This window comes from Oreochromis aureus, linkage group 7 (assembly GCF_013358895.1).
Source record: "Oreochromis aureus strain Israel breed Guangdong linkage group 7, ZZ_aureus, whole genome shotgun sequence".
NCBI classification, from domain to species: Eukaryota; Metazoa; Chordata; class Actinopteri; order Cichliformes; family Cichlidae; genus Oreochromis; species Oreochromis aureus.
This window is the reverse complement of record NC_052948.1, coordinates 58,211,106-58,271,094: the sequence shown is the minus strand read 5'-3', so window position 1 is coordinate 58,271,094 and position 59,989 is coordinate 58,211,106. Positions and strand designations below refer to the sequence as shown.

Here is a 59,989-nt window from a genome sequence, read left to right as displayed (position 1 = left end):
ACGCCCATGTCAGTCTGATTCTGAGCCACAGTATTGTGCAGACAGATAACAGGCCCTTTCATATACAGTCATAAAGAACCACCTGCAGTGACAAGAAAAACAAGAAGTCCGACAACAGATGGTTTGATCCCCACAGAGCACTGATGTCAACTTCCTGAAGTCAGTCCGGATTTCAAGGAAGATACTGAAGACACGGAAACGGCTTGAATCCACAAAAGACTCGTGCAACAAGATACTTGGAAGAAGCAACCTGCTAAGATTCTTGGAAAACTGTGCACAAAGTCTACCTAGGACAACTGGGACTTTTTTGCTTCTTCTTTTTTTTAAGTCAGAGTGGTAACACAAAACATCTCAAAGCTGTCGGAACTGTCACCAAACTGCATTGTTAGAAATGTAATAGAAGGTGTGTAGTGAAAATGATTTCTCTAGTTTAGTTCTAGATCTTCATTTTGTAATTAATTTTCTTCTTAACCATCACTTGTTAACTTGAAGTACCCTTAAAGGTACATTGAGAGTGTAATTACATCTTCCAACAAACTGATTTTCTCAACAACAACAACAAAAAAAAACACTTGGAATTAATCAATTTAAAATAGATAGGAGTGGGTGGCAGTTTGTGGAAGCTACCATGTTATCCCACTATCTTGAATACAGTGGCTGAGATGGATATTGTCATTCTGCCAAATCATATTTAATGTGTGTGGGTAGCGACCAGCCACTTACTACGTGGTAGGACAAAGATGAATGAGTAGAGAACTTGTATGTTCGTGTGTCATGGAGGCAAATTTTAACTTCATCTGCACTTACTGGCTTGAGATGTGAAGGATTGTACCATTTTATAAGGGGTTACCTTCAACAAAGAAGTGAAAACACAAATGAACCCTCATCCTCCTCACCTCAAGCCTCATCTACCTGAATGAATACGGGGCTTTAACACAAAAAAACATGTAGAATTACTGATTGTTAGGCTCGAGTGATGTATACAGTCAATATAGATTAATGGGAGCCAGAGCTGTTGGATTATGCGCTTGAACTGGGAGGGGTAAGAGCATATAACTCAGATGACAGCAATCTGTAGTCTACCTGTTATTATTGTTTCTTGTACACGCTTACATATTTTCTTGCCCATCTGAGCACCTGAGAGTGGAAGCCTACACTACTTCCTTTTTTTATGACTTTTATCTGACCCTTTAACTGAAACGTCTTGAACAGTGAGACTTGCTGATGAAATGCAAAGGCATTTTCTTTGTCTTGTGTGCACTTGACAAGAGAGTCACAAGAATTCTGCGTGTACTTTTACATTTTACAATCACTGCTAGGCAGATTTTGTTACTTCTGGACAGAACCAGGATTGTTGTTTTCAATTTCCAACCTTTCCAACACACAGAGAGCTAATTATTGTTAAGAAACAGATTAAAAAAATACTAGACATCCTGGACCATTTGTACTTCACAGCAGGCCATATTATTTTTTAAATACCTCCATTATAAATGCACTAAAAGGTAAGAACACCACAAAACGAGTCCCAGAAGACAACTGAGGGCTACAGGGACCATCCCAACAAACTTTAATACAATCCAAATAAGTGAGTTATAAATGGTAAATGGCCTGTATTTGTATAGCGCTTTTACTAGTCCCTAAGGACAAGGACCCCAAAGCGCTTTACACAACCAGTCATCCACCCATTCACACACACATTCACACACTGGTGATGGCAAGCTACATTGTAGCCACAGCCACCCTGGGGCGCACTGACAGAGGCGAGTAATAATATAGTATAATAATCTTATATGTAAGATTCACCCCAAGACGGTTGTTATGAACATTAAGTAAAAATACTTAAACCCTTTTGTGTACAAAGCTCTAAATATGTTCATCAGATGAACTTCAGTTTCTGACTTTTCCACTTTTTCTGCTTTATTTTCAGCCTTTCAGGTTACCAGTATGGAGAAAACTGTATTGCTCCTCCAGTGGGTACAATATGAGAAAAAAGTGTAATTACAGGTTTTCCTTTTGCATGAAGCTCCAGCTTTCAGCAACACTTTCTGAGAATGTTAGCTGCAATGGCAAAAGTCCAAATTTAAGGTGAATAATCCATAATGGAGCCCTGGAGAGGGAGCAAAGAGCAGGGCTCAGGTGCAGGTAGAAAGGCAGAATATTCAACAGGTCCTGTGCTCCCTTTAGGGGCAGCCATCACATCTCTACATTACTGTGCTGGAGAAAGTGACACAATTCTGATGGGCTAAGAAAAGCACTCAGGCAGAGAGGCAGAGCGAGGGAGAGAGGGTGACATAGATAAAGAGACTAAAACAAGAACAGGAGATGGACAGAGCTCAGGAGACGTGAAATAGGGTCGCGATGCAGAGACAGAGGAACATGGAGACAGAGGTGCACAAAGGTTGAGCAGTGGACACACAGTTGGCCATTATGTATATGCGAACTATAGAATCTTCCTGATTTTCCACAGCATTAGTTTAGGTCTGCACCTGTGTTACTGTGTGCACTTTGTGTTCACAGCAGCAAATGACTGTATGCAATTGTCACCGTAGCTACCAGCCTATGATTCAGTTTCCACGACAACCCATCCTCTTCTTCATCTGCAGAGAACCTTTCGGTTAGAAACATGTGTGTCTCCAAAGACAAAGAGAGAGGGTGACAGAGAGGCTGAAATGCTCAGAGACCAGCCACATCGGGAAAGTAAACATTTCTGAAGCTATTTCAGGTGTACGCACACCACCGAGCTCTGGTGGCGTAGGATCTGGCTCTTGAGTTATAAATCTAAACTAACGTCTAACACTTGTACAAAAACAGACAGCCAACAAGGGCATGATGCAGAGATTGGCACTGTTGCTTCTGGTCAGCCGGGGCCTTTCTGTTTGGAGTCTGCATGTTCTCCCAGTGAGTGTGTTTGTATTTTTTTTTTGTAGGTTCCATGAAAGTCAGGCTGATCAGTAACTGATTGGCCCAGGATGTGGATGGGAAACAGTGTGGCTATCTCGTTGTCTCTGCAAATCTAAGGGATCAGAGTCAAGTTTGTATTCTGTTATTTGTTTATGTCAAATAAAAAATGAAATTATTCACAGATGCAGATGGGGGATGAATAAAAGAAAACAACAGAAAGTGTCATAGCTGTTGGTGGCTTCACTGGAATTTGGCATTCTCTGGAACTCTACTGGAGAGATAAGCAACAATCATCCAACACATATTCTTTCACCAGGTGATGGCCGTGGAGAGACTTCAAAATACAGATATTTTGTTGGGTTGGATTCAGGTGACTATCAAGACCACACCGTGTGATTCACATCATTCGGATACTCATCAAACCACTCTCAACAAGATATAAATGTTTCATCTTAGGGTAAAGGTGATCACTCCCTACAGCTGTGTATTGATCTGCAGTGACCCCTCCCAATAAGAACACAAGTGGATCCAAACCACAGCATAACAGGGCCACCACATGCCCTCACTGCAGGGGTCAGATGTTCTCCTTTTTCCTTTAAGTCCTTTTAATGTATTTAGAACTACTGGATTTTTTAAAGCCTACAAATTATTATGCATGCAAGTATTAATATCAATATTGATCTGATGCCAATTCTACTGTCATGCAAACAGAATTTTACTTTTACATCTGTACAAATCTTTCAATAAGTTTTATAAATTAAAAGTGGCAGATAAATAACATAAAGTCTTTCACTCCAGCTGGGAAAATACACACAGGTATTACCACATTGGTGGAATGATAACATATCTGTTGTCTATCAGGCTGACCATTATCTCAAAAGATTCGTTACTCGCCGTGCTCACTGGACACCAAATGAAATGCAATTGCATTGGTGATTTCAGTGAGTCTTTGTGATGTGACGGATACACAGACGCGCGCTGTAGCCCACGGGCTCGCTATTATGGACGCCTGAGTTGATGCTGGATGATTCACGTTAGCATTGCATTGTTTTTCTTCGCATTCATGTATTAATTATGCTGTAATTTGTGCAGTTTGAATATATTGTGTTGCTTTGTGCTGCAGACACACGGCACTCGTTGCATTTGATTTCTTCTTTATTACTTTCTGTAATTTAGATGTTAATCCGTTTTGAGGGGCAAGCTCTTCATCCTCTGCAGTGACTTTCTGTGGTGGCATTTAAATTTCGTTGTATATTTGTGTCCAGACGGCATCTAAGAAACCTGAAGCTGCGTGTTGCAGGGAACAGCGGTGATCGGTACATGTACACACGTGGTGCTTTAGGGAGCGTCTGATTAGCTGTTGTTTTGAGTTTTAACAGTCGGAGCGATGCTCGTTAAATAGTGGGAGGCCAAATTCGTGATTGTGATTAAAATACAAATAATTGGGCAGCACTACTTTTATGTAGCCTGTACAAAAACTTTTTTCCCCTGCTTGGATACGTTTACCAGCTGCTGCCTTATCGTTGCAGTCAAAACATCAAAACTGATACAAATCCCATCACCCATAAGTGGTGAACTGTTCCTTTAAAATATGACTGAGCTTTTAGCATTAACCTCCATGGTGCAATGCATTTTATCACAGGACCTGACAACATGTTGATAATATAAATAAATAATAACTTCGCTGCATTTGTGGAAGCATACATAACAGGCACTGAAAGGCTCACTCCCCAGCTGATTGGTAAAAGCAGCACATCAGACTGACTAATCAACCCACGAGAACATTTGGGTTTCAGTTATGTGCATGCGTTTTGAACAAACAACAGTTATTTTAGAGACACTATGGCTGAGGCCATGTCCAATGAAATGTACTTTCATTGGACTGGGACAAAAACTATTGTCTTGTAATTTCAGTTTTTCAGCTTAGCAATCATCAGTAGTTACTATTTTGGTCGTAGTGCATCATTAAATGAGGAATCATTTATAACTTCGATATAATGTAACCTTCAGCTGAATAAAACCATTGGAATGGTTTCTTTTCTTTCTTTCGGTTTTATTTATATAGCACCAATCAGTGGCGGTCCTAGCCTGTTTGGCGCCCTGGGCGAACACTCCCTCTGGCGCCCCCCCCCCACACATACACACACAAAACATGTTAGGGATTGTACATTAACATAAAACTGTTGTCCACACACACATTTGAAGAGAGAGAGAGAGTATGCATAGTATGCAAACGGCTACCAAACAGCCATCATAATTCGTCATACAATGAGAACAGGACAAATCAACAACTGACAATGACTAATTAATATTAAAATCTGTAACATAATGTATTGTTTGGAGTTTAGTCTGTTACTGTTACTATTTTTACCATTTCTTCTTGGGGCAACTGTAACCCACATTATTTCCTTAGGGATTAATAAAGTATTCTGATTCTGATTGTTTCAGGATGACCTGCCATTATCCAATGACACATCTGCTTACCTGTATCATTTGTTCGTTTCTCCTCCTCTTCTTTTCTATTTTTTCTAAACTGAGGACCTGATGACTTTGAACTTTTCTTGTCCATCTTCCATTGGTTTTCATTTTGCACTCCAGTCTGAACACCCATCCCTCAACCAGAGGATCACCACAACATAACCTAACAGACCTACACCTTAGTTCACAGATTAACTTTGTCTAGGGTGTATTTCTGGGATTTCACACAACCCAGGATTCAAATCATGAATACATAATGGGCTTGGATTTACAACATTATGAATGAAATGTGCTCTATTTGAAGCAGCAGGTCTCCCTCCCTTTCGACGGGTTATGTGTGAGACTTTAAATCATCAAACTGTAAATTATAAATTTTAAATTGTTATTGATCCCTTTACCCCGAGTCCTAAAGTGTATATTTATTTTCTTACTCTACTATATTTATTGTTCGTTTATTTGCACTGCTGTAACTGGAGCCTCGTCGTCTCGTCTCTCTATATACGGACTGTATGTAGCGGAGATGACAAAGTTTACTTTGACTTCAGCAGCGCGCAGGCGCACCGAGGGCTCTCACGCTGAGTTTTCGTGTATAGAATTTCGAAAAAACATCGGTGCAAATTATAAGTCTGTATCATAAAGTCCGATTTCGTGTTTGTTGTTTTGTTTTTATTTTGTTTTATTTTGCGAGTTGGTTATTAGATGCTGCTCCAGCCAGCCAGAGAATCCCCCGCCGCCCCGCCCTCTCCTCCCTGTGCCGCAAGCAGCAGGCGCACCTCGCAAACGGAGGGCGCCCTTACTCCCAGCAAATGGGCGATAAAAAACCGATCGGTGCCAATGACATTACCAATATGCGCTGGCTGCCGTCGGGGCAGCATGAGTACGAGCATTTTTTTTTAATTATTTTTTTTGTGCCGATGCCCGTGATGCCGCCCCCCATCACGATGCCGCCCCGGGCAACCGCCCGTGTCGCCCGTATCTAAAACCGCTACTGGCACCAATTCACAACATCAGTCGCCTTAAGGAGCTTATCCTAAAGTAAATGCCCTACATTATTAGAGATAAAACTCCAACAATCACATGACCCCCCTGGGCAAGCACTTGATAACGGCGGGAAGGAAGAACTTCCTTTTAAAAGCAACTTCTAGGAAAACCAGGCTCAGGGACGGGCAAACACTTACTGCAGCAGGTTAGGCTGTCAGAGGTTGGACTATTAAACCAGAACAGATTTTCAAACTAGAAAACTGATTCTAAAAATAAGTTATGATTGAAAAATTGTGTTTGCATGATGTGAGGCCACTGTCTGGCTTGTAAAAGTTGCACAAAGCCACCGTGATGTCATCCACTGGCTTTTGAAGTCATGTTTAAGAAGCTGCAAACCTCGTGTTACACTTATCATCGTTTTTGTTTTTTGAAGGCAGATGTCACAAGAACGGGTTGGATCTGACTGTGAAACTGAAGGTTACTTCATGGTAATGTACAGTCATGTGATAGCAACTTGCCAATCCCATACACCCTAAAGCATAACATGCTTCTGGACAAAAATGGGAACTACATGTTTCCTACATGTGTCCAGCAACACTTGAAACTATCAGCCATAACTTTAAACTAGCCAAGAAAGTGTTTACAGAGGGAAAGAATTAAGTGAGTGGAGGATCGTTTTTTCTTTAAACTGGACTTTGTTTTAGCAACACAGGAGGCTGTGGCCTGTGGGCGCCGCTTGCTAAGCGTACACATTCCATCATGTGAAATCTGTCACTTAAATTGAAAAGGGATTTCAAGAGGTCATCGTGAACAAGACGAACGATTAAAATAAATTACCATTTACCCTTAAAATGTAGCTGAACAGTCCTCCAGGGATACCTTTGGACTTCATTAATGGATTTTAGGCGCCATCTTGTGATCAATTTGGTAACTGCTTACAATCTTATTTTTATGGGTTTACTTATATTTATTAGGTAATTTGAGAAGGCAAACTTACAGAGAAGGTCGAATATATACAACTGTGTACTATATATTCACGGTTTTATCTGCAAACGTAATTTATTTGAAAAGTTTTAGTCTTTTCTTATTTTCATGTACATTTCCTCTTTTTTGCATATTTTTTGTTTCGACCTCTATTTATTTTAGGTTTGGGTTTGTTTGTTTTTTCTGGAAAATTGAACTACAAATGGTGCGTATAATTAAGGGTGCGTATAATGAAGGAAAAGAAGCACACGATGTAGATATAATTAATAATCGACAACAACTGTGTCTACTAATAAATCTAGGTCATTGGCAATATTCGGTAGGCCTTCGTTTTCTGTTAAAAAAAATTAAATAAAAATCATCAATTAACATATATTGAAAACAGAGCCGCGTGCGTTTAACAACAAAAAAAGCGAGTCGGAACTTAATTCGAACGCCGAATTTCGCGACGAGCCGTCTTCAGCGTGACACAAAGATCATTAAACTGGAGCGCTAATCTAGCGACAAGCCTGGATCTTGGTAAGGTTTATCCACATACAGGTCTTTAATCTTGATACGAGACAGTCCTAAACTAAAGACTGCTTGGTCGTGCATCTGAAAATGTTTCTTTTCAGACTTGACATGATGTTCTGTTGCTCTTAAAGAATATTTTTAACGCTAACGAAGCTAACGTTAGCCGCGGGTTTGCAACGCACAAGGCATCTGCGAGTTCAGAGTTTGCTGCTCTGCTATATAGGCAAGAGGTCAGGTGTGTGAGTGTTTCCCTTAATCTTTGTGTGTCCACAGCTTTAAGGGACTAACTCTGTGTAGCAGCCGCCGTTGTTCTCGCTGTTCTGTGTAACGGTGAGTGGATCATCAGGGCCCATTATAAACTAAAAGCTTCGGTCAGTTAAGCAGATCTCTCATTTAATTCACTCGTCATCTTATTTCACATCAGTTAAAGTTTAAAATGGCTTCAATCTTCATATTCATCAGAGGGCTAAATAAAAGCCAGAAATCACGCAGATCGGCACAGCTTAGTCGAAATATTGTGCAGTGGTGTTGTGGTTGTCCAGCTGTTGCGCTTGTTATCGCTTTGTATGTGATGAACCGATAAAAAATAACAGGCTTAATGCCATCTGCTGCAATGCCAACCAATGAAAGCTGTCACGTGATGGCCATTTTCATCTTTTGTGCCTTATTTTTAAAGTCAACAAAATATTTTGCAAGCCAGTAAATTGATTTGTCAGGAAACGTGGCAAAATAAACTATCGTGAGACCTGTTATGATACGTGGTTTGGAGATGATTACAACAAAAACACAGGAGGAGGCAGTGCTGAATGTGGCAGAGTTGAAGATGTTAAGATTTTTACTGGGAGTGATCAGGACAGGATTAGAAATGAGTATATCTGAGGGATCGATCAGGCTGAACGGTTTGGAGACTAAGTTAGCTGGGCAAACAAGACCTGGATGGTTTTTACATATGCAGAGGAGGGATATTGCATATATTCAACAGATGTTGATGATAGAACTGCCAGGCTGGAGGAAAAGAGGAAGGGCACAGAGAAGATTCATGGATTTCGTGAAGGACAACATTCACAGGGTTAGTGTGACAGAAGAGGTTGCAAAGGATAGGTTGAGTGGGAGGCATATGATCTGATGTGGCGACCCCTAAAGGGCACAGATGGAACAAGTAGTTCTTTTTTTAATGCAGAGATGCACATTTCATCAGAAACCTGTTCTAGTGATGCCATTGTGTTTTACAGTACCATGTCACATTTATTCAGCAGACTGTAGCCTCGGGTGGTTGTAAACAATTAACACTTGTAAGTATTGGGAATAGGCAGTAGTCAGCAGCAAAGTCTTTTAAGGGTTTTGCTTATTTTAATGGAATAGACTTATTTTTTGCTGAGATATGTCAAGAATCAATTAATCTTCTGTGTTCTTTGAGGAAAACCCACAGGTATTGATCGAGCAGTCACTTGTAAATGGTCTGTGTCCGGTGCGGAGATGGGACAACACATTTTAGAATGGTATTCAGAGCTTGTGTGTGGCTGTAGAGGAGGTCGTCTAATCTGAAGGTTGGTGGTTCGATCCCCGACTGCTCCAGTCTGCATGCCAAAATCCTAGGGCAAGACACTAACCGAGAGTTGCTCTCCAATGCGTCCATTGGAGTGTGAATGTTGCACAGAAAGCACTTTGAGTGCTCAGAGTAGAAAAGGGCTATATAAGAATCTACTAATTTCTGTGTTTTATGTTGCGCAGTTGTAATGGCAGAAGCAGAAGGAGCAGGTGTCGACCTCAGCAGGAAGTTTGTGTCTGAAGCAGAGCTTGATGAGAGGAGGAAAAAGAGACAGGAGGAATGGGAGAAAATCAGAAAACCTGATGACCCAGAGGGTAAGAACACATATCCAAAACTTTACCAAACCTCTAAAGGATGTCCCACTGTGCATGTAACCCCTTTATATTTGTCCTTTGTACTTCTCAGAGGTCCCAGAGGAGGAGTATGACCCACGCTCCCTCTTTGAGCGGCTGCAGGAACAGAAAGACAAGAAACAAGAAGAATATGAGGAGCAGTTTAAATTCAGTAGGTCTTTGTGGGTGTTTTGTGCCTTACTCCACTTTTCATCAGGGTTTGAATGAACACTTTTCTTCTGTAATTCTGTGATTGTAAGAGATAATGTATTATCAGCAGTATGTGTCAGTACACTTTAATATTCAGTCTCTAAAGGTTGTTTTTGAACAGCTTCATAGCAAATGTAACTTAAGCTTTTTACAGCACAAGCCACCATTTTTAGACATCATTAAGGTCCACTTATGAATTCAAGTCTTAAAAATGTCTTTGGTTCTTGAGAAAACCTTGTAAAGTCTGTAGATTTAATCTTGAAGAGTTGATCAGAGTTAGAATGGTGTGAAACTTTGCGCCCCTTCCTGATTTTCTTGTATGTTTGTCACTCTTAAATGTTTCAGATCATTAAACAAATTGAAATATTAGACAAAGATAACACAAGTAAACACAAAATGCAGTTTTTAAATGAAGGTGTTTATTATTAAGGGGGCAAAAATCCAAACCTATGTGGACCTGTGTGGGAAAAGTGATTAAAGTAGATCAAAAGATCCTTAAAAACCAGACATCACGCTGTGATCCAAGGAAATTCAGGAACACTCTTTCACACAACTGTATGTCAGGTTGGGAATTGAGATTCGTCTCCCAACACAATAATGGAAATACTTACTCCCATAATTTGGTGCTTTTAATTCTGATGAAATTCAAGATTTCAAAAATGTCTTCAGAACTTGGAAGCAATGATTATATTAAGGGAAACATTGAAATGTAATCTCCTGCTTCGAGTATCAGACAACTGTCCCCCAGTTTTTATGTAGAGCTTATTTGGAAAAGCTCTCTTCAGTTCGTTCATTAATAATTCCATATTCAACATTTTTGCAAGTGATGTTAGATTTTTGTTTTCAGTGCTTCCGCAGATGACGCTACTTTGTGTGTTTGTGCAGTTTTTAAGGAAGATTGTCTCTGGTTTGTTTTCGGGAAAATGCAGTCACTCTCTTGTCATGTGTTTGAGAGTATGTTTCTATGGTAACAGAGAACATGGTGAGGGGATTGGACGAGGATGAGAGCAGTTTCTTGGATGAGGTCTCCCGGCAACAGTGTCTGGTGGAGAAACAACGCAGGGACGAGGAGAAAAAGGAGCTGTTGGAATACAGAATATCCTTCATATTCAAACAGCGCACTTGCATGTTTGAGATTGGAGTCGGCTTCATAACGAAAACCCTAGTTTTTGTTATAATAAAATTAATAGCAATTCAAACTCGCATTCAAATACGAACTGCCTCCACCGCAAGATATCTACTTCTGAGGTTGAGTTTTACATTCATATTCTTCCTTGTTTGAGTAAAGCAGGGGTGGGCAACTCCAGGCCTCAAGGGTTGGTGTCCTGCAGGTTTTAAATGTGTCCTTGATCCAACACAGCTAATTTAAATGGCTAAATTACCTCCATAACATTTCTTGACATTCTCCAGAGGCCGGGTAATGAACTGCTCATTTGATTCAGGTGTGTTGACCCAGGGTGATATCTAAAACCTGCAGGACACCGGCCCCTGAGGCCTGGAGTTGCCCACCCCTGGAGTCAAGTTTTCCAGTCTGCCCTCTGGTGTCTCCCTTCAGTGTTTAATCCCCCACCTGTCCACAGTAGGATCCCATTAGGAATTTATTTTTTTTCTTTTCACCTTAACTATGTAGCGTTACAGCGCTGTTGTGAAGCAAGCATCTGCAGAGAGCCGCAGAGAACCTGAAAAGAAGGCGGCACCTAAAGGGGTGGAGCACAGGACCAGCCACCTGTCACAGGCCCATTTATTAGTTGGAGCTGTAAAGAGACGCAAGTATGCACATGAACATGCACCATCCTTAAAACATGTTGTTGTTTTTGTTTTGTTTTTTAGCTGCCATTAGCCTCTGCCCTCCACCTGACAAAATCCAAATTTGATTCTCCTTTAATGCTACCTTGTAGCAAGAGGCTCTTGGGTTTCAATGTGGAGATTCTTTATAAACATGCTGAGTAAATGCTGTCTTTGCTCGGGACACACTAGTGAAAATGACTTCAGCTTTCTGGTTAAATAAAGAAAAATAGTTTTTTAAATACAACAGTGTTTTCACCATCTAGGCCCTAACTTTGTCTCCTTGTCTTTATTGTCTGGCTCAGAACTTTGTTTTTGTTCAAAGTACAGAGCACAAAGAGACTAACAGTTTCAACAGCACTGACAGAGTTTGTTGATAATTGCCACACTCAGGAATTTCACAAAATTGCTGATATAAAAATATTGATTGGATCAGCTTTAAGTCTTGTTTTTCTAATCTCTTTGTTCTCTCTCCAAGTTCCTCACAATCAGACAGCAGTAAGAAACAGAAAGTGGAAATCACAACAACAGCAACGACAGGAAATGGAGAAAAACACACAGGTGGGCAGCAGCCAGAAAAACACATTAATATGCAGCTCATATAATATACAGTGGAGCTTTGTTCCCTGTGAGCCTGTTTAAAAAGTGGAAATGGATGCAGATTCAGTGGACCACTCTTACTCTCTTTCCTACTGTGACTGTTGTATGTTGGCACAAGGTCTTACACTTAAGTTGTGCTTTCCAGAAGAGGGGGGCGGAGCAGGAGGAGGGGCAGAGGGAGCCAAAGATCAACAGACAGTCCCTGGCGTCACTGCAAAGCCGCCCTCAGCCGCCTTGAGCTCCGGCCAAGGCGTACTACACTTGCCGTCAGCGGCCGTGTGTGTCGGTGTTTTACCAGGACTCTGCGTTTATTCCGGCAGCAGCGACTCTGACAGCAGCTCGGACAGCGAAGGTAGCGTGGACGCAATTATGTCGCCGTACCCACGGCACAACAGGGCCTACAGATAGACACACAGCAGCATCCACACACAAACTGACATATGTTGGCAACAATTAGAAAAGGTGACCTCACATAACACATGCACACACAAACTGATTAAAGTCATTTATAGAGGCGTATCTGCAGGTAACAGGAGTTATTGTCAAGTAAGTCGTACACTTGCAACACACTGCAAGCAAATATTTTACGTATTCCTGTTGTTTTCACAGCTGTGAGTTTAACTGTTGCTCTTCGTCATCAAAGTTCAGCTCAGTGATACAACCCTAATAAACCAACTTTAAACTCTATTATGAGCTAAATCTGTGTATCTATTTGTGTTGTTTTGCAATTGTGGCACCCAAACATGACGCCTCCACCCTTCCTTCCCTCAATTGCATGTCACGCAGTTTAAGCCGAGCAACCAATCCCGCACTGCCTACCCTGATGACATCCTGCCCCCCCACACTCCCTTCCCAACCCAAGCCACAACGGCTGCAAGCTGTGCTATTGGCTGAGGGAACAGTGATTGACAGCTGTGGAGCAAGGAAGAGACTGCTTTAGACTGTCACATGACTCACACCTTTTAGCTATCTGCAGCAGAGGAGTGAGAGCAGGACTGCGTTTGGGTTGAATGCCGAGTCTGTTTGGATTGAAAAATTCTGTTTTTATTTGTGTGACGTAATGTATGTTTGTTTAAAAGTTGCTTTATTCTGGGAAAATGCTGGACTGTTTATTGCCGTCTCAGACTTCGGGGCATCTGAGAAGAATGAAATAAAGAGATTTCCCTGTGTTGTGCCTTGTTTTACTTTGGGGTTTGTGAGAGTACAACAGAAACATATTTACAGGAAGTTTAAAAACAGCTCAAGTTTAGGAACCCATTTGGGAATAGGCATGATTATTCCTTTTAATTTGGTGCCTCCAAAGAGTGTTGTAAATGTCTGTTTTTCTGAGAGGTTATAGGAATGAGACAGGGATGAATCTAGATTCCATGTTTTGGGGACCTCAGCCCCAGTCACAATATCATGCATACAGTGCATGTAATTATTATTATTGTTATTATTATTATTGGAATGTTCTATTTGCAAATGTAATTAATGCTCTTCACATTTAAAACAGTTGGGTACACATTACAATCTTGACTTCAGAACCAGCTTAAATAGTGGGATGACCTTTTGCAGTAACTAAGAATAATTCAGAATAAATAATATGACACACCAGTTTAAGGGTGGACACTTTAGTTATCAAATCTGAAGCAAAGGGTCAATAATGTTGACCAGAATTTTCCGAAGTAAGTTAAAGAAAGGAGAAACATGCATTACATTGTTTCAGTCGGTTATGAATGGGATGTCACCAAAGTTCATATGCATGTGAAGGCAGACAAGCTAATACTTTTAGCAATACAGTCCATAAAAGAGGTGGTCTAAAATAACATGCATATTTAACAATTGATTCCACTTTGACAGGCAGGGAATAATCTAATGTAAGTCTCTGAGGCTCCAGCTTTTTCAATAAAGTGTTTTGTTTTAATTCTGCATTGTAGATGATTACCATATCGGTCTCATCTAACCTAATTTTGTTTCTTACATTTTAAGCCAGCACCATGTGACAACCTCTGCATGTAGAAGGCAGAGATATGCTTCTGTTAATGCCCTGCAATAATTAAGCTCTTTTTGGCAAATGCTCTCTTGGCACCAATAAATAACATTATCTCAGTTTGGTACTCGTGATTGTGGCCCTGGGTATGACCTGTGGACATGATTTATGAATCATCAGTGAAACCCCCCCCCCCCAAAAAAAGAGGGTCCCTTAAATCCTCTTAAGACATTATGCTGGACAAGGTGAAACTACCCAATATTTCACAAGATTGAGTTGTCTTGACATGTTCATCCCAGACATGTTACAGTCTGCTGGAACCTCCAAATAACATTTTGCTTGTGTGATGAATAAAGGTAAGTACAAAGCTTGAGTGCTGCAGCATGTTTGTGGTAAAGATAGTCATTAACCACAGCCAGATTTCACTAAAACATTAGGGTGCCCCCTAATGGTATGAGGATGACTTGTAGAACACAAAATTATGTTGACACAGATGTAGCCATACCTTACCTGCTCTGCCAGGACACAAGACAAGGACAAGTTTAATGGTTGTGTAATTCTGTTTGTGACAGAGGGTGTTGACAAACTTTTTGTGACCAAATCCATCTGTAATTATATTGCATATATTGCTTATATGAGGCTATTTGCATTGCCAAAGTTCACCTACTAAAAATATACCAGTTGAACAATTTCTCTCCAGTGTTGTGGGAAGCATTTAGTGTCAAATCCCAGGAAGAATATACATTAAATTATTTAACTGTCTATATTTAATGAGGAAATGCAAAGAGGCGAATCTCAGAGTGAATATTTTTCTTTTAATATATAAACTAATACCACACATGGAAAAATAGATCATGTTCTTTACTAACGATTGGAAATGATCTACAGGAAAAACTAAACGGAGTTCGTGGTTCACTCAGCTCTCTGATTGTGATGGAGCAGCTTTGCACACAGCCTTTGTCAGGGCACGCTGGATAACTGGGTACAGTTTATAGCATCCCTCAATACAGGTCCTCACCCCAGCGGTCAGAGTCTCTTCAGTCATGTCTCCATCAGACTGCAGTCCAGAAATCTGGTTCAGGCTTGGGAGGAATGCGACAGTCAGACCGCCCTGGTTCTCACAGCTGCCTGAGCTGCAGCCATTTTCCTCCATGTAGGAAGGGTCAACCACATAGGAGGTGCCATCCTGGCGCATGGAGCAACCGAGCACCAGATCATACATTTCGATCCCCGCATCTGCAAGCGCAAGAGAGGCGCATGTGACGGCATGGGCCAGAACTGAACCGCTGTTCTCAAGAACCATCACGCTAACCTCGATCTGAGAGCGAGGGTATTTGTGGAGACATATGGCGGGCTGCAGGCTCTCATGTAACATCAGGGAAAAGTCCTTGTCCTGACTCCCCTGAATCCAGGAGCCCCTCTCCGGGCAGGAAAATGGAGCAAAGCGCATGTCAGTAGTCAATCTGGACACAGAGAAAAACAGTTGTGGTTGAGTCTTTTTTTTTTTTTGTTTTTTTTGTTTAACTCTCACAGATATCAGTGTCCACTTCAAACTGAATGCTTTATGGTATACCCACATAAGCTCAGTTTTCTACCCAACTATGGTACTAAATAACAGTTCGCAGTGAAAGTAATGCAAAAACTCTTATCAAACACAAGGAGTTGCCTCTTTGTGAACATTTATGATTTATGGATATGTCAAAAAGCATTTTATTCCCCTAAAAAAAGTGCTGCATTTGGATTAAGTCAATAATGTCTCCAGCAACTGTTTTGGGCAAAAGTTAACATTCTGTTGCATTTCGATTGTTTATGGGGTTTATTAATGTTTAGACTAGTTTTCACGCATGTGTAGTTTAGAACAGTGGTGGAAATAAAGAAAACCCCAAAATGCTGCTGTCCATGTAAGACACAGCAGGCTGTATTTTTATTATGACTTCACAGTTTAATCATCAGAAACCTATGTCTTTGTTTGTTGTGTTGTTAGAGCAGTCAATATGCTTAAAGATTTAAAACAAACAAACTCCATACCTTCCACATTTCATATCCGTCTCATCCTTCCGGTCTGTTTCTCTGGGGCCGTAAACGCAGCACATCAGCTTGGTGTTTCCAGCCTCTAAGTACGCGGAGCCTTTAGCTTGGCTCACCAGGCCACAGCGGACGAAAACGGGCCGGACGTCGACCTGATCCCGCCGCCGACCGTCCGCTCTGGGCCCCTTCGAGGGCAGAACCGCCGCCGGATCGCACGAAAACAGAGACGGGCTCTGAGACACTTCTGGACCACGAACACGTTTGGTGTCAGTCGGCATGTTGAAGTAAATGACCCAAGCAACCGGTCCCGCACGAAATCTCTTCCCCTAGAAACATAGCATGCGGGAGAAATGCTTCCGCTAATATACGCACACTGAAGGATATTACATCAGAAAAGCGAAATATCGAGTACGTACGGATGCAGCAATATTTCATCATTATTACTAGTCAGTTCCTCTGCCATAAAATAACAGTCACAAAAAAGTGATACATGTTATTGATCAAGGACAGAATACAATCATTTCTTTTAAAAATGTATATAAATAAATAACAACATTAGTTAAAAAAAAGTTAGAATACATGTTCGGCTCGACTTGAAACAAAAGCTGGAATTCATTGGGCTTGGGGACTTTTCTCACATATTTCTCTACATCAACTAATATATTTAAAAACGACAACAAAAATCTGAGCTGACACCGTTTTAGTTGCATCAGCCAAAGCACGGAGGTTTGTATCGCTGCCGTGGCGGGCTCTGTTAAGAAGGACAGTAGATTTGTTCAATAGGAAAGCAGATTTCCTGACGTTTCTGTGTAGCCGGACCTGTCGTAGGTGACGTAGGCTGTCGTAGGTGTGACCGCTGGTTGTGCTTTCCTTCTGTTTGAGCAGCGTGGAGTGAAGGAGAAGTACCTGATTCATTCTGCGGGAATAGCGGCTTCTGTGAGTATTTTCATGTGTTTAAAGTAGTTGAAATAAGCTATCTTCATTGTACTGTCCAGCAGAATAGCCTTTCAGTTAGAGCAGTGTGCCGAACTGTCTATCTCAGCCTGAGTGCAGGGAGGTAGCTTGATTAACTGGCTAACACATTAGCCTGCTAACGTCAGATCAAGCTAGTGCCTCTACCTAGAATAGCAATTATAGTCAGCTGACTAGCTTACATTGCAGACTGTCGGTTTTTGGTAGCACTTTAAGAGGAAATATGTTGTATCACATGACTGTCACAAATTTGTGTGGTCTGGAAGTTTATGTTAGACTTACGAGATTAAGTTCACTGGTTTTGTGCCATGGAGACAGAGAACAGGGCTGTTCCTGTCACTAACCTGAAAGATGGGTCCAGTATTTATCATCAACCTGGTCTCCGTCTACCTGTTCTATGATTATAAATGTCCCTATTTTGTCTTGAAAATGCACCATTATTTATTTCTCAAAACCACTGGGCTAATACTTACACCCCACGTCTTTTCTTTCTCTGGTTGCCCGCTAAATGGTTTGTTGTCAGGATGGGGACATGGGCTGTTTGTCATCCACTCCTTATTCCCAGAAAGCTGGAAACACCAGCTGAGGTTTCCTTTGGCAGTTAGTTTACACCAATGGGAATTGAGCTCTGCTGCCTTTTAATTATATATGGTATCACATTTTTAATGAAATATGTGTACTGCAAAAGTCCAAATAAAGTGCTTTTGTTTCCATTCTTACCTAAAATTGGATTTGACTTCATGGTTTAAGATTAGAGCATTGTGCGCCTCACCTGTCTTACTGGATTCCTGAGCTGCTGTTGTTTATGAGGAGAGCGTCAGGCCAATTAGCTGCAGCTAGGTTAACAGCCACACCCTACAAACAGACTTAATTTTAAGCTTTTGGTGTGGAGTGGTAAAATCAAAACATGCATGACACTTGAATGACCGATAAACAATTTCATAATGTTTTGATACTTTATGGACAAAGTCATGTATTTTCTGGCCAATACTGGACGGTTCTTTAACCAGCCTTTAAAAGCACTGACAAGTGTATAATTCTTTTTTTTATTATATGGGATTGCCTTGAATGACATTTTGCTACCTAAAAAGGAGCTACTTCAACAGCTTCCAACAAAGCACATTACTTGCATTTAAAATATGGAAGAAAATTGTTGCCTGTAAAGGTGAAAACAACAAGGTGGCTTGTACAACCCCAAACTTATGCACCAGCCTTGCCAGAGCTCTCGCTAGTTGCAAAGTCATATGACAGGAAGAGAAACCCATGGGAAATTGCTGATGCTGTTAATTGATGGTAAGGCAGTGTTTTAAACAGCTGGTTAAAAAGCTTTACCCAAGATGTGACACACACACACACCCCTACCTCTTCTGTACTTGCCAAATTAGTATTTGGATACAAGAGCACTAAGAGTGTACCCTTAAGGTGACTACTGCCTGAAAGGGAAGAACAGGCCTTAATTGTGTTTTAATAACTTAGTAGAAAAGTTGCTGTTACTCAGACCAAATAATCATCCACCTCTCTAAATGGGACCAGTTTCTGTGAGTTAAATTATCCTTCTGTCTTTGACCTGGAACAATTTAATTGGACCAAGAATTAACTAAAAAAAAAATCACTGGCTGCATTTGGACAAGACCTCCTTAAATGTGCTTGATAGCTAAAGTGTTTCTTTTCTCTGTGTGTAATTTTGTTCACAGAGCTTCTTCAGAATGGACTCCTCCTTGAATGCAGCTCAAATTCGCCAGAAGTTCATTGACTTCTTCTGTCGCTATGAGCACCAGTATGTTCACTCTTCATCCACCATCCCCCTGGATGACCCCACGCTGCTTTTTGCCAATGCTGGCATGAACCAGGTACACACCATGTCTTTCCCAGCACTGCTTCCTACACCATGGCTTTTTTTTTTATGTACCCACTGATTCACAACTTTTAGAATAGGCTCGGAAATCAGATCTAGCAAACTTTCTTGAAAAAAATTATTTTTTTCTCAAGATTTTTTGTTTTTGCACCTCATTTCCTTTAGTTCAAGCCCATCTTCCTCAACACTATTGATCCATCACATCCCATGGCCAGGCTGCATCGTGCTGCCAACACCCAGAAGTGTATTCGTGCAGGAGGCAAACACAATGATCTGGACGATGTGGGTAAAGATGTCTACCACCACACCTTCTTTGAGATGCTGGGCTCCTGGTCCTTTGGGGACTACTTTAAGGTATTACATTTTTTTCATCCAATACATCAGTTTAACTTTTTTGTTACTTGTATTTTTAGTCTTTCCCACAGATTTAGATCATGTTTGTGGAATGGTGCTCGAGTATACACACATGTTGCTGCAAGCGCTTTCACCATTTATAAATTTCTCCTCTGCAAATATTTTGTTTGCCAAGTACTTTGTGACAAATGTATAACTGGGCAGCATAATCTGCTCCCTCTCAAGTCAGTCTACAACTCTATAACTTCTTTGTCTTGGACAGTAGCTGTTCAGCTTTGTAGTACTGGTGAGCTCATTGTAGAGGCACAGGAAAAGGGCACTTTCAAAATAAGAATGAGGGAATTGTTCGCTAGTATGGAAAAGGAGATAATTCTAATACAAAAATGCTTGAACATATGAGCCTGGACCTCATCTCATTCTTTTTATATTTTTGGGTAAAGTGGTTAAAGTTGATTTATGTGAGAATCTTGCTGTTCTCTCCTTTCTGTCAATGTTGCTTGTTATATTACAATGACATATTAATTATCATTATTAATGGACAAGATGGTGTCTAAACAGCTCTAAATTGTTATTGCATCATTTTTGCTCTGCAGGAATTGGCCTGTAAGATGGCCTTGGAGCTGCTGACTCAGGAGTTTGGTATTCCTTTAGAGCGCCTGTATGTCACCTACTTTGGAGGTAATGAGGATGCAGGCCTGGAGCCCGACCTGGAGTGCAAACAGATCTGGATGGACTTGGGGTGAGTGAGCCTTGGGAGCATTGACTGTATGTAAAAATAGATAAAGCTTGTGATGTGAAAAGTGAAACCAGTTTGGAAGTGCCTTAAACCTGCAATCTTTTTAATGGCCAGAAAGAGGCGGCGACATTCCAAAACAATGTCATGGTCTGTGGGAAAATGGACCTTGGTTGCTTTAGTAAACACTAGGTTTCTGGGACCTATTCCAGGAAGCAGGTTTAGCTAACAACTCTTGAGTTTATCAACCCTGAGCTGAGGAAAACTGTGGGTCTAAAAAGAGATTAAACTTCAACTTTGAGTTACAGAGGGTGTCAGATGTAAGGGTGGCAACAGTGATTACTTCATGAATTTATAATCCAGTCAGAAAAAAATCTATATAGTCTCCATTAGGGCAGGGCAGTATGGCCAAAAATATTTATCACGATATATATTTGAAAATTTGCAATAACGTTATTACTGACGATATAATTGACGCGGGACAAAATGCTTTTCAACTCCACAACTTTATTATTGCAAAAAAACCCCGTCAATGTATTTTCACTTAAACAAGTAGCTGTTTTTTATGTGCATTAAAACTATATAAAAATTTAATAGTGAAAATGCAAATTCCTTGCTGACAGTTTAACCAAAAGGCATTTCTAGTGGAAATCGGCTGACATATCCTCAGCATAACCATGTATAATATCCACAAAACTTAAAAAGAGGTTATACACACACAATACGGTAATATTATGTTGAAGCACAGTATGTATTGCTCCGTGAGCCTCCCGACTACGGTAGCTGTAATGCTCCAACAATCCATCAAGCGGTGCGGCGTCATACTAAAACATTTTTTGACAGATTTTTGAGCGCCGTGTATCACAAAAAATCGTTTCGAGGTCAGTAAGCACAACCAGAATTCACACATAAGGCGCACCGGAGAAAATCAAAGGATTGATTTTAAGTATGCCTTATTTTCTGAAAAACAAGGTAATAACGACGGCCTGCTTGCATGCTCTACCAAAAATTGTGCTTTGGTGTGTATCTGACAGACGAAAACCAAACCAGTTCCACACCACTGAAGTTGCAGCATTTTTACAAACCAATTCTGGTTCATCTGTTTCATGTAAGTGATCCGCTTTCACCCTTCTCATTCTCCGTCGCCGCCATGCTTTTTCCGCCATGTGCGTATGAAAACAAAGGCACCGTGTATGCGCGTTTTATCCATATTCTATCGCGATATTTCATTTTCTTATCATTGCCTAACATTATACCAGTATTACCGTGAATGGTATGATATGGCCCATCCCTAGTCTCCATCTTTCTAAGTCTGTGACTTCATGATAATGTCTTAAATTCAGAGTATGAATGTTGACATTTTTTTCCAATGAAAATCAGCTAAATTGGTCTCAATGGGTTGACCCAGGAGCTGCTGACCGTCTTCTACCGCTGCTCCATTGAAAGTGTGCTGACATATTGCATCGGTGTATGGTTCTCCAGCTGCACCACAGCACACAGAAAGGCACTCAGAGGGTCATCAATATGGCCCAAAAATCATTGGACATCCTCTTCCCTCCCTGAAGGACCTGTACAGCACTCGCTGTCTCAAGAGGGCACGCAGCATCCTACGAGACTGTACACACCCAGGACACCGGGTGTTTAAGCTGCTGCCGTCTGGCAGGAGGTTCAGGCTGCTGAGGTCCCGAACAAACAGACTCAAGGACAGCTTTTACAATAGGGCAATAGCCCTAATCAATGCAAATAGCTGACCTGATTGGCTACCTCCCTGGACTTTTTTTAGGGGGAGGTAACAATGTTTAAAACAATAACAATAATAATATTTATATTTATAACAAGGTGCAATAATAATTAATGTGCAATAATAACAGTGTGCAATACACATAACACTTATTCTTCTTTTTTATTTCTAAGTTAATATACTGTGTTGTGTTGTTTGTGTTGCGTTGTGATGTGTCATATCGTGTCGTGTTGTGTTATATGTAGTGCCGACGTAGGACAGTTTTTCCAATTTCATTGTACTACTGTACTATGTATGACTGTGCAATGACAATAAAGAATTATCTTATCTTATCTTATCTTATCTTAATAGTCAAAAAGGTACCATTGGCTACATAGCAGCACCAGTAAAGATCACAGACTCAGACTGTGACTGACTGTGATCAGATCAGGCTCTGATCCATTTCCACTCTTCTCATTTCTCAGCTCATTATCACATCTGGATCAGTTCATAATGGCTACATTTTTCCCAACATGATACTTTATTCAAAATAGCTCATCCTCTCAAAAACATACTTAAATATTTAAAACATTCAAGTATTTTATAGATTTTAAATATTAGAAAATATTTGAATATTTAAAATCTAATGACTTTTCAGTTGAATGTGAAACTGTTACTGAGTTTTTCTATTAACTGTAACTAAGTAAAACATCTGTGGCTGTAAGAGAGCAGTCATCTATCAATTAGATAGATTAAAGTCAGATTACATCAGATTGAAAATGGACACAATGGGAAATATTAAAGCAGAGATTTTCTGTAAATCTCTCATACATTTTTTCCAGTAATGGCAGAAAAAAAAGAAATTCTCCATTTTACAAAAAGTGAGGTTGCTACATTACATCAATAGTCAATAGACTAAATGTTCACTGAATAATTATTAAAACAATGATATGGCCATAAACTATAATTAATTATATTTTTTATTTAATAAAAAAACGTCTGGAGGACAGGTCTGCCCTGAAGTCTATTGCTGTCTGGGTAAATGATCCTGGGTAAATAATAAAAATCTGTCAGTAAACTGTGATTGGTTTCTCCAGATTTTTATCATCAGTCTTTGTACATTTTGTCCCTGGCAGGTTGCAGCTGAATAATTGCATTGCTGGCAGAGTCACCCATGCTAATAAAAATTACTGTTTTTTGCACTCCTGTTTTTTAAAATAAATATCATGATCATCACTGACACACGTTCATATTTTTCAGTCTACTGGATTCAAAGGGAGTCTCTCTTCTTTATTTACCCATTGTCAGTGAGTTTGATTGATGATGGCTTTCTTTCCCTACTCATGCATGGTCTTAATTCACGGTGAACATACTCAGAGTTGATTGAACTTGCTCTGATCAGCTGTTCTAGAAGAGGAAACCCAGATTTGCTCATTTCAGAGTTCAAGTCAGACTATATTTTGAAAACTCAGATTTTGATGAACATGCTTTCTGGAATATAGCCTTGATCTAATTAAATACAATATGATTTTTATTTTACGTTATGATCACCGTTGTATGTGAGATGTAGCCCTTGTCATCTTGTCACATCTGCATTCAAAGCACCAAGATAACAGCAGCTTGGCAGTTGGTTAAAAGTATAAGTAAAATCTATGAATTTTCTTGATTTGTTAAAATGGATTTATGTTTGTTAAATAACACTACACCTTAAAATAAAAACAAGAGTTCAAAAGTATTCATTACAATCCTGGTGATCTGATCAGCAACAGACAAAAATGTTTTGCTTGTCGAAGATTCATTTGTCTTTTCATCTTAAGGGAGTTGATTCAAGTTCTGCCTCTCTCTGTTTCTTTGTTTGGTTTAGCGTGGATGAGGCTCGCATCCTGCCGGGCAGTATGAAGGATAACTTCTGGGAGATGGGAGACACCGGCCCCTGCGGCCCCTGCAGTGAGATCCACTACGACCGCATTGGAGGGCGAGACGCCTCTCACCTGGTGAACATGGATGATCCCAATGTGTTGGAGATCTGGAACCTGGTGTTCATCCAGTTCAACAGGTAACACACTCACACACACACACAGACAGTGAAAAATGATCTTACTAAGAGGACTTTATGAATCGATGATCGCATCCATGAAGCAAAATAATTTGTTAAAGGAATAATGCTTTTGCATTAAATTCACACATTGTTTCACACAACATCACATGCTGTGTTAAAAGAGTAAGTAATTTCTTGTCATGTCTTATGAGGCAGTGTAAAATCTTCTTGGTTCATTGCATTCGTTTACACCTTGTGGTGTTTTGAAAATGACTTCCAGGATTAGTCCTGTCAAGGCTGCTGGGCTACACGAATCCATAGTGTTGCTTTGTCCTCAGTTCCAGCAGAGCTCACGTTTGCTTTCACATCCATAGTTGTGCTCGTTTGGTGAAAAAAATGCCAAAGAAAAAAATGATATGTTGTTAAGTTCTTTTTCTAGTCTGTGTTCACAAGCCTTAAGCACCCAGCCTTTTGAACTTGCACTCAACATCGATCCAGTAGTGAAGTTAGATTCTGTTGCAACAATGTAATGTTTGTTATGCGTTTATGTCTTCTGCTGTCTATAAAATCTCATGGGGGTGGAAAAAAAGATAAGTAGGTTTTTTTTTTGTTTTTGTTTTTTCTTTTAGAAATACTGATAACAGGTATAAGCAGAATGAAAAAGCACTGGAGTAACTGCTGGAATACAGGGACCTGTAAAAGCTCAGTGCACCTTATATTAACTTACTATATTTCCATGTTCTGAACAAACAGGGAAAGACTGTATTCACATGTACACGTGGTGTATAGGCATTTTCACACTGTAATTAGCAAAAAAAACAAAACAATGCTTTTCTGATGTTTTGTAGTATTTCCCAGCATATTTGAACTAAACCACAGTGAAAAGTTATCACTGACAGCAATTATCAACACAACAGCAGCCGTGTGCTTAAATTGGTTTCAGATTCACCTGAGCCTTGTTACCTGTTCGGCAGGTGACAAAAAGAACCTGTGTGGCAGCAGCACACCCTTACATGAATCTAAACAAGGAACATGGGCTGGAATTTGGACACACCTCTATCTGTTTTGGACAGGATGTTCAAGCTAGTGAATCAGATGCACACTCCCACTCTCCACACCACTTAAAACTAAATCTTTTGTTAACGCATTCCAAGAAATTTACTGTCGAGGAATTCTCACCAGTGGGCCTATTTTTATGGAAGAGGGTAAATTAAATACAGGATAACAGCAGTCTTTTTTTTTTTATAAACTGCAAACTACAATGGTAAATAAAAAGAACAGTAGTTGCATATAAATTACATATATATGTATGTTTTAGTAATAACAAGTGTGTACCTCTATAACAAAACAGCACTGACAAGAGGTCTTAAATCTTTTTACTGATCAGTGAATCTGTGTTTTTTTTAACTGTTTAACAGAGAGTCAGAGACGGAGCTGAAGCCGCTGCCTAAGAAGAGCATTGACACAGGGATGGGTCTGGAGCGCCTTGTGTCTGTACTGCAGAATAAAATGTCCAACTATGACACTGACCTCTTCATCCCGTACTTCGAAGCCATTCAGAAGGTACAGAAGTGTCAAGGGTTTGTGTGAAAGAGAGAGAAGATCTATCCTTTACTCGACAGTTCAATGAAAGAGAAATTATGATTAGATTGGGCAAGATACAGTAAATAGTTATAGCTACTGAATCTAAATATCAAAACTCTCCTTATTCCTATTAATTAATCTGGTAGTATGATTCCACACAAAGTTGCCTTAACAGCAGCATTTATCGATGTGTTTATTTACATTAGAGGAAGAAGTTTGGGGCCCACATATCTAACATGAAGAATATGATCTATTTCAGGGTACGGGTGCTCGACCTTACACGGGGAAAGTAGGTGCTGAGGACGCTGATGGTATCGACATGGCTTACCGTGTGCTTGCTGACCACGCCCGCACCATCACCATCGCCTTATCAGATGGCGGTCGACCTGACAACACAGGAAGAGGGTAGGACATTGTTGATTGTTTAAATACTCAACAGACTTAACAGTGATGGTTGCAAATGAAAAGTTTTGTGGAGCCTTTTTTACACATTAAAATATGTTGTTGTTTCCACCATGTTTAGCTACGTGTTGAGGAGGATCCTGCGCCGTGCGGTCAGATATTCTCATGAGAAGCTGGGTGCTCAGAGAGGCTTCTTTGCCTCTCTCGTGGATGTAGTGGTCGATTCCCTGGTGAGATTTTCTTTCCTTTGTAGTTCACGTAGGCATTACAGACACACAACTTGCTGTTGTTTGGGTTATTGTCATGAGGGTTACGTTAATTTTAGCTGTTTTATTCTCTGATCTTGTAGTGTGACTGGGTTAATGTTGAAGACAGTTTTTCTCTTACTTTTTTAAATAGCATTTCCTACTTTAGAAGCCAAAAAAACATTTGTTCTGTTCTACCAAAACTAGTTTAATGACATTTTTCTTTTAATGTGTAATTGCATTTACTGGATAACAGCAGGGAATAGAATTTACTGCAGGAAGCTTTCCTTATTGCTAACATTAGATTTCAAATGAGACTTTGTTTTATATATTCTTAATTTTGAGGTGTGTATTTTGTATTTTCCAGTGTTGTGAAAATATATGACTGTTTCAAAAAATCTTGGTGTTTAGTATTACTTAACATAAAACACTTAATAAACTCTAAATGACGTGTCTTGTTTTTACTCCTCCTTTTCCATTTCTTTCTTTCTTCCCCCCCCTCTCTGTCTACATCTCCATGGGTCTACTTTGACTGCATCCTCCAGGGTGAAGCATTCCCAGAGTTGAAGAAAGACCCAGAAATGGTGAAGGACATTATTAACGAGGAAGAGGCGCAGTTCCTTAAAACCCTCAGCAGAGGGCGCCGTATCCTGGATAGGAAGATAATGAGTCTGGCTGACACAAAGACAATCCCAGGTGAGACACGTTAAAACACATTAAACTTTGTTGATTTTTTTTAGTTGAGAGTGCAGTGTTTAGTGTAACGTGTGTAACTTTCTTTTAAGAAGTTCACTGCTCTGTTTTTGTTACATCCTCCCTCAATTATCCTCTTCATTTTATCCTTTCTTCACCTTTCATCTGTCTTCACCACCCACATGACTTCTTCTTTTCTTGGCTCATTTTTCTGTCATTTCTTCCCTCCTTCAGTTGCTTTGTTTTCCCGCTTTTAATCCCATCAGAATTTGTTGGCATTATGGATCAGTCTCTTCCTTCATCTTTTTGTCTGACTGTCATGCTCAGTGCCTCAGAGCTTCCCAGATCAGTACAAAAATACTCACTAAAGGGAAGGAATTACAGTTTGAAAAGCTGAAAAATTCATCAATTGATGTTTCAGACCATAAATTCAAGCGACATAAAAATTGATGCACATTCTGCTTTGCTTATAAACGTAACCCTCCAAGGTTGTTAGTGTACACTGTAATGGATTTTTTCAAAAGTTGTATACCTCAGGCAAACTAATATTTCTTCATTGTCACAAAATGTGTCCGAATCATTAGTGCACCCTGCAAACATAAGCTGCTACAAAGCGGTTTATTTGTGCTTTTCATGCTTTTACTTAGCCAAACAAAGGCTCCAATGGATCAATATTTTTTTTATTGTCTGACTCAAGGACATAAGTGTTTAAGCAGTGTTGTTTCAGACACTCACACTTCTGTCTTTTCTCCCTCTCTCCATGCACAAAGGTGACACAGCATGGTTGCTGTATGACACATACGGTTTCCCTCTGGACCTCACCTCCCTTATTGCTGAGGAGAAAGGCATGGAGGTTGACCTGGCTGGCTTCGAGGAGGAGAAGAAGGCAGCACAGGTGAGCAGATGATTGTTTGAATATGGCCTTGACCGTCCTGTTAGCGAGACTCTACTGAACAGTAGTTTTTGTGTCCACTCCTGTGGGTGCACTGTTTTGCTTTGTGTCAGCATTCTCCAGTATTGCACTGTAAGTCAGAATCAGGAGTCATGCACCTGCTGTTTAAATAAGCCTACATTTACTTTACAGTTCGGTGTGAATCCCTTGTTGTTTGATTAAGCCAAAAGATTGATTTGCTTTCCGTAAGACTGCAACCTCTGATTTCTATCCCACACATTTCATCGACTTTGTACGAGCCTCATACCAATACTGCAGTTCTCCTCATTCCCACTTGGGGGAGTTTGACACAGCACAGTACTGTACAATATCTCCTTAACCTTTTATAGAGTTACCAGTTTATTAGATACACCTGTGAAGCCTCAAACCGGTTTTTCTCAGCTTTTTTTTTTTTTTTTTTTTTAAATAATATCACGCAAGTACTGATTTATTATGTGTCTTGAGGAAGGAGAACAAATTTAGGAACATTGCAAACTTCAAATGTTCTCAGTGGTCTTTCACATGTGAGACTTACGTTATCCAGAAAATATCTCATTACACTGCAATATAAAGTGCCTTGAGGCAACTGTTGTTGTGAATTGGTGCTAAGTAAATAAAATTGAATTGAATAAATATACAGAAGAAGAAACTTGCAAAATATCTCATAAGTGGGATTTCTACACTTCTGGGTTTCTACAGCTATACTACATTGTCCTCCTTTTCCCCCAGATTTTGCTTCGTCATGGCTGTAATTTCTTCTCCCTTTATTCTTTTCCCCTCATCTTATTGAGCTGCATCCATTCTGCACTAAAGCACTACATGTTTACAAATCCAATTGCTCATTTAACTGTTATGTGCTTAAGCAATGGATGCAGTCTGAGCCAGTTTACCTGAAACTTGTCTTCTGGCTGTCCCCTCGTTTGTTGCTGTTTCCTATTGTTTTTCTGAGTTGATTAACATTTATGTTGGCTAGAAATCGACATGTGCATGCTTTCAATTCCCATCTTTGAAACCTGTCTGTAAGAAAGTGAGAGAGCTTATAATCTTGTAAAGAAAGGGAAAGAGAACTCTCAAAGCGTTCCTTGGGTCTGATATTGTGCCATCTCTGTAGCACTCCCGGAAAGTCACTCCATCTTCCACACTGATGTAAATGTAGAACGCTTAACATTATTCGATATTGGTGTAAATGTACAGGAATTTAACTCATTTTATCTGCTACAGTTCCGGGAACTGATTAAATGAATTATGCACAATCTTGCACAGTCATTACTTAAAAATGTCTAATCTTTATTGAATGATTATACCAGACAAATTGTGATTGTCTTTTGCTATCAGTCATTCTGTAATTTAATTGTAAATGTTTCTGTATTTTTTGGGTTATGACTGAGCACGAGACTGTTTGTGTTTGTGTGTGTGTAGTTGAAGTCCCAGGGTAAGGGCGCAGGAGATGAGGACCACATCATGTTGGACATCTACGCCATCGAAGAGCTGAGAAACAAGCAGATACCCGCCACAGATGACTCTCCCAAATACAATTATACCTCAGATGAAAATGGCAACTACCGTAAGTGATGCATAGAAAAGCACTATATAAGTACAAGTCCATTTACCTTTTAAAGTCAACTGATCTGTATCCTATTATTGTACCCAGAGTTCCAGCAGGCCTCAGCTACAGTGCTTGCTCTCCGTCGTGACCGCGCCTTCTGCGATGAGGTGACCACGGGTCAGGAGTGTGGCGTGGTGCTGGACCAGACGTCCTTCTATGCAGAGCAGGGTGGACAGACATTTGATGAAGGCTACTTGCTCAGAGAGGATGACAGTACAGAGGATGTAAGTGCAATAAAAATAAATTGAGGGAAACAACACCTTGGTTCATGTGCTTTTTACACTTCTGTAATGAGCTCTGTTAATCCTGTTGGTGTTGTAAAAAAGGGCTTTGATAGTTTCCCTTCATTAGGGTAATTGTCACAGTTGGAGTTTGTTTTTCCTCCCGAACACACTGCAGGTACAGAGAGAAATCGAGCTTTACCTTTTGTCGACTTTTAACTGGGCGGATGAGAATTGCACAGTCTGTCTTCAAAGCTAACACATTTGTTCAAATAGCACTTCTGGATCTGATAGCTGCTGGAAATCATGGCCGCGAGCAAACAGCCCATCTGCTTGGCGAAAAAGCCTGCCAAATGAATTATCATAGTTCTGACAGAAGAATGGACAAAAGATAATAAATTGTTCTTGTCTCTCGTCCATAACTGAGAACTTGAATGGCATGAAAACATTCATATCAGAGTTTTAGCAGAACATCTGTGGGGGAGGGTGGGGGGGATCCATTCAAATGCCAGCACTTCATTTCTTTTGTATGTCTTTATGTATTCTTCTAGTAATTCTCATATTTGCTGAGAATGTGAGAACTTTCTATAAAGAGCTTTGACTTATTAAGTCTTTGTGTTCTCCAAAATATTTAATCACACAGACACACAAACCATCAGACTGCCTTCAGCCAGGAGTTTTTCTTTTTGACTATGAAAACTTTTGTTTGAATGTACTCTTCTGCTTTTTGCAGCGCATGGAGTTCTCGGTGAAGAATACGCAGGTTCGAGGAGGTTACGTTCTCCATGTGGGTACAGTCTATGGCACACTGAAAGTTGGAGACCGTGTCACCTTACATGTAGATGAGGTGAGAATTGAAACTGGGATATTGACCCTAGGTTTTGAAAAACAAAAAAACACAAACAAAAAGCCAGCTAAGTAAAAGAGATTCTAGGTATGTTGAGCTTTGACTCTGGTTGGCCCCTGGTTGATGGGCCTTTGTGACTTCTTTGTGTACTATCAGGCAAATAGGTGTTTTTCAGCATCTAAGCTTCATCTGTCTTAATGCCTCTGAATGAAGACAAAAATATCTATCCACACACACTTTCCAGGCTCGCCGTAGACCCATCATGAGCAATCACACTGCTACACACATCTTAAACTTTGCGCTGCGTGGGGTGCTAGGGGAGGCAGACCAGAGGGGCTCCCTGGTTGCCCCCGATCGCCTGCGCTTTGACTTCACTGCTAAAGGTGCTCTCAGCACGGATGAGGTCCGCCGGACTGAGGAGATCGCTTGTACCATGATAAAAGATGCCAAGGTCAGTGGATGGAGTGAAATCACCAGACAGTTTTATGAAGAGAAAAAAATGTTAATCTTTACAGACCTTTATTTAATATTAATATTGGATTTTAACTTTCCAGACTGTGTACGCAATGGAAGCAACCCTCGCAGAAGCCAAAGCGATTCAGGGTCTGCGCGCTGTATTCGATGAGACATACCCCGACCCGGTCCGTGTCGTGTCTATTGGCATTCCTGTCCCAGAACTACTGGCAGACCCCAACAGTGCTGCTGGTTCCCTCACCTCCATCGAGTTTTGTGGTGGAACGTGAGTATGGCACTTGTTTTCAGTCTTTGTGCATTTCTGCTCACACGTGAGGGCGAATGCAAATCAACCACATGGCTGTTAATTGTTGGGTCAACTCAGCGTGGTTTCCTCTTAACGAAAAGTTTTTATATGTGATGGGTCTAAGGAAGCCCGTTTCCGCCACTAAAAAAAAAAAGTATCCATAACTCGAAATTTCGAATTATTTTCTTAAAATTTCAAGTTAATACGTTTCGAGAAAAGTAACTTGAAATTTTGACTGACTTTTCTCAAAATTTTGATGTAATAGCTCGAAATTTCGAGTTAGCACTGCCAGTCAGTAATCTACGTGAATGACATTATTTCCTTGTTACCCAGAAGCTGAAGCCCTCAGCTACAAATGCTAGAGCTAAGCTACCAGTATTACAGCCAGTCATGAATGCACATACTGCTGAGTATTTTCAGCGTGGCTTCACAAATGATAAAATCCTTGTGATATTATCTGAATCACATGGCGTTACTATTAGCAAACGTACTCCCGAAAGCGCCAATTTGTTGCTATACATTGGTAGCTCATGATCCGGTTTTGAGTGCACATTCCTCTGTGCCATATCCTTCCGGGTAACAAGAAAATGACATCATTAGTTAGTAAGTTGGAATTTCAAGAAAATAACTTGAAAATAACAAATTTCGAGTTATGGATACTTGGTGCTAAAAAATCAAGGCGGTGTGGAAATGTCAAACACCCTTTAGACTTATGTATTAAAGTGCTTAATTTGAGCCAATTGTTTAAATTCATCAGATTTTTTTCAGTATTATTTTGTTTGTTTTTTTTATAATTCAACCACTTGGATTTTAAGTCTTACATTTAGGGGCAACTGTGCCAACAGAGACAGCTGTACCCGCTGCCTACTAGGCTTCAGCCTGAGCTGAACTGAAGACCGTGTTTCTGATAATGAATCTATCTGACAAATAATGTGGCTGATTTTTGTGGTACAGTTTTCCAACAAGTTATAATTATAGTATTATTTTATTTTATGTCTGTTATTAGCAGGGTATCCATCTGTGCGTTGTCCCCCATTCATTTTTTTTTCTCCAAAGCTCGCTAGGTTTGCTCTGGTGGGGACCAACATACTAATGTTTAGACTTCAAAATGTGGACTCCACTGGTAGATGGAGTAATAGCTATGGCCGTGTTTAATATACGGTTTATGGGTTGGACACTTCAACTTCAGATTGTACAGTTTGGTGCTGGAACTCAGTTTCTATCGCTAACTATATTATTGATGGGTTTCTTGTCTGTGATTTAAAACAGTTGCAGCCGTTCTCCATGAATAATGGACGCTAATTGTCAGTTTGTCAACAGTTTCTCAAACAGAGAAAATGGCCTTCTGTTAGTGTTTGCCTAAAAACCTCAAACCAGTTTTTCTCAGCTTCACTCCTTTTGTTTGGAGAGCTGCCTCATTCATTATCATGTTGTGATAATGAATGGTGACAATGTCTATTTGTTTAACAGTGTATTTCACAGATGTTAGTGATGTTTGGGAAAATGCAGGGGGGAAAAATGAGCAGAACGACAACATGTGGCAGGATGAAAAATCCAAGCATGGTAACATTTTTCTTAATTTGATATGCTGCGTTGATTCAAGTGTGTTTGCCATTCCATTACTGTGTGCGCCCTGAGTGGAATCAAGTGTGCAGCGTGAACACATATCAGTGTACAAAAGTCCAAATACGCGCATTTGCATTGGGCCGATAGTTTTCAGACCAGCCCAGGGGCGGTGTGTAAAGTGGAAAGCGTTAATTGGATTTGTGCATCTTTATGGTGAGACGAGCGTGTCCCTGTGCAGACAGAGGCCTGGAACATTTCGTCAAGCTCAATCCACTGATTAGACTTGCTCCACTGACTCGTACAGTGTCTGCTCCTGGCTGTAAAATTCACCTGAATGCCCAGACATCTTCGCTCTTTCACACGTTGTGTTATAGCCTGGCTTTTTATGCCATTTTGTGCTGCAGGAGCCAATATTCCGAGCTATTTTTGATGCAAAGGCTGCGAGGGTCGGTTCAGATTTTAAGCACCGCAAAAGACATTTGCATTAAGCCCATTCTTCATCTTCTTTTTTCTTTTTTTGGTTTTAATTGCACATCCTTCCATCTCAAGCTGCTTCAGGTTTCAGGAAACTGTTGGTGTGCTTCTTGATGCTGTCTTTGATGTTGTTTTAATCTGCAGCCACTTCAAAGAGCCTCTCATTCCTGCTGCTGTTGTTTGGTAATGTTTTCCTCTCTGCTCCTCGTCCTCTGCTGCTGCTCGCCCCTCTCCTACTTCTCATCTGCCTCCCGCAGTTGTGTAACGTTGTTGTTTTCTGTTATCCACAGCCATCTGCAGAACTCGGGTCACGCCGCGCCGTTTGTCATCGTCTCAGAGGAGGCCATCGCTAAGGGCATCCGCCGCATCGTTGCAGTGACAGGAACAGAGGCCCAGAAGGTCAGGACTCTCACACACTCACACACACACACACACACACACACACACACACACACACACACACAGCTTACACTTACTGATGTACTCGCTCAAAGCGTTACACTCATGTACTCACTTCCACCCCCACATACAGAGAAGGGTTTAGACAACATTTTAAAGACGGTAGCCCCACAGAGGGGCGGTGGTGTCTTGATGGTGAAATGTTCACACTGGTAACTACAAACACAACTGATTAAAGGAAAATTTGTCCGAGACAAAGCGACATTTGGGTTTCTGTGATGAAACTTGAATGAACGTTGAGGTGAACACTGTAGTAAAAAGAACAACATAGCATTTGCACCCCTCTCTCTTCAGGCCCACAGGACAAATTTACTATTTTTAGACAATAATTAGTCTTTAATCTTTTCCACCAATTGTATTCTCTTCTCATTCTTCCTCCTCATGTTTCTTTGCCCTTTTTGATCTTTGCCCCTGCCTCACTCCTCACTCTGCTGTGTCGCATATCCATCAGGCTCAAAGGAAAGCCGATGCCCTGCGCCAGTCTCTGTCTGCCCTCGGAGACAAGGTGAAGCAGCAGACAAGCCCAAACAAGGACACACAGAAAGAGATTGCTGACATGACTGAGGTAAATGGGATGTTTGGTTTAGAGAAACATTTCGAGGCAAATCAATTGTGAAAAATTGCAAATTGCGCTGTGGTAACATCTCCGTCTCCTCTGCAGTCGATAGGCACCGCAGTGATCTCTCAGTGGCAAAAGGATGAGATGAGGGAAACCCTGAAGGGCCTGAAGAAGACCATGGATGACTTGGACCGCAACTACAAGGCTGACATCCAGAAGAGGGTTCTGGAGAAGACGAAGGAGGTGATCGAAAGCAACCCAAACCAGCCGCTGCTCGTCATGGAGATGGAGACCGGAGCCTCAGCAAAGGTGAGAGTCAAGACAGAATATTTTTGGGGGGAAATGAAGTCTGAATATCAGTGGCAGAATTCTTATGAATCTTTTTACATGTTATTCCATAAAAGAACCATGTCCTTGTTGGATATACAGAGCATAAAGAGAGAGCACATTTATAATCCAGTCCCCGAGACTTCATCAGCATCCTGTACAGAAATAAATTAGGAGTGCAAACAGTATTAAAATTCACTTTATCTCTGCACATTTTCTCAGGCTCACTTAGCTTATCTCACTGTGTTATTGCCACGGGACTAAATCAGCTCTGTGGCCCATTAGTTGTGACCTTGAGACATCAATAGTGCTGATTAGGAGATGTTTTTTTATTCTTCTATTCCCACATCCTTTTTTCCCCTCTTTACATCCCTCTTTCCTTCTTTCTCTCTCAGGCTCTGAATGAGTCACTGAAGCTGCTGAAGTCGCAGTCCCCTCAGACAGCTGCGATGCTCTTCACTGTAGACCCAGATGCTGGCAAGATCACCTGTTTGTGTCAAGTCCCACAGGTATCATTCAGTGACATGTGCTAGAAGCCTTGCTCTCAGCATTTTCCATGGATTTAACCCTTTCCACCCTCCACCTTTCCTCTCTGCAGGATGTGGCTAACCGTGGCCTGAAGGCCAGCCAGTGGGTTCAGGAGCTGTGTCCCCTGCTGGACGGCAAAGGAGGCGGCAAAGACATGTCTGCACAGGCCACGGGCAGGAACACACAGTGCCTGCAGGAGGCGCTCCAGATGGCCAACGAGTTTGCACGGCTCAAACTGGGAGAGAACTAAGAGGCGAGAGGGTGGGGTCTGTGTGGGAGGTGAGGTTACAAACATATCGGGGAGTGAAGTGGAAATTAGTCTGAAATCTTTAAACATCCTGTCTTCGTTTTTCCTCTCCTCCTTTAGACTTAGAAAGGTTAGAAACCTAGCAAAACTCAACCACTGATGCTCAGCCAGCAATAAATGAGCCACTCGTCTTTACTTTCTGCTTTGCCCTGTTAAAACTAATCTCTCTGGGAATAACTTGAACACATAAGATCCACTCATAACTGAAGGAGGATGGCAGATGATTTCTATTTTACTGTGTCCAACTCGTTTTTGCATGCAGAGGAAAAGAAAAGGGACATACATTTGATGTAGCCTCCTACAAGTACTGTGCAGCTCAGATAAAGTGACAAAAAATTCCTACCTTGGAGCACAAAGTGGGCTCTCGACACACCACCATCCTGCCTCCGTGTTTAGTTTCATCTCACTGTAGTCCTGTTTGTTTAGAAACAAGCCCCCAAGGCACTTTGTCCTTCTTTTGGCTTCCTGTGCCACTTGGGCTCAGGAATAACAGTCAAGTTGACCCAGCTTGGATACAGTATGAATAATGTTTATCCTTTGTTGGCAGAAAGCAGTTTGGCTCCGTCCATGTGTATGACAAAAGCCTGTGTGCTCTCCTGTGATTAGCTGGACTGGAGTTGTACAGTACATGCAGTAGCTGTATTATAGTCTTCAAATAACAAGCCATTTTCTGACATGTAATAAAACAATGGGTTTAATTTAGTAAATTAAGAATTCACTAACTGTAAAATGATCATGAACATGTCTAGTAACCAATCTTTGTGACTTCATACTGCTGACATTTAATATTGATTAATTAAATGCAGAAAGTTTTGTTATTGTATCTGCTTCCTGTCACTGAAATGTCACGTTATGGGATGGAATAAATACAGCTGACAAATGCCACATGTCTGTGTCATTCCTGGTAGATCTGTGATGAACTTTAGCTTTTTCATTTTAGATGGGCAGTTATGGATTTGAGATTGATCTAAACTGAAAGCACTGTTCATAAACTGTACATAAAAGATGGCTGTAGCTTCCACGTCTCAGTGTCTAATGACCAGCAGGGGGCGACTCCTGTGGTTATATAGAAATCTGCAGGAAAACAGCCCTTTATGACTGAAAAGTTGCTACTGTATGAGCTTCACATTCAAATCCAGCTCTCACTGGATTATAAAAGCTAAGAGTGTGACCCTCAAATTGAGGTTATCTCTTACAGTCTATTGATACTGACACAATCAGCTACTAAACAAAAATGCGACCCAATATGACCTGTTAAAAGATGTGAGAGTTGCATACCTTGTGCAAGCTTTTGTTGCTGACGCTATATCAGCACTGATTTATTATCATTACAAATCCTTTCACCATTTGGCATCACAAACACAGCATCAGGCCTTAACCTCATGTTTCATGAAGCTTTTATTTGTACAATGCCATAAGATACAAAGAGTCTGTTCACATATCATACAGATGCTTGAGTGCAGTAAATACACGTTGTCCAAAAGGTATTCCTATCAAGGAATGAGACATTAAAGCCGGACTAGACAATGACAAATCCATACAGCAATAACAGGAAACCGTCCACATGGAGAGGTCTTACCCCTCCAAACGTTAGTGTTTAAATATCTGACTACTCGTTTTGTTGTTGCGACAGATGCATTCACTAAGCAGCCTTTAAGCCTACTTTATAAGACTGGTGTTTTGTCTAGCTCACTGTAGAGTACTGGGACAACAGCTAACGGAGGTATGCATGAGTGTTGGCGTTACAATCCACAGAGACAGTCTGACATGGGCTGTCTGCAGCTCACTGACTGCTGCTGCTGTTGCTGCTGCTAAAGAGCCGTTTCTGTTCAGTGCAGACCAGTGAACTGATGAGGAAGGAGCCGCTTGTGGCTGTTCCCACCTCAGCAGGCTGGCAGGAGGAGCCGGCGATGTAACGATGCCAACAGCCAGCACTGGCAGTGTTTTGATCATGATGTATTTGTTCCTATAAGCTCTTTTTCAAACAGCCAGTGCAATGTCTGTCCCTGCTGCACAAAGCTATTCTCCATTACTTCAGAGTGACACAGATTCAACCACAGCAAATGGAAAGAAACAGAACAAGGCGATTGAATTAAACTATTAATCCGGCACAGGTTATCTATCATTTACCTCTGCTAGACAACCACAAATTGATCCAATTTTCTTTGTTCCCGTCAACTTAAATTCAGTAATGATTTAAGATTTTTTTTTTTTTTTTTTTTAAACAAAGACTCAAAATGCCACATCTGTCCTCCTACCAGTGCATCTAAAGCTCATTTATTAACATGCTGCATCTTGTTTGTTTAATCATTAAAGACTAAAACCGGTCTATGGGAACATAGACTGTATATAAAAGATGGACATAGCTTCGGGTTTAAAGGGAGCGCCAATGGATAAATATGTTAAATCGGCACATTTTCAAGTACCTTTATTGTGAGCTAATGGTCTTAACTGTTAGCTGAAAACATAATGTTTATTTTGCAAATTGTGGTTCCAATTAGTTTCCAGAATAATGATGAAGCAGTGTTTATCACGTCGTTAGCCAATGTGTGTCTACCAGATACGCCCTGGTCTCAAAACTGCTGGTTTCAAAAACGCTCATCTCATTCACTAACCAATGAGTGATGTCACAGTGGCTACTTCTTTCTTTTATATACAGTCTTTGGGTTCCACCCCACTTGAATTTCCTCCACTGGTCCCCCTCCCAAACTGTGTGTTCAGAAAATATGTGAAGCACAAAGGGGTTCAGATTTAATCTTTCAGGGAAAAACTCTTTTCTTACTAAATGTGTAACATCAAAACAAAGCACTCAAAAGCACCAGTCTGCATTATGTTAGCTTAATTAGTTTGCAGTTCAGTGCCCGGTAACAATTTGCCGTATTGCTGCAGGGGAGCCAAATCTCCTAATACATGTTGGTGAAAGCAGGTCAGTCCACAATTAAAATCATTATAACTCAAAAATTAACCTACGGTTTGGTAGGTTTTAGTAGTTTTCTGATTTTTCCCTTTAAAATTTCTGTATGTGACACTATAAACATTATTGTCCAGCTTCCTTTTTTTTTGCTGATCTGGTGCTTTGAAATGGTCTTAATTCCCCTCACTCATTCTTTTTGATTACCCCATAAACAATGCAGCCAATTAGTTTAATGTGCCTCTGTTTCTATCCACGAAAATGGAAAGTGTGGTAAACTCCCTGTGCAGTGTCACAAAGCTCGATAACATAGTTTCAGGCGATCAGTAATTGGGTGATGTTTGTGGCTTCACCGAGCAGCAGCACATGACACGTGAGACATAACTGAGTAAAAATAGTCCTGGATGTATCGGGGCCCTGGATTCCACTGACAGCACGAACAAAGCAGCTTTTAGCACAGAGATGGTCGGGGTAGTCCGGTCTAAAATTATTGTATAATTGTATTAAATCAGTCCAGTTTAAACTCAGCATTTTCTGTAAGTCAGCATCAGTGAGCCACACAATCAAATTTCACAGCCTGTACATGCAACTGTCAGGTTTGTCAGAAGAAAGATAAGCACAAATTTAACTGAAATGCTCTCAGTTTTTTCCTACAAAGTTACAACACAGAACCTAACCAGAAAACTGGTTCTTCAGGAGAAAAAAAAATGAGTGTATTGGGTCAGAGACAGGCGAAAGGACCTACTTTAGGTTAGAAATACTACAGGGAACACTCAGATCTGTGTCATGTAGGTGGAGGGAAAAACTCCACACTAATCTAGGCTGGTACACCCGAAAGGGATTGCCCTGCCACTTATCTCTTTCTATCACAATGTTCTGGTCTACAGCTGTGAGCCAGGAAGCTGAAAACTGTTTCGATGTCGGAACAAGGTCTGGTCTGTTTGTGGGGGGGTTACAGTTACGGCTTTTGATAGGAATGTGTTACACTGCTACCAGAGAGCAACATAAGTAATGTCTGCATAAAAGCCACATTATCTCCAAAACAATTTACACATTCATTCTGAATGTGGCAGCTGACGACTTTAAGAAAACACCGAACCAGGCTCAAGTTCACCACAGAAGCGGTACAGTAATACGTCTAAAATTTTAGCTGTTTTGTTATCGTCTCCATCTGCTGTTCTACACTCATGGCGTGCTTCAAAACAGACAAGAACAGGACAGGTACCCGCAGTGTCGCGGGCTTGAATCCAACAGATTCAAGCTCTCTCTGTCTGCCGTCTATCTCGCCTCACGAGTATCTACCCTGTGTCCCAAAAAGAAGCAAAGGGCCTAATATGAATTCACCGCGAGTCACGCTGCATCACGAGTTTACATCCTCTCCCTCAGCCTACAGCCATCTTTAGAAAACAATGTCAGTGTACAAAGCAGTAAGGAGTGAACACCAGGGGACATTTGTACCGTGACCAGAAGGCAGAAGAGCGTGTTTCATGAAGGTGTGTGCATGTACAGCTCAGAAGGCACAGTTCTCAGCCAGAAGATGTGCATGTGTGTGCTTTTGTGTGCACGTGTTTGTGGGAAAAAATGGCAAATGGCAGCAGGTGTGTGTTGCCGATGGAGCAGCTGTAGGCGAGAGGATGTCCAGCAGCAGGACAAGGCACGAAAGCATGAGTGTACACGTGTGTGTGAGAGAGAGAGAGACAAAGAGTGTCCAGAATCAGCCACAGCAACACCAAAACATCCTGTTATGTGCAAAGAGGAATAAAAACACTGAAATCAAGTACAATGACAATACAGTAATACACCAACAGAGCTCATATCAGAAGCAGAGGCACAGCTTAAAGTGGACCTATTATGCTCATTTCCAGCTCCATGTTTGTTGTGTTTTATTCTTGGGCTCTCACAGTAGCCTTTAATGATTTATAGCTCAAAATAATCTTTATTTATCATATACTGGCTCTTCAGTTTGCCACTGATAACAACCAGTGTTGGCTCTTTTCCCTTTAAGCCAGCTTTCTTCTGATTAGCTGAGATGATCAGATTAGGCACAGACCCCCCCATAACTGTCTGAAACTGGGTGATTAGAGTGGGCTGAAGCCTTTTTGACCTCAGTACTTGAAATTTTGGCCATGTTTGATATGAGCATCCACCTCTGTAACAGTATATATATATATGACAGAAAATTAGGAAACGCATAATGGGTACTCTTTAATCGTTCTCAGTAAAAATGATGGTTAAAGTACATGTAAAATGTAAAACAGCTAATAACAACATACCTCAGTAATAATGTCAGGGGATGATATCCCCGAAGTTATAACAACAATCTCGGAGAGATGTGCCTGTTCTCTCACACAGGTCTTATTTCACATGGATGAAGCAGGTGCTGCAGAAGTTGGCATTCACAGTTCCTACGCAGCTTCTATTGACAAATCTTCATAACCATTTTTAGGGGGGTGTCAGATTTGGTATTTTAACTCAGCGCATGCCACATTATGAGTCACTAAATACACGCTGACTCATAAAGAAAAATATTCAAGCTGTACCTAGCACTTTTCTCACAGAGCAGCATGCTCTATGAGTCTGTCTGTGCTGTTTGCCCTGGGTTAAAATAGGAAGGCCGGGTGTGGAAAAATGTGAGCTGAAATTAAAAAAAAACAAAACATAAAAACATAAAAACACTGCTGGTGAATTTTGGGAGCTTCATAGAGCAACAGCAGAGACAGGGCCTGCAGAGGTTTTGTTTCTCTGTAAGCATATCCTGCAGATCTAACAACCCAGCTCAGTGTTTTTTCCTATTCATAAAACATTAACAAAGCTGATTTAAAAAACAAAATAAAAAAAAATAAAGGCTGAAACCATCGGCAGAGAAAACCATTATATTACTACATTTTCTAATTTCAGATGTATGAAAACAGGGACACGCTGCTCCATAATGTTGCCAGTGGTCAAAAACTCCACAGGATACCTTTAACTCTGAATGTTGTTGGTTTCCTCATAAATATTTAATACTATTTTTGAAATATGTCAATTTGAAACTAAGTGGCTTTAAGTAATTTATGACTTACAGTTTGACAATTTACCACTGAATCGAGCCTGTGACTGACAGAAGTATTATCAAAAAAATAAAAAAAAAAATGTTAAAAGGGGCCATTAATGCTCATTTTCTGTTGTGGTTTCTGTGTGATTGGCAGTTAAAAAATGTTTTCAATAATTTACCTTATACTGGCCCTTTAAATAGGCACTCAGTGCATCATCTAACTGAAACATTTTGGCCTCTGTGTTGTGATTGGCTGTCTTGCACCCTTGCCTCCTTATTGTGGTAAAGCCAGAGCTGTGGCTGACCATAAGGAAATATGTGCCAAGCTGTCATCAGACAGACACAAGAGTAGAAAAAAAACATTAAACTAAGTCTTTAGAACAGTGTAACATCTGAGATTAGAGCTCACAGCAGTTACCTTTATAGAAGCTTTCCTTATTACTTGAAAATTTGGCAATATTTAATATGGGCAACCACATTTGTAACAGTATATATGAAAGAAAACAAAGAAAAGCACATGAAGTTTCAAAGCCACAGCTCTCAGTACAAATGCTGAGTTTACGATAATGATTCAAATCAGTATATCTACATTAGGTGCGAGTGAAGAGCGAGTTGAGTTCACTCTGCCAGTTTTTCTTCATGTTTTGCAGACCTGCGTAGGAACCCTAAGTACCTTTCATTTTCAGCCTCCACCTCTTTATGACCACATCTCCGTGGATGAATTTACAACCTCAGCTCAAACCAAATTCACCCAAATCTACCTCTGCTCTAGAAATGGTCTAGCAGCACATCCTAAACTATCATTTGCCTGTTTTCTTGTTAAAGACATATCAACTAACAATGGCGAATATCAATGAGTAAATCACTACTACATGATGGTGACAGAAACACTTTTTTTCTGAGGTGATCCTGTAAATCCATCAAATAAAACAAAGTTAAGCACAAACTCTGCGTTCTGCAGGGGAGGGGGGATGTCATCACGATGAAAACAACGGGACAGGATGTGCAGTTTTATGGCAGAGAGGTCAAGTGTAAGGCGACTAGTAGCTCCGCCCCCTCCAGACACAGCTGAAAGTTTTAATTGGTTGAAGAGGGACTGGGGCTAGTGGTTAATGATGCTAAGCTACTAATGAGTTAATAACTCTAATATCTGGTGGAGGTTTCTTTCACTCCATTAAATGGGCCTTAATTTGGGATGAAGTGCTCCCAACAGTTTCTAACTCCACTGAGGTGTAGGAGTTTGCCTGGAGTCTTAGCTTCTCCACCTTTTCCAAACCAGAGCGGTGAGTTGGAGTAGCGCTGTGCAAGCGGCTGCAGATAAACAGCAGCGACGCGACGCATTCTTCTATTTTCTGCTTCTCATGCTGGCTTTGTCAGTCTGTTTCTACAAGCCCCAGCTCTTTGTTTTCAGTCCTCTTCTCCCAAATTAGACCTGGACAGACCACATGAGGATTAAACTCGGGGCCCAGACACCAGCATGCCTCCATCCAAACATAAAATCCCCGGAGATGGGCTTTTGGCCTCACCACAGTCAAAGCGTCATTCTCCCAGAACATTTCCTCTCCGAGTCTGAATGTGAATAAAGGCTGTAGCAGGGGCCTGTGGTTGTTGTGGCATTTAAAAGCAGGATGCGGTGCTAGTGCTGCAGTAATCTTTCTGAGTCAGAATGGCTGAAAGGCAAAAGTCTCCATTGTGCTTCTGTGGGTCAGCTGCATGGTGCTAATGCCTTGCTGAGACTGTAAGGACTCTGGGGACTTTAGAGGACAGTCATATGCTATAAACCTAGAGCAATCACGCACCCTCTTATAAGGAACCATTTTACAACCCACCACTGTCAGACAAAGTCCTTATAACACTGTCTTCTCCAGTAGAAACCACATAAATAGGAGTTTACAGTGAAAATTGTCAAGATTTGAGAAGAACAACTGTTTATCAAGTGGCCTTTTAAGTTCTGGAGTCCTTTAAATGTCCAACATTACACTTTTGCGTCTGCAACCTCAGCCTTTTCTGAAGGTCCGTACCTAACACGGGGAACAACAAACAATGTAGAACAACATTGCTCTAGACGTTGACCGTTCAGCTTTTGTCGTCTTTTCAGTACATATGATAGCGTGTCTCTGTTATTTATTGAGGGTTAGGTTGTCATCCAAGGTGAATATTTTCTTCTGGATTTAGTCCAAAAGTGGGACATCTTTTTACTCTGTTTCCTTCTCCAGCATCCTCCACGCTGCAAACAAAGTCAGTATTTATTGTCATTGGTTAAGTTTTCCTTCACGGGCCCTCAAACCTGTGTTTGTGCTGTCCTTTGCCTTGACTTTCAGTCCTAACGCAGCCCAGGTGAAATCCTGAGCCTTTTTCTTCTAATTTGAGGCTCAACTCCCACTTTTAGAGCAGCGAAAAGAGTCACGTTGGATCTACACAATACCTGTTCGTGGCTACTTAACAGATGCAACCTGCAGCTTGACAGAGGGCATTTCCTTTAATATGAGGGGAACGTGAATGGAGTAAAGTGTTGAGTGCCAACTGTGATCCCTTTGTCTCGTCTTCTGTAGCCATTTGGTTTTACTTCAGCTGAGAACCTAAACTTGTGCAGGCAATTGAAAGCAAAAAACACAATGTAAGCAGCCTGTATAGTGTCTGTTTGCGGAACCAGCCCTCTAACACTAAACTTTAGATATATGCAGGATGGTTTGCTGGTTATTTCCCAGGAAAAACCGTGATTTTGCCGGCTTTGGCCAGCCGCTCAATGATCTGGGCTTCGTAGTCTGCGTCGTGAACGCCGGTCTTCCTAAATTCTCCAGAGTAGCGGTTCTGCTCCCAGTAGTGGTGCCAGTTTCCACGGCTGTCTGCACCAAAACCAAACACGTTCACCTAGAGGAGAACAGAAAATAAAACAAGGCATATGACACAAGTGCCACGTTGATGCAAACCCAGAGAAAGAAAGAAGAAGAACAGACCTCATCACAGACGTGCAGAGCAAAGAACAGCACTAGCATCCCAGTGGAGGGGTAGCGGCCGTGATGTCTAGTCCAGCGGTCGTGGATGTATTTAAAGAATGCTGGGTTGAAGATCTGGACCTGGGTCATGGAGGGACATGTAGAGAAAGGGAAGATACTATAAGACATAGTCTTATTTACTGTGAAATCAAAGCAAAAGTTCTACAAGAAAACTGTGGAATTTCTTGTTTATTTGAAAGTACCGCCTCGGGCAGAGAGCCCTGCAGACCTCTGCTTCAACTACAAAGCCACATCGTTCCAACTAAAGTAAAATTCAAGCTCATTCCTCATCAAAATGAAGGTTGTTAAACAGATGTTTGCACTGTAACACAGGGAAGATAACCCCGTGCATATTATAGACGCTGCATATTCCACCGGTCCCAAAGAACAAAAAAAGATTTTGCCAAGTTGAATTTTAATACTCCCTGCAGTTCTGATCACTGTGAAAGATTCAAAGACTTCTTAAGGGAATGAACGGTAATTAGAAATTTATCATCTACCTCTAGGTGATACTCAAGTCTGCAACAAACTGGGCTTAGAGAGGCTGAGTAAATCTTTTAAATCTATAATTTTGGGTCGGCCACAAAGATGCTGTAAAAGAAATTAAAAAAAAATTAATTAAAACGGAGTGTCTGACCAAGCGAAGATATTTGTCAAGTCTTCACATGACAGGATTAGTCTGAGTTTATTTATTTTCACGGATTAAAAAAAAACAAAAAACGAGCAGATTAGTGAAAACAAAGGAAGGGTTTATAATCTAACTGTAATCCTTCATCAGCAATGGGAATGGGTGAAACAGTTGTAGCAGACCAGGTTCCCTCTTTGTGTGTCTGTGTGTGTGTGTGTGTGTGAGAAAATGGCCAAAATTAATTGCACTCAATGAAAATACATACCTTGTCTTTATCTACTCGGAGGAACTGCTTCACTGGAGCGTAAGTACTGAGAGGGAGAGAGAGAAATTGATTGAATACATTCAATCAGCACTTTATGTGATTGCTGGAGCTATGAATTCTGGATGATTGACAGCTGGCAGATTGTTCCACCCCAAAAACTCTCTGGCTTCTCACATCTCCACTCCACATGTCAGTGTGTGTGTGTTAAGAAAATTTTATTTATTCCCCAAAGATACTCTTCCATGTGTCTGTGTGCCCTGAAGTCAAATGGCAAGTTTTAACATCCCTGCGCTGCAAGCAGTATTTCACATGTCTTAATCCATGCTTATGCATATCTGCGTGCACGTGTCTCGTCTTACAATCGAATCTGGCCCGTGGACAGAGCGCTGGTGATCCAGACCAGATCCAGTGTTTTGAAGGGAACGAGCACGAAGCTGACGTTGGCTGCCAGGTTTTTGGCACTCTCTGGGTACATGAAGTGGTGAGTGGTGTGGCTGCCCGCGTCTTCCTCGTAGCCCACCGTGGGGGCCAGATTTATCCTAGGAGAGAGTGTGACGGGGGAACAGCATGAGAGATGAACATCATCAGGTCACAGGCTGTTAGAAATTGGTGTGTGAGGCCTCGGGTTTTACCTCCAGCTGGACTCAAACTGGTGCCAAAGTACCTTCACATGGATTTAATTTCACACTTACTTGCCAAATTCCTGATGCAATTCCTGTTCATGTTGCTGGAATCAACTTCTTGAAGCATAACTTCATGACCTCATAGAGCTCAATATAGCTACTAATTTTGGCTATTATGGGTCTATGACAGATATAACGGTATACGGTATACAGTGCTGTTTCAGTGTTTTGCTGCTGAATGCAGTTTGATTCAAGGTCACACAAACAAGTTCTTCACCTATAGACAGCTGTTCTCAGCGACTGTTTGTTTACTTGTTCTTTACCTCATAGCACAACTCCCATAGCAATGAAAACACTTTACGTATATCACAGTTACACTGTATCAAGTACACATATGCTGCATATACAGTATATATATTATAAGTTTACATATGCAGTAAAATCAGTCAGACAGTAACTAATCGCTCAGCTCCATTTGAGCCATTCATTGTATTTACTGTACAGTAGCTGTGACTCACTGTCTGGAGGAGTGATCTGTTTATGTAAACAGTTGGTTGTGCTTGGAAATAAAAAAGTGGCTACTGACTTCACCTTACCATATGCCAGTGAACAAAACAGATGTTGTTCACACAGCAGGAGTTAAAAAGCATGGAGACAGGCGGTGGGTGGTGTTAGTGAGGGGGATTTTTGTGGGTCAAGCTGGTTGAAAGACAAATGAAAATCAAAGCACAGCAATAAGAAATCGTAGCAGGAGATGGAAGTTGCAGGCTGCCCACACGGGCCTATTGAGAATGCAGTTTTAATGGATTCTATTGCCTATAGCAGGCAAAAACACATTATATCAGTCACTCCTGCTGAGTGTTTCTTGGCACCGGCATGTGTCCTCGACACAAACTCGCGCGCAGTGCAGGAAACTACATATAGCTGTGCTCATGAGCTGGATTGTTTAAGAACAATCAGGCTTTGTGATCCGTCAATGCGCCTGGGAAACAGCTGGGGAGCAGACTGACACAAAAGGATTTATGTGCCTCTGAGCATGTGTGTGTGTGACAGAGATGAAATCTATAAGTTCAAATGTCTGGGGACACAAACGCTAGGATTACTTTTGCTATCGCACACATATCTGCTGTTTGCTTCTTTGTAAGTACATCTCCCCATCCTGTACACACATGCACACACAATCTAGATGGCAATGATGATGGAACTTTAATGGCACATACTGTGCGGAGTGAGAATACAGTGTAATCCCCACATAAACTCTCTTTTCTTCTTCCCTCCAGCTGTCTCCCTCCTCTCCTCTCCCTCCTTCCCCTCCAAGCTTTGGTTTTACAGCATAATTTTACTTCTTTGAGTCGTGCTTTTATCTAATAGTGCCCTGCATCCACTCTGTTTTGTCTCGCTCTGGTCATCTATCCTTTGCAGCTGTCTCTCTCACCTCATAATGTAGTTGTGATCATCAATGGTTGCGCCATATCTGGCCCCGCGGAGGTTCCCAGAGTTCCCCACCACAGCGCAGCGCAGGCAGCGTCCCGGATCCCACGAGCCATACGGCGACCTTCCGGGAATCACCTGTGATAAACAACCATTATTAAGTCAAGCAGACTGGACTGAAGCTACGGAGGAAATTAAATACATCACAAATACACATAAAACGACCTAACCTGCAGCTCAGACCTGACTGTGAAAATACATGCAGCTCTCAATATTGGGGTGAATTCTTTATGAGAATCTCCATGAAAAATACATGAACCACTTCAGCCCTAAGGGAGCCAGACTAAACCTACATCCTTATGGGAAAGCACTTTAAGTGCTTTGAGAGTCCGAATATAAAAAAGTCATACGGACGCGTTGGAGAGGAATGGAGCAGGTTTGAGATAAACCAAATGTCAAATAAAGACAATCTGCTCCCCCTCCACTCAGTCTTTGGACAGAAGTCTGAATTAATGACTTGGCTGATATGAAAGCACTACGGCAAAGGAAAGATGAATTAATAATATAAAATACCTGGAACAACCTCAGCAGCACCTGCTGGATGCTGTGGGGTTTAAACTGGGGCTGTAACATCTAGAGAGAGAACGAGAGAGAGAGAGAGATGGTTAGAATGTGTAGTTTCTCCTCTGCAGACAAATCATATCTGACAAGAGACTTTAAATTTAGTTACATTCTGTGTGCCTGTGTACATGTGTATGCATGCACTCGCCTGCATTCAAGAGAAAATAAGCAGATGCTTGTGCCTACCTAAGTACGTGCGTGTGTGTTTAGGTAACAGCTACGTGTCAGACTGACGGGATGCAGTCAGACTGTGGTCAGAGGAGCTGAGGCATTGCCGTCCACATGCCAAAAACAAGCTGAGTGAGAAAATCTTTTTTAAAAAGAAAGCAGCGGGGAGCTCCCAAACACCTTTTTTTAGGAAGGTTGTTTCAGAGTAAATTATTAAAAAATAAATATGATGTGGTAAATGTAAAGGTGCATAGAAGAGAAAAAATAAGATCTAAATATAGCTCAAAGAAAGATGAAGAGAGGAGGAGAGTGATACAATAGGTCGCTCTTAAGCTAGCTGTCTGTCAGAGGATTAATGGATAAATAACACCATAAATGTGAAGCTACTGGTGTTTTACATTAAAAAAAACACCCTCAGATTAAGTTCCTCCCTTTGGCTACTGTGAAAATGGGTTTAATGCATTGTTCATCAGCTTGTCTGAAAACATGAATAATAATCTAAGCGCTTTAGCTTGAACAGAGTCCATTATAATTTAAATGAGGAAGGTCACTTAGAAAAAAAATAAAGCACAGGACCTCACAAAATTACCATACTTAAAAGCTCCACCATTTTACAGGGCACATTTGAAATGAGCACAGAAGTATCAGTCTACCCTCTGACCTGTGGGTGCTGACTTTTGAAGCCATTTTAATGTGAAGCCTTAATAGCTTTTAAACTGGTGAACTTTAAAAAGCGCTTAAACCGTCTTGGCATGTTTGTCCTCATAATAAATTATGGCATTTCAACAAGTGAGACTATGGTGAGAGACCATGGGCGTGACTACTTCTTGAGTCCTGGAGAATGCAAACTAGTGCCATCTATAGGCGAAAAAAGTAACAGCAGCACCAGCACAACAATCTGGGTGTCACCTGCCACATGTGAAAATATTGATTTGTTGGTAAATTTCACTTAATCAAATACTTAAAAACAACCCCCCCGCCTCCAAACACTAACCAGATTTCCATCAACCTCAGCTCTGCTTTGGTTTAATGGTAATTCTAAAATGTTAATCACTTCCAGCATGTTAGCATCATGACATTAGCATTTAGCTCAAAGCATTGCTGTGCCTAATTATAGCCTCTCAGTGTTGCTAGCATGGAGGCAGCCTTCATTTTTAAAGCTTTAACTCACGAAATGCCAGTTTTTGAACTTATCCTTTAACTTCAAAGCTTCCTCGGGCAGGCACCAATCGCTTTACATCGACAATTGATCTTAAAGGGCATGAAATATATTGAAGCCACATGTTTACAGTTAAGAAAAAAAAATATTGTTTGCTTTATTCATGTCAGTAAGAGTGTTTTTCATTTCTCTGGATCACGGTTTGAGTGCCCTTCTGTGGTATGATGATGCTTACCAACTAACAAACAGAAGTTGTCCAATTAAAAGGCAAAAAATAAATCCTGGCTCATTTGAGCATCTGCCAAACCACACAGGCAAATGTGCAGTCATGCATGAAAAGATAAAACAAGCACCTGCACACAAAAAAAAATCCCATAGACAAAGAATGCAGTTTATTGCATCCTATGGATATCCATCGGGGTATTGGCAGCCGAAGCATGGCTCCTCCTATCCATAACCATCTTTTCTTTGTCTCTCCCACACACAGCAATCTTCATTTTCACACTCCTTTGTCACCCCTTCCTTTGCACCCACCAGTGTCCTTAATTCGCTTTTTCCACCACAGATCTCAGTCTTCAAGATTTTCATTCATGCATCCTCTCTATCAGCCTTTTTGCCCTCATGTCTAATTCCTGCTCTTTACCTTCCCCTTTCCCCTCTCCCTTACTGCTGCTCCTCTTGTCTATCTTCATCTCCTTTTCTCTCTGGGTTGCTTGTGCACGAGGCAGATCATAAGCCCTGATCAGAGTCCACTAATCTTTCTTTCACTCCTTCTGACTTCGTCTCTCTTGCTGTTGCCTCTCTGCCATTGTGTCTTTCTCTCTGTTTTCCCTATCCTCCTTGATCCATCCATCCCTTTGCCGTCCTCGGTCTCTGACTGCATGCACGATGCCAGAGCCAGCTTGGCATTCGATACCGCTGTTGTTCAGGGGCTACTAATTTTTGGCGTTTGTTTTCTGGCAGCATTGCCAGATGCTGTCGAGCTTCCTTCATGTCAGCCGTCTTCTGACTCCCAAAGTTTCCTGGCAACTGCATCCAAGGAACTCTAATTCTTCTTTTTCCATTGAAATAATATTTCACTGCTGTTTCCAAAAGCCACATTAGATATTCAAAATTAGCCCTGTTATAAAATTAGAGACAGATGCGCAGTGTTCAAATTTTAAAAGAAATTGTAAAATTATATCTTAAAAAGTACAATTACTGTACAACATTGGAGAGTTTGTGTCTACAGTAACAGACTGAAATGTTTAAAATGTTTCTTTCACTGCATGCTTGCATTGTGCCTCTCCTGAGGCAGGAGTACACATTTGCACATTAGGTTTGATTGAAGAGCTCCAATCACGAATACGCATTAATCGCTTGTTTTCATTTCTTTATAGCGCTGCTTGATTGGATTTGGGAATAAAAGAAAGTCGACCGATACAAAAACAAAGAAATCAAATAAAAAAGGAGAAGTATTTTTTTTCACTGGTTGCATCGGGTGCATGGACTTCCCATAACAAATCACTTTTGGACTCAAGAGATTCTCTCAGAAGAAATAAAAGGAGGTAACTGACTAGGGAGCAGCTACACAGACGATTCTTACTGTGAATCGCTGAAGTCTGCCTCATAAAACTCTTTACCAGGAAACAATGTCTTTTTCTGTTTTCTGATTCCCAAATGCAAGGACTGTAAGTCATCCTTACTTTACAATACAGCGCTCAAAGATAAATACTAGCTCGAGACACAACAATATAAACAGCAGGCAACACACTAGACAGCAAGCCATTATTACTCTTGAGGTCTGTGGCCGTTCCTCTCTCCATTCTCCACCCAGCCATCCATTAATTCCTGTTAAGTTAAAATGGATGTATTGATTAGAGAGTGGAAATCTGCTGACTGCAGTGTCAGAGAATAAATATTGTGCAGTTGCTAAATAAGGCTGGCCTTTTAGGTTTGACGTCAATTCTTTTGAAAAAGTCAGAATTCAAGCACGACTCAATTAAAGACTCTGGAGTATGTCTGTGATTGTAATTCTCAGCAAGTTTTGTATGATGTGAAATTTCCGCACAACTAATTCCAGCAGTCCAACAATTCTCAACTGTGATATGCAGGGTTTCTCTTTTCAAACAGAAATAATATTCTAATTAAGTTCTAGTCAAGTTTTTATTCTCCGCAGTACCCTCTGCAGGAGAGACCGCATGAATTTCAATGTAATTATTTACATGCCTTGTGATCATTCTGTGGAAATTGTTAAGCTTCATTCAGGGTGCTGTGACATTTTTTTACTCTAAATTTATGCAGACAACAAGTAAACTGGCACTTTTCACTGTGTTTGCAGTAATTCAGAAACAAGGACAGCCGGCCTGTCTACAACACTTATCTCTCCAAAGCCTGGTGAGTTGTCTTTGCCTTCATAGGAGGCTAATAAATATAATTTACATTATGTTCATTCTTACGATATTTTAAGGAACATTCTAAATTTAGAGAAAAATATGGAAACTGTCTATGAAGTTTCCAAATTTTAATTTTAAGGTGTTTTAAGATAGGTAGAGTTTTCCTTCCCATTAGCATTAGCAACAATATTAACATATCTCCCAAAACTACACTCCAAACCTCAAGTTAAGAGGTCTTCAAGGTCAGGTGTTCGTGGTGCTGAACAAACACACAAGATATATGCTATATATTAGAAATCAATCAATTGCAACATTACATATGTGGTGTAACCAACACATTCATTAAAATGACTGCCTACAGTGGTCAAGCAATGTGACTTATTGGAAGTCCATTAAAAGCTGCTGCTGGTCAGAGCAGATGATTACATTTCTGGACTAATTAAATTCAGAAACCACATTTAATATAATTAAATTAATATAATTTAATATAAATCTATTTTAGATCTGCCCATTCCTTCCTATCCACCCTTTCTCCTTCTCCCCCCCCCACGCCAGTTCATCACCACCCTGTTGCAGTGTGACCTAATGACTTGGCAGCTGTTGGCCTGTGTTTGCAGTTTTTTGCCATTTCAGAGCTTAGCTGAGGATTCGCCTTTGAAATAAGAGTCTAACCCGGCCACTGAAGGACACTACACTGGATGACACTTACTGCAGATGCACACAAACACATTTGCACTTATATTTGAGTGGACATACAGAGACAATGCATGTATGTAAATAGTTACAAACCAAACTAAAAGGAGGCATTTACATAATGATCCTTTAAGTGCTTCCTGTCAGTCTGTCACACTTGACTCGAAAGAAACTCATTCTGGGGTTTGTTTGTTTGTTTGTTTTTTACACATTACTATAAAACAGTTTAAGGAAAACCCAGAGGCCAACCTTGTTTGTTTGTTCCACTTTTCCACAAATACCATGACACATGACTGGCAGGGATACTTGAGAAGCATGTAGGACTTGTAAGAGGGGGATTGGTTGGCTCAGAGATGAGGCAGGATGAGGAGGATAAGATTATTATGTGTTACTCCCCCCGTGTTAGTGTTCTATAAACTTATGTCTTCCATGTAACTTGCAGCTCCCCACGCTCTCTATATACGTAAATAGAAAGTGCTTGATAGTGCTCCAGACAGTGGCACAAAGTTATTTTTGTGTATCGTGGTTCAGAGGAGAATGATGCTATATGCTGTAGTATAATACATGATCTTATTATTGTGTTTTGCTTTATGAAGTTAGGAACATTAAATCACCCAAACACAGTCTGCAGATTTACTGTGAAGTATGGAAACCATGCGTTTTACTCCAAAACAAGTAACTAAACCACATATACAAAAAACGCGACATAGCATTTATATGTAGAATTTTATATTTCTGATTTGGAAACTTCTACAATTTGCATGAACTTGTGGTAGCATGCACTGCATCCCAATTTCCCTTCCAGTCAGGGACATCAGACCCTGGAACACTGAGATAAAGGTCTAAGAGCTCAGACAGGCGGAGGACAACTTTTTGCCCTTACTATTGCCGGATTTTTTCATGAATAATTACGAAAGTGAATTCAGATCCTGGCTTTAAATTATTTAATTGCTCACATGTAAATATACCAACAATCAAATGAAACATTTGTAGACATTATAAGTTTATCTAATGAAGTTGTTTTAAAGACTGTACGACACTGAAGGTTTCTGCTAGGAAAACAGTGGCTGCTGTAACTCGTGGAGGGATAAGTCGGCATTTCAATGAACACAAGTGAACAAATAGCAGCTGAAGAGTGGACAAAGTATGACTTCATAACATTTCTTCTGGTTCTTTATGACTACATTTTTTAAAAACAATCAGTTAAAGTATTTTTACATGTGTGAAAACAAGAACGGTATGCTAATAAGACACATTAACTAACTTAACAGCTATAGCATTTGTTCTAGTGCTTAGGACCAGTGGGAGATTTAGCTCTGGCAGGCACAAACCCTGCTAATATTAACATCACATTGTATCAATCATGTATGGACCAACTATTATGTTTGTTTGTTAATTACAAAGCCAGATACTTAACACAACACCAGGAAGCAGTGGAATCAACTACGCAGGCTGTGTTCAAAGTTCAACTAAAAGTTCATTAATTACCATCTTATATCTTGCATGTTTATTCTATAATGGTTTTACAAGGGATTATGTGCTGTCACTTAGCAGGGGGCAAACAAACTAACACGATAACACCTGTTAATCAGTGAGCTTTAGAAGAACTGTTAAGAAGATTTTGTTTACTTTGGAAATGGCATGCTGTCTCCAGCCTTCCAATCTTTGTGCTCAGCTGACACACTCTTGGATAGAGCTTAATATTTACCGATTAAGAGCATTAAATATATATACAAAGAAGCTGAGCTATTAAACTCGTAGCATATTGAGGGCATAGGCTCTTTGCTTTATTCGAATATTGAGAAAAAAAACATCAAACAGAAGTCAGGAACAAAACAAACTTGCACATGTAATAACGTGTCACCACACCTACTATAGTACAGATTTACAAAGATGTAGGAGCCCTGGTTGTGGAGGTTATTATTTTTCCAGGCTTTGAGATATGTTACAATAGTTTACAGCTTTAACTGATGTGAAAAAAACAAAACAAAAGAAAAACACTCCAGACTGTTACTAACTTACAGAACTTTAGAGATTAAAGTTACTTACCACCCACCAATAGTAGACATCAGAGGGTAACTGCATGTTGTCTCTTGTCCAAACAGGAGAGATATCCGGGTCGTAGTTTTCATCGAACCAATCAGAAACTCCAGGATCCCCGACACAGCGCGGGCAGGCACACGTCTTCTGCTGTGGGGCATCAGGTGATGACAGGCGGTGTGCACCCATGTAGCTGGGCACGAGCTTCACACGCCGTGACTCTTCCCACCCGGGTGGTTCCAGGTAGTTGAATCCGACGCCCCCGCGAAGGGACACGGACAAGAATAGGGAAGTGAGAAAGATGAGAACCAAGGAGCCGAGGAGAACCCAGATTCGGCGGGAACATCTCACCCTGCCTCCTTTCTCCACTCCACCTCCTACCCCGGTACTACCTCCACCTGTAACCATCCCTCCGCTTAACCAGGGCCTGAGCTCTGAGATTCTGGGAGCTCCCCTGGATGCACCCCCGCTCCAGGACCCCCAGCCCCAGCGTCTGTCCCGGTGCAGGGTGGAGGACGGTATGCGGCCCCCCCATGGCCATGTCCCCACCCCTGGGCCTGCCACTGTCCCCAGCCCACAACTACCTCCTCCTCTTCCTCCTGTGCCTCCACTAAGCGACCACCACGGTCCGGTCACAGTGACTGGAACAAGCCCCTGACTGCCAGTATGGACCACACAATCACTCCCTTTATCGGTCTGTCAAAGACACGCACAAACACACACACACACACACAAATACGAAGGACAGTGTCAGAGTCAATCTGTCTCACAGTCAAGCTGTTCGCTCACCGGAGCTCCTACGCTTTCTCTGTGCCTCCCGCTGGATTCTCTCTCTCACTGCTCCACAGCCATGCACTCGTCTCACACACTGAAACGTCTGAACAGACACGAACACACACACACACGCACAGGAGTCGCCGCTGAATCACATACAACTGTAGCCAGACTGCTTCAGAGGTCCTTTGTTTTCAGTGTGAGGTGATCTCTCTTTCAGCTTCGAGTACAATCCCAGTGTATTTGCACCTTTGTATCTTTTGTCCACTCCCTCCTCTTTTTTGAACTTTATAACTTTCCCTTTCCTGGCTTCCTCTGTCTGGATCTCTGTCACTTTTCCCTGCCTCTTTTTATTTGATTAACTGCAGTATCCATCGTCAGTGAAATCCAACGGCTGGATGCGGCAGGTCTTTCTCGTTTCCTCTGCCATCTGTGTGAATGTTGAGCTTGGCTGCAGCGCTGTGCTTTCTCTCTTCCTCCGTCTCTCTGTTTGCACTGAAGCGACGTAGCCAAAGACAGCCAGCAGACTAGTCGAGAGCAGTGGAGAGAGGGAGGGAAGAAGGAAGGAGGAGCAGCAGAAGGGAGGTGGTCTGCCCTGAAGGGTGTTCCATCACTGCTCTAGCCACCCTTGACAATAAAAAAATAAATAAATAAATCCAGTTTTTCCTTTGTTTTCTCCCTTTTGTCTTTCTATCAAGTTTCACCTCACCCAGTGTCACCCTCTTTCAAGGTCTCTCCTTATTTTTTCTTTCACCCTTTTCAGTCCATTGTCTGAATCTGCCACTGGGGCACGCTGAGCTACTTGACTAAGAGCAACTGTGTTGAGATTAAAGCTCTCCTCTGATGCGGCTCTTCTTTACACTCTCCTCAAACACAAAGTCTTAAAAGTTAGTATAGAAAGTTTCAGTTCTTTGTGTGTTCTGATGAAATTATAATGAAAAAGAAGTGGATAAAAAAGAACCCTTTAAGATAGTTTTCATCACACGCTGTAAAAGAATACAGCATTTCCTTCTATCACCTCACTGATGTCTCACCAATTTGACATCCACAGTTCAGAAAGAAAAATCAGTCAAGAAGTCCTGTCACTGTTTATTTCAAACTGGTGCAGATGCCAGATTTTTATGATGACTATTTGTCCATGGATGAGGCTGTGCCGTGGAAAGGCGAAAGTGGTGGATGGAGTGAGGCGCACAGGGCGTGATGGAAAAATAGACAAAACCAATCAGCCCCAAATCTCATCTTCTCTCCAGCTGGCTTTGAGAGGATGACGGGAGGAGGGGAGGGCGTAGCATCTGTCCTCTAGCCCAGACTATGTGTGTATGTGCACATCTTTATGCCTGTGATTTAATGTGTGTATGGTGCAAAGCTAGGTTTGCACACCGTCTGCCAAATGCACTAATTTAATTGTGTTCTACAGCTGTGCCAGTGGGTGTGTGTTTGTGTGCGGATGTTTTTGTGCACGCTCTGTTGGCTAGAAGCGTGAGTTTCATGGGGCTGGTGAGCTTAAGGTGGTTGCTGCTTAGCTCTAATCTGCTAAACTGTAATCTAAGGTTAGGACCCCTGCAGCGCCCACTTTATGCCAGCTGTCTGCCCTGCTCATGTTCGTTAGATGCCCTAAAAAACACCTGCTTTGCTCACCTGCAGAGAAATAAAGTTATGCTTCTGTTTTTCTAAAAAGCAGATGTTAATGTCTAAGTGTCTCTGGATCTTTAAACTGCAAATCATTGGTTCCAGCAAAGCTACGAAACTGGTTATTTCATGATCAAATGTCCGTATCTGGTTTTGTGCAGTGTTTCACAACTTTTAGCTCCCATGTTCAACAAGAAGTTTCACTTCCTCTTCAGCTGGAAGACCTGGAGAAACAGAGAAATAGAGATAAAAGAACGCCATTAGTCTCATTAACCGTATCGATATCTTTAATCTTCCTCTTTGATCCACTCACTTCAAGCCATCTCATTTAACCTGTCCCTTATTTCTCTTTTCTCTTCTCCCTTTCTTTTCATTCTTACTTTGATTCTGCTCTTCTTTCTTAATTTGTCTTTCAGACTTTCACTCACAACAGACAAGGGTGAACATTTGGGGGACAAAAGACTTGGTGTCCCCTGTTTCTGAGTCTGTTGATTGGAAGTGAATAAATTTCAAAATGTCACTATGCTGAACTGGAAATGCTGAAACAGACTGACAGCATACAGATTGAAAGAGCGGGGGCAGAATACTAAGCAGAGAAACAGGCCCCTCATATAAACAAACTCCTGTCATATCGGCTGTCTTCTGTGTTTATTGCTGCTGTACTGGATGATCGCGCATCTGTGGCACATTTACTAAGCTCAATATAAAATGTCAGGTTGCACAATTTTGCATCACAGCAATATTTCAGTGTAGATGACTGAGAGAGAGACAACAGAGGCTACAGACTAATTAAGTCCTGCTCATTAAGGTTTAAACTCAGTGGGGTGTTTGGACACATTTCGCCCGTGTCTGGGAAATGACACAAAAAAAACACAATAGAAAGCGTTTCTTGCTGGCGGATTGGTTAAACAAAAATATTTTTAGAACTGCAATGTTTATTCATCCTGTAAGAAGGCGGCTGCATGAGGAAATGTGAGTTAAACTGCCTAACGTCATTGGCTCTACAGAAAGATTAGCAACTGAATAATCACTGTGGGGGATTTTGGTTAAGCTTTTAAACTCTTGAGTTGATTCTTGCTGTAAACAACGATAATAATAATAATATTGAAAATGATAATTAAAAGACAGTGGACTGGACTTCCAAATGAGTCATTTAAATTAAGGCAAGAATGCAAATTTAAGAAGGAAATCGGAAAGGAAGCCACATCACATCTGTCACATCTGTTGTATTGTTGTCGTGTTCATCGTCCAAAACATTTTCTGCCATTTCACACACTAAGCCTTCAGTGGATTAAAAAATATAAAATAATCAGCAGGGTAATCGGCAAGTGGTAGCTGGAGCCCCTCTCTTGCATTTTATTAAAGCCAAACCTTATAGTGGTCCATTATAAATAAGGAGGGACATCATTTGGGAAACGAAGGGCTGCAAATTCTTATTGCATATCCCAATATGTAGTTGTGTAGTGGAATGCTCTCCTCTTTGTCACCTTTAATTATAAGGATGTGATAAATGGAGCAAAGCTTGCTAGCTAGAGTGAAGTAAGCAACACATTTAACCTGCTCACTCTAGTCACATCATATACCAAACACAACCTCCCAATTTGGCTGTCTATTTAAGCTGCACACCTCCCACCTCACCCTGCACCTCTGCCTGCTGTTTCAACCCCTCCACTGCCCCAGCATCCATTTGTCGGCTTCAGGGGGGACATTTCCTCATCTCTCCCCAATCTTATGTGTAACATGTGCAAGGAGAGATGAGCTCGGAGCCTAGACACCGATATCTGACTACTTCTGCTGTAATAACTGAATCATTTGAGGTTATGAGCAGTCTGGCTGAAGTAATTATATGATGTGATGTGTGTCTGCTTCTCTTTTGTGCCATCAACCTACCAACACACCCACCGAGCAACCAGCGATCATTTTCCACTACTCTATTTTTGATGCATTGCCATGGCAGCCAGCAAGTGATGCAGAGTTGTTACAGCAACCCAAACCACAGAGTCCCCAACCTTGACCCGTCTAATCAGTGCAAGAGAACTAGGGCAGACTTTGGTTCCAGTTGACATAATTTTTCTTTCTTTTTAAGTTGCATTTCTATATTTGCTGTATATGTCCACATGCTTCTGTGCTAGAACTTTTTCATCTTATTTTATAACTTGGTCTTTTTAGTTTAACTGCACACCCACTTGTTGGAAAAGTGCATTAATAAACAACACACATATGCAGCTGTATAGAGCTGGCACAGATTCTAACATCCCAACAAGCTGCACATTTACAGTATGGTGTAGCTGGTCGGCTTCTCCACACTTGTTCGAATTCATTTTGCAGGTTCCCTTTAAATTCTTGTTAGAATTCCTTCCATTTGTCACTGAAAGCCAAGGGAAACAATTAATTTGAGCGTGAAGCTAGCCTCTGCCCCTTTGGCTTTAATGGGAAATTCTGCCAATGCAACTAAGAGCATTCTTTATTGTATCCATTACTCATTTTGGAGAGAGAGGGAAGGACAAATGCAGACAGAGCTTCACCGTGGCAGCTGTTAGTGAAACAGCTGTCAGGATTTTCCACAGGATTTCCCACGGTTATCTATACTGTCCTTTAGAGTCCACACAGCTGTCAATGAAATCGTCTGTTAAATGATTCACTGCATCCATTTTTCACTAAACAAATGCACATTTCTCCTCAGTTATCGCCGCTTATTGCTACGCAAGACAACACGGTTAATGTATAAAACATTGATGCCACAGAGTCCTGCACATGCTGCAGCTCAAATGTTACATGTTTTTTATGCGCACAGACACATCACCTGTCTGGGTGTTAATACATTTATACACCTGGGGAGCAGCTTTCAGGATGTGAACTTGACTTTTGTGATTTGTATGCTGTCCAGTTTTTGTACACTGCCCTGCTTTCTGAATGCTAACACTTCTGTTGCATTGATTTCAGTCCAGCTTTAATAAGAGCACACCACTTTCAACTGTCAATCACCTCTCCCACATCCCCCACCTTTGTTCTCTCTATTTTCTGCTTTAGGCACAGCAATTGCCCTGTCAAATTCCTGCAAGTCTGATGCCATCTCAGTTTTACAGCTAGCAATTATCACCCGATACCTCCAGTCACCCTTCTTTCTG

The 59,989-nt window shown here is 41.1% G+C and overlaps 4 protein-coding genes across 8 annotated transcripts; 2 read left to right on the top strand and 2 right to left on the bottom strand.

The window, feature by feature from the left end:
- The first annotated feature begins 7,770 nt into the window (after positions 1-7,770).
- psme3ip1 (proteasome activator subunit 3 interacting protein 1) lies at positions 7,771-13,503 on the top strand. 5 transcript variants are annotated; one of them, XM_031734225.2, is made up of 9 exons: positions 7,791-7,863; positions 8,131-8,187; positions 9,589-9,720; positions 9,812-9,910; positions 10,923-11,044; positions 11,585-11,718; positions 12,212-12,294; positions 12,452-12,685; positions 13,120-13,503. In XM_031734225.2, exons 3-9 carry the CDS (start codon positions 9,594-9,596, stop codon positions 13,122-13,124), a joined length of 804 nt encoding a protein of 267 aa, XP_031590085.1. In that variant the 5' UTR covers positions 7,791-7,863; positions 8,131-8,187; positions 9,589-9,593; the 3' UTR covers positions 13,125-13,503. The 5 variants fall into 5 exon arrangements, with proteins under 5 accessions (XP_031590087.1, XP_031590086.1, XP_031590083.1 ...); XM_031734227.2 differs by lacking the exon at positions 8,131-8,187 and having other exon boundaries at positions 7,771-7,863; positions 12,482-12,685; XM_031734226.2 differs by lacking the exon at positions 8,131-8,187 and having other exon boundaries at positions 7,771-7,863; positions 12,479-12,685.
- A 1,597-nt stretch (positions 13,504-15,100) lies between these two features.
- On the bottom strand, positions 15,101-16,659 carry exosc6 (exosome component 6). The gene is made up of 2 exons (XM_031734229.2): positions 16,334-16,659; positions 15,101-15,768 (listed from the first exon to the last, which is right to left on the bottom strand). The coding sequence occupies exons 1-2, from the start codon at positions 16,609-16,611 to the stop codon at positions 15,222-15,224; spliced, it is 825 nt and encodes a 274-aa protein (XP_031590089.1). The 5' UTR covers positions 16,612-16,659; the 3' UTR covers positions 15,101-15,221.
- Positions 16,660-17,136: 477 nt separating this feature from the next.
- aars1 (alanyl-tRNA synthetase 1) lies at positions 17,137-36,399 on the top strand. The gene is made up of 20 exons (XM_031734228.2): positions 17,137-17,269; positions 19,000-19,155; positions 19,326-19,514; positions 20,108-20,253; positions 23,832-24,023; positions 25,424-25,568; positions 25,849-25,994; positions 26,113-26,221; positions 26,782-26,932; positions 27,700-27,824; positions 29,280-29,424; positions 29,512-29,690; positions 30,421-30,534; positions 30,779-30,985; positions 31,089-31,273; positions 33,625-33,733; positions 34,245-34,358; positions 34,455-34,661; positions 35,075-35,188; positions 35,278-36,399. Exons 2-20 carry the CDS (start codon positions 19,012-19,014, stop codon positions 35,455-35,457), a joined length of 2,901 nt encoding a protein of 966 aa, XP_031590088.1. The 5' UTR covers positions 17,137-17,269; positions 19,000-19,011; the 3' UTR covers positions 35,458-36,399.
- A 495-nt stretch (positions 36,400-36,894) lies between these two features.
- Positions 36,895-58,548, bottom strand: st3gal2 (ST3 beta-galactoside alpha-2,3-sialyltransferase 2). Its single transcript, XM_039614764.1, has 8 exons — positions 58,495-58,548; positions 54,468-55,154; positions 47,976-48,035; positions 47,407-47,540; positions 45,708-45,887; positions 45,349-45,394; positions 44,417-44,536; positions 36,895-44,330 (listed from the first exon to the last, which is right to left on the bottom strand). Exons 1-8 carry the CDS (start codon positions 58,546-58,548, stop codon positions 44,157-44,159), a joined length of 1,455 nt encoding a protein of 484 aa, XP_039470698.1. The 3' UTR covers positions 36,895-44,156.
- Between the last annotated feature and the right edge of the window lie 1,441 nt (positions 58,549-59,989).

Bases quoted from the DNA above. Each gene is read 5' to 3' on its own strand.
- psme3ip1 (XM_031734223.2), top strand. From the start codon at position 9,594: ATGGCAGAAGCAGAAGGAGCAGGTGTCGACCTCAGCAGGAAGTTTGTG. The intron at 9,721-9,811 runs GTAAGAACACAT...TGTACTTCTCAG, and splicing joins AAAACCTGATGACCCAGAGG to AGGTCCCAGAGGAGGAGTAT. The intron at 12,295-12,451 runs GTGGGCAGCAGC...TGTTGGCACAAG, and splicing joins AAATGGAGAAAAACACACAG to GTCTTACACTTAAGTTGTGC.
- exosc6 (XM_031734229.2), bottom strand. From the start codon at position 16,611: ATGCCGACTGACACCAAACGTGTTCGTGGTCCAGAAGTGTCTCAGAGC. The intron at 15,769-16,333 runs GTATGGAGTTTG...CTCTGTGTCCAG, and splicing joins ACGGATATGAAATGTGGAAG to ATTGACTACTGACATGCGCT.
- aars1 (XM_031734228.2), top strand. From the start codon at position 19,012: ATGGACTCCTCCTTGAATGCAGCTCAAATTCGCCAGAAGTTCATTGAC. The intron at 19,156-19,325 runs GTACACACCATG...CATTTCCTTTAG, and splicing joins CCAATGCTGGCATGAACCAG to TTCAAGCCCATCTTCCTCAA. The intron at 19,515-20,107 runs GTATTACATTTT...TTTGCTCTGCAG, and splicing joins CCTTTGGGGACTACTTTAAG to GAATTGGCCTGTAAGATGGC.
- st3gal2 (XM_039614764.1), bottom strand. From the start codon at position 58,548: ATGGATGCTGGGGCAGTGGAGGGGTTGAAACAGCAGGCAGAGGTGCAG. The intron at 48,036-54,467 runs GTAAGTAACTTT...TTCTCTCTCTAG, and splicing joins ATGTCTACTATTGGTGGGTG to ATGTTACAGCCCCAGTTTAA. The intron at 45,888-47,406 runs GTGAGAGAGACA...ACTCTCTCCTAG, and splicing joins GATCACAACTACATTATGAG to GATAAATCTGGCCCCCACGG.